Source organism: Canis lupus, chromosome 19, assembly GCF_011100685.1.
Source record: "Canis lupus familiaris isolate Mischka breed German Shepherd chromosome 19, alternate assembly UU_Cfam_GSD_1.0, whole genome shotgun sequence".
In the NCBI taxonomy this organism is placed as follows: Eukaryota; Metazoa; Chordata; class Mammalia; order Carnivora; family Canidae; genus Canis; species Canis lupus.
The window spans coordinates 17,697,390-17,769,478 of record NC_049240.1 but is presented as its reverse complement, the minus strand read 5'-3'; the positions used below and the strand labels follow the sequence as shown (position 1 = coordinate 17,769,478).

The following is a 72,089-nucleotide window of genomic DNA, read 5'->3' as shown; positions in this document are numbered from 1 at the left end:
AATGGTAATTACCATCTTTTCTGTGACTGAATTTGGTCCAGATTTTTAAATTGAAATATAATTAACATATAGCATCCTGTTAGGTATATGTCATAGTGATTTGATATTTTTATACATTATAAAATGATCCCATGATAAATCTAATTACCGTTTATCTCCATATAGTTATTACAGTATTATGGATTATATGCCCAGTCTGTATATTGCATCCTTATGACTTACTTATTTTATAACTGGAAGTATGTACCTGTTACTTCCCTTCACCCCTTTTGTACCACCCCCAACTCCTTTGGTAACCAACCATTTGTTCCCTGTATCTATGAGACTATTTCGGTTTTGTTTGGTTTTGTTTGATTGGTTTTTTAGATTCCATATATAAGTGAAATCATATGGTTTTTTTCTGCCTAACTTATGTCACTTAGGGCCAACCATTTTGTTGCAAATGGTAGGATTTCATTTCTTTTTTATGGCTGAATGATATTGTGTTGTATTTATGCACCACATCTTCTTTATTCATCTATAGATGGACACTTAGGTTGCTTCCATCTCTCAGCTATTGTAAGTAATGATGCAGTGAATATAGGGCTGCATATATCTCTTAGAATTGATGTTTTCATTTTCTGTGGGTAAATACCCAGAAGTGGAACTGCTGGATTGTATGGTCTTATTTTTAATTTTTGAAGGAACCTCCATAATGTTTTCTATAGTGGTTACTACCAATTTACATTCCCACTGACAACACACAACAGTTCTTTTCTCCACATTTTTGCCAACACTTGTTATTTTTTATCTTTTTGGTAATAGCAATCTGACAGTGTGAGGTGATACCTCCGTGTAGTTTTGATTTGCATCTCCCTGATGATTAGTGATGTTGCACATCTTTTCTTGTGCCTGTTGGTTATCTGTATGCCTTTGGAAAAAGAATTGTATTTAAGTCCTCTGCTCAGTTTTTAATTGGCTTTTTAAAAATATTAAGTTGTCTAAGTTCTTGCATGATTTGAAAATATCCTCTTCCATTCAGTAACTTATCTTTTCATTTTGTTAATAAAAATGAAAAGCTTTTTAATTTGATATAGTACTATTTGTTTATTTGAACTTTGCCTTTTTATGGGGAGACTGGTCCAAAAATATATTACTAAGACTGAAGTCAAAGAACTTACTGCCTGTTTTCCTCTAAGAGTTTTTCTGATTTCAGATTTTACATTCAAGTCTTTAACCCATTTTGAATTTATTTTTGTGTATAGTGTAAGAAAGTGGTCCAGTTTCATTATTTTGCATGTTTGCTATCCAGTTTTCCTAACACCATTTATTGAAGAGACTGTCTTTTCCCAATTGTATTTATTGCCTTATTTGTCATATATTAATTGACCTATATGCATGGGTCTATGTCTGGGCTCTCTATTCTATTCCATTGATCTATGTATTGGTGTTCCTGCCACTACCATGCTGTTTTGATTACTATAGCTTTGCAGTGTAGTTTGAAATCAGGGAGTGTAATATCTCTAGCTTTGTTCTTTCTCAAGACTGCTTTGGCTATTTGGGGTCTTCTGTGGTTCCATATAAATCTTAAGATTCTTTATTTTAGTTTGTGAAAAATGCCATTGGTATTTTGGTGGGGATTGCATTGAATCTATAGATTGCTTTGAATAGAGTGGATATTTTTATGATATTAATTCTTCCAATTCATAAGCATCATATATATTTCCATTTATTTGTGTCATTTTCACACTCTTTCATCAGTGTCTTAGAGTTTTCACCTCCTTGGTTAAATTTATTCCTAGGTATTTTATTCTTTTTGATGCAATTATAAGTGAGATTGTTTTCTTAATTTCTCCTTCTGATGGCTTGTTATTAGTATAGAAAGAAACACAACTGATTTCTGTATGTTAATTTTGTATCCTATAACTTTACTGAATTCATTTATTAGTTCTTCTAATAGTTTTCTGGTGGAATCTTTAGGGTTTTTTTTTATATATAGCAGCATGTCATCTGCAAATAGTGACAGTTTTATTCCTAACTTTCTAACTTTATTGCCTAATTGCTGTGACTAGTCTTCAATACTGTACTGAATAAGAGTGGAGAGAGTAGATATCTTTTTCTTTATATTAGAGGGAAAGCTTTCAGCTTTTGACTGTTCAGTGTGATGCTACTGTGGGTTTGTCGTATATGACCTTTATTATGTTGAGGTACATTCCTTTTATACTCATTTTGTTGAGAGTTCCTATCATAAATGGAAGTTGAATTTTGTCAAATGCTTCTTCTACATCTATTGAGATGATGATAAGATTTTTATTCCGTTCTTTGTTAATGTGATGTATCACATTGATTGATCTGTGGTTGAACATTCTTGCATCCTTGGAATAAATCCTATTTGATCATGGTATATGATCCTTTTAATGCATTGTTGGATTTGGTTTCTTAACATTTTGTTGGGATTTCTGCATCCATGTTTATCAGAGATATTGGCCTGTGATTTTCTTTTTTGAGGTGTCTTTAGTTTTGGTCTCAGGGTAATAATATTAGCCTCATAAAATGAGTTTGGAAGCATTATTTTCTATTCATTTTTTTTGGAATAATTTGAAGATAGGTACTAATTACTACTACTACTTTTCTTCTTCCCCTCACGCTCCCCTACCCTTCTCTTTCCCCTCCCCCTCTCTTCCTCCTCCTCTTCCTGGTCCTTCTTCGATTAACACATACTTTATTTCCTTGATTGAAATCCTTATGGTACATATGAGGTTTAATAGAATTGACCTCAGTTTTGTTTACAGAGACTCCAATGAATTGTATTTTGGTTTTCTATGCTTGAGACTGCTCAACTGCTGGAGTTGCCATTGGTTTGTTTTCTGTCAGGATCAAGGTGGGTACTTTCATATAAAATCTTATTTTTAATTCCTTCTCTGGAAGTTCTTTCCTGGATTCTTGCTTTGCCATAATTATATCCACAATGGAACCAACATCCTAAAGTCACCAAGATAAATCCTCATACTCCAACATCATAACAAAAAAATGTTCAAGGTCAGGCACAGCAAATCCTAATGAACCATACAATATCAAATCCCATGCACAGGGAATATTTTTGATATATAAAATTCCTAGAAGCTTAAAGCACTTCCCCTTGGTGGGCTTGCCAGGCTCCCACATGGGGGCTGTGGGCTCCAGTGGGTCCCTGTACTAATTCCTTTAAATGAATGCTTCATAGAATTTACCTGTGAAGCTGTCAGGTCTTGGACTTCTCTTTTTTGGGAAGCTTTTAAATTACTGATTCAATCTCATTATTTGTAATCAGTCTCTTCAGATTTTCTATTTCTTTATGATCAGGCCCAGAAGATTGTGTTTCTAGGAATTTATCCATTTTTTCTAGGCTTTCCTAGAAAAAGGAAACATGTTGATGTATACATGTTCATAGTAATCTCTTATGATCCTTTGTACTTTTGTAGTAACAGTTATAACTTCTCTTTTATTTCTAAATTTATTTGGGCCTGCTTTCTTTTTTTCCCTAATGAATCTTGCTGGAATTTTATCAATTTTGTTTATCTTTGCAAAGAACCAGCTTTTAGTCTCATTGATCTTTTCTATTTTTGAAGATTCTAATTTATTTCTGTCCTGATCTTTATTATTTCCTTCCTTCTACTAACTTTTGGCTTGGCTAGTTCTTTTTTTTTTTTTTCTTGTTCCTTTAAGTGTAAAGTTAGATAGTTTACTTGGGATTTTTCTTGTTTCTTGAGGTAGGCCTGTATCACTATGAATTTTCCTCATACAACTGCTTTTGCTGTATCCTATAGATTTTGGGAAGTTGTGTTTCCATTTTCATTTGTTTTGTGTATTTTTAAAATTTCATCTATAACTGTGCCTTTTTCAAAAGTTGGCTTTACCTATAGTTTTTTTTTTAATGTTCCAATCAAAATAGATATATTTTTAAGAGCTTCATATAGTATGATGCTCAAAAATTGCTTAACTGAGTCCTAGGTTTGCCATATTACCAGATGAAGGAATACTGGGAAAATAGTAGATTGAATTTGATTTTCTAAGTTCCATTTCTTCTTTGGAAGCTATTCCAAAATTAATTTAAATATGCTGATTAATTTAGCATATTTCTATTACTCCTTGTATTGAATCACCTTGTATTGAATCACTATATTAAATAGGGATCACTAACTTTCTGAAAAATGTAAAGTTAGGTGCTGTACTTATTTATAAAATGTTCACTTAGGTTACTGCAGTGAGGCAAGATAAATATGGGATGTACTGATGATGCAGCCATTCTTTGTAGATATGGCACTTCTCTCATCTAAGTTGGAATCGAGTCATTCAGTTCAACAAATTTATAAAATTTTGCTAGAGTTCTAGTGATACACCATTAAATAGGATAGCTACAATATTTTCCTTGATAGAGCTGATGTGCTAATAAGAGACATGTATGAATATAAACAGGCAATGCTATATGTTATAATAAGTGCCATTGTGCAGTGGAAATAGAGTGTGGGGTATGAGCATGGTAAATAGATGAACAGCAATTTTTTTCTGGGATTCTTGGCTTTCTTGTCATGACATATGGAGAAATAAATGTATATATTTTATATATTTCTTTAGTCCCTTTGGACTGGTATAACAAAATACCATAGACTGGGTGGCTCATACACAATAGAAATTGATTTCTTACAATTATAGAGGTTGTGAAGTCCAAGATCAAGGTGCTAACAGATTCAGTGTCTGATTGAGGATCTCCCTGGTTCATAGAAGGTCATCTTCTTGCTGTGTCCTCATGGTGGGAGAGGTGAGGGATCTCTCTGAAGTCTCTTTTATAAGGGAACTAATCCCATTCAGGAGGGCTACACCCTCATGACCTAAATACTTTCCAAAGGCTTTACCTCCAATTATCATCATGCTGGAGATTCAACTCCAACACAGGAATTTGAGGGCACACAAACAGTCCGTAGCAGTAAATGTATATTTAACTTTGTAAGGAACTGCCAAACCTCTCCAAAGTGCTATATCTTTTTTTGCATTCCCATCAGCAATAAGTGAGAATTCCTATTGTTTCATATCCTTGACAGCATTTTGTAGTCTTCTAATGCACCCTTTCTTGTTTTCTAATATGCTTCAGGAGTTATTCTCTTCCATGTTATTTTTCCTATTTGTTTCAGAAGGTTTTAGATAGGGAAGATAGTTGCTTATGTTTAGTCTCCATCTCGATCTAATTTTCCATAAAGGGTTTAGCCTAGTCCTTCTCACCTACTTTGTGAAAATTTATTAGTCTAGAGACTTCCTATCAGTCTCCTATCAGAATATAAATTCCTTTGCTTAAATTTTTTTTCAATTTAGTTGGGACCACAATACAAGGCAGTGTTTTTATGGAGGTCTGTCATATTTGTGAAGAATTTCAGGAAGACTTTGCCCAGTTTTTTGTGTTAGTTTTTCTTTGTTCAGTGATCCAACAACATACTGTTTCCTGGCATCCATACATGATTGATAGATTTTAAATATCATCAACACATGTTGCTAATATTTTGTAAATGCATCTCCTGGACTTTTACACAACATGTGTAAAACATTTGCACAACATAGTGCAACATGTTATTCCAATGGACTTATTTTGTGCCATGATAAAAGGGCTAAATATTTTAGTTTCTGATTTCTTTGACCTTTTGTTTCATAAACTCCCTTTCCAGAAACTATGGTTTCTAAGGCTTAAAAAAAACTCCACTTTTCCTTAGGCATTATTCTTATTAGTAAGAGAGGCCTTGAAGTCACATCCTAGCACATGCAGACTCAGAAAGGGCATCTGTCCTTTTCCTCCTGGATGTCCTGCTGTTGCTGCTGCTTTTGTTTACTCTTTAAACTGTGCTGTCTGGTGATACACTACCTGGTATAGAAGTCCAAAGCAGAAAACAGTAGGCTCATATCAACAACAGGGTAGAGCTTATTGCCTAGTGACTATTGCTAGCTAAGATGATATATTACCAATCAGTATGAAAGTTAATTTGTATATAACAGCTTAAAATTATCAATTTATTCTGTTGAAAGCTTTGTTTCCACTTTAAAATGGGTTTTGCTGCTTATGAAACTTTATTTTCATCATCATTGCTAGGTATTCATTTTCCTGAGTATAGTGAGTGAAAACTTAAGGATAAATCAGAATTCTTTTCTTTGGTAGCTTCTCTAGTTTCTTTTTTTTTTTTTTTTTGTAGGTATTTTTTTCACAGAAACTGCTATCTGCCATCTGATTTTTAAAAATCTGCTTCAATTTTCACTTTTAGTGCCAGGGATATTTTTAAACACTATCTTTTTCATGAAAATATGAAAAATGAACCTGCTAAAAAAAGCATATTAAGAGAATTTTTACTAAAAAAAGTAATAAGAGAATCAGGATGAAAAGCAAAACATGTAAGAGGATGGTTGCAAATATAAGTAAATAAGTTTTCTATGTTTGAGCTTCCAATATGATCCAAAATTTCCTGCCAGACTAGAAGAAAAAGTGAAAATATTATAGTATGAGGTTCTTGGCATTTTAAGGAATTATAGGAAGTTCTCATGGAAGACAAATTTTGCCCCCTGGCACTACATTCTAAAAGGCAAATCTTATACAGAGCCCATGTAGAAGGAACTAAATATTTGGAATAGACAGTATTCTCAAAAACAAGAAAATAGTTCATGTGACAAACTTCAGTAAAATCTACAAATATAAACTAAAGCATATTTCACTGGAGACGGAATTTTTTCCCCCCAAGGAGACTTACAAGGGCCTAAATTGTGTGGCCTAAGTATCATAATCTTCTGATAGTCTTACATAACTCTCTTAACTTAAGGTATGTATATGGACTGAATTGTATTCTCCCCAAATTCCTATGTTGAGGCCTAACTCACAGTATGACTGTATTTGGGAGGTAGGGGAATAAGGAGGCAATAAAAGTTAAGTGAAGTCATAAGGATGGAGCCTTATAATCCAATAGGACTGGTGTGAAATTCTGATGTGGAGAGGAAGAGACAAGAGAAAGTCTATCTCTCTCAGCCAACACAGAGGAAAGGCCATGTGAGGATACAGTGAGAAGGTGGCCATTTACCAAACAGGAAGAGAGGCCTCACCAGACACCAATCTTGCCAGCACTTGATCTTGGACTTCAAGCCTCTAAAATGGTGAGAACATAAATTTCTGTTGTTCAAGCCCCCCCAGTCTGTGGTATTTTGCTATGACAGCACTAGTTGACTAATGCAGCATGGCTTCTAGATAGAAGGTAATCTTTCAAACATTATGATAAGGATTCCTTGGTCTGCAGGCATTAGAGTGACTTACTTGCATGTAGAGGTAGGCAACGTCTTTATATTAACCTCTTTATATATAACGTCTTTATATATAAACCTCTGTTGGGCAGCTCCTCAACTTTCATGAGAGGTTGTCAGCCCTACCAACTCTTTTGACTTCCAAAGCAGATGGATTGCCTTCAGTTGGCAATGTAATGTTTACTATAGGTTAGTTTCAACTCTTCAGCTAGTGAATAAGCTCCTCAGGAGTGGCTCTGGGCCATATATAACTAATCTTTGCCATGCTAAACACTCTTCTTCACTATTCAACAGGAGGACTGTTGAGCTGCGTGTTTTTTGTTTTGCCAATGTACTAAGACAGTGAATAATGTATTTTTCCTCCCATACTTTCATCAGTGTAAGTAGCTAGAGAGACCAAAGAGATGAAGGCAGGAGAAAGAAGCTGTGGGCAGGAAGTTGTGACTTCAGTCTTCTTCTTCATCTACTTCTTCTTCTTCTTCTTCTTCTTCTTCTTTTTTTTTTTTTTAAGATTTATTTATTTAGGAGAGAGAGAGAGAGAGAGAGAAATGTATGGTAGGGAGGGACTGAGGAAGAGGATCTTCAGCAGACTCTGCTGCTGAGTGTGGAGCCTGATGTGGGGCTTGATCTCACGACCCTGAGATCATGACTTAACCAAAACTGAGAGTCAGGTGCTAAACTGACTGAGCCACCCAAGCACCATGATTTTAGTCTTCTTAATTCTCCTCTAATCATTTGAATAGCAGATTTAAGGCAATAAGAGTACATCATGTACTATAAAACTCATACTGAGTTTTAAAACATATACATTGCTATGGCCTTTACTATTTCACATTATAAATATTGGCAGTAAGTTTTCCCAAGTTTACAGAAAATAGAAGAATTTGAATCCAAATTTACCCAAACCTGAAACTAAAATTATGTTAATTCTGGCAAAATTTTTAGAAACTCAAAAAGGCTAGGAGAAAAGAATTCATGAAATGGACATGTTTTGACACTTTATTTTTATTTTTTTTAAAGATTGTATTTATTTATTCATGAGAGACAGAGAGGCACAGAAACAGGCAGAGGGAGAAGCAGGCCCCATGCAGGGAGCCTGACGTGGGACTTGATCCCGGGACTCTAGGATCATGCCCTGGGCTGAAGGCAGCGCTAAACAGTGAGCCACCCAGGCTGCCCCTGTTTTGACACTTTAGATAATACTTTATTAACTTAGTGAATGTCAGATATGGCCATTTCCAAATAGTAGCTATTTTAAATGTACAGTTTTATTTATTTTTTAAAGGTTTTATTTATTTATTCATGAGAAACACAGAGAGAGGCAGAGACATAAGCAGAGGGAGAAACAGGCTTCCCACAGGGAGCCTGATGTGGGACTCCATCCCAGGACCCCAAGATCACAACCTGAGCCAAAGGCAGGCACTCAACCACTGTGCCACCTAGGCTCCTTCCTCAATGTACAGGTTTAAATATTTGATCTGTTAGGTAAAGATGGAAGATTTAGGAGTAGATAATACCCTAAATCTCATGGTGACAAAAGGCACATTGATCAGTTTCCGGTCTGTTTGTGTATCTATCTTTCCATCTATCCCTATCTGAGTTTTTATCTGCAAAATTCTTCTTCCTCACTGTGTGATGTTTGAGTGTAAGTACTTGTGCAGTAGTATAGTTTACAACTTAAACATCTAGCATGGTGTGAACTCTATATAGAAAACATACCAAAAAACCCATATACTCAGAAAACAAAATTCCCCCAAACTCTATATATTAGAAGCCAATTATCAGTGAAATAGGATGAGGGAAAGGAAAAGTTGCCTAGATAAACCCATAAGATAAATATATCAGGCCTTGATTGATTGCTGATAAGTTTTACAATTTATAGCAAAACCAAACAAAACCCACATTGATTTGGCTTAGTTTGATTTAACAGTTTGTCAATGTCTCACTGGATGGATTCAAGCAGATAAAATATAGACTAGAAAATGATGATGTGCTTGCTCTGTCTTATGGAATGAGAACTACAGGACTGGCCATGCCAAAACCATGCCTCTTTTTCTAGACTCATTATAAGTTGTGAAGTGGCATGATGCAATGTGAATGTCTGGACAAGTATCCCTTTTGTTGTTTTCAAGGGGGTTATGTCCTAGATTTGTTCCTTTGCAAACTCTCCACAGTTTACATAGCTGGAGAGACTTAACGCCTTGGCAGACCTTGGCAGGGGCACAGGTTTTATCTGTGGGTTTGCCCTCCTAGAATGGGAGGCAGTTAGTGTATATAGGAACTGCATTCTTTTTGCTTGTGGTTACTCTTTATGTTTTATCACTATTTCTTCTAATCACATGAGAAAAATAATATTTTCTATGCATACTAGACTTTCTGAAAGAGAAAAACAGGGAAGAGAGCTCTTGGATTTCTCCTGCCCTCCGTAATCTTCTCTTCAACGCTCACTTCCTCTTAAGAATATGTAATCACAAATTTGATTAAATTCTTCAAGAATTGGAGCATTTGCTACTGAAAATACTAGGCCATGGACTTTATGTTTTTGGGTGAGAGATGGTAATATCACAAGTCTTTCTGAAGACTGTGAAATAAGTAAAGAGAGTATACATGTTCTCCATGCTCCTTCTGGGTCGTTTTCCCCTTAAACATGTCATTGCCAGAACCATCAATACGTTGGTCAAGAGCAAAGTCAAAGTAACCTTGAAGAGAAATTGTGGAAATCATGAAGTATCAATAAGAATTATTGTACTGACTGTGAGAATTCTCTGTGTCAGTAGCTACTTTGTCAGTCACTTTATTTTATTTTAAGATTTATTTATTTATTTATGATAGACAGAGGCGGGGGGCAGGGGCAAAGACACAGGAGGAGGGAGAAGCAGGCTCCATGCCCGGAGCGTGACGTGGGACGTGGGACTTGATCCTGGGCCTCCAGGATTGAGCCCTGGGCCAAAGGCAGGCGCTAAACCGCTGAGCCACCCAGGGATCCCCCTGTCAGTCACTTTAATGATATACCTTAGAGGCGAGATTGTCTTAGTCTAGTTAATACTTCTTCAGAAAATCTAGTTGAGCAATTCAATAACCAATATATGGGTTGGGTTAAATAAACTTGCCTTGCAAATATTCTAACATATTTCCTCTGAATTTCTAGTATATATCCAAACCAAGCAGTTTAAACTTGATGGTATTCTCTTTATAGTTCATTTTTATAAGTGTTTTAATGACTAGGTTAGAAACTTTCAATGTCTCAGGCATCTTTGATTTCACCATAAGATTTAATATGTCTTGACTTAATATTGTGAAGTACCTGGATTTCAGGCAAAGGTTAGCTTCCAATTTTCCAAAAACACTTTTTTGAACCTGAAGAACAAATCCTTGAACACCTATAATAATTCTTTGGATCAAAGCCAATCTACTTTTTTGCCTATAAAATATATCCTGAAAACTTATTTTACTTACAGTCATTAATTGTCTGGATGGTCAATACTCAGCAATTAAAAGCAGGATGAAAGATGAAAGGGTGGGGTTTTTTGTTGTTGTTGTTCTTTTGGTTTTTGCAGCAGAAAAATGAGAAAAGTAACAAGAGAAGTAACGAATGTTGACCTAAAGATGTTCTCTGGGCCTTGGAGTGAAGGATTCAAGCAGTTCTGAGCACCAAAATTTTTCCTGAAAGTAGTAGTATATTGCAACCCAGTATATTTTATTTTCATGATAAATGAACTTAATGAATAAGTAAGTTGTCTTTATATTTTGGCACAAAAAATATATTTTAAAGTTCAAAATAAAAATGTTAATATTTAGGAGACTAAATTTCAGTTATTCAGAAAATTATATGTATTAACTTAGTGTTAATGAGTGACTAATGAGTATTAATGAGTGACTGAATTAATTCAAAACAAAATGAAATGTATATTTCTTGAATTAAATGATAATTTCTCTGTTCGGATATCTAAGATGGTTCCAGTTTATCTTGTATATAAAATCTAGATTATTATTTCCTAAATTGGCTGTAATAGTCACCCAGTGGGGGTTTTCTCACTTTCCTAGCCCAGCCACAGTGACTGGGCTAGGGCTTCAGCATGTGACCAAGTCCAATCAAAATCTTTCCCCAGGATTTTTCAAACAGTACCAAAGGAAGAGTTCTTCTTATCCAATTGTGAAAGCATAGAAATGTCTGCCTAAAATCCCATGAGTCATATTCTCTAGCAGTCAGAGAAACTACTATGCAGAAATGACAGGTGAGATTAAAAGAACTTGATTTTAAATTGGATGGCGGCTTAGTTCCAGTTGTTCTTTGACCCTCTTGGAGTTTGCTTCAATAAGCCAATAAAGTCCCTAAGGCAGGTCATTTGTGGTTCCATTTCTTGCAACCAAGAATTCTAGTTAATTCATATTCTCTGTGGTATGGGTGCTTTACATTATTTCTTGTATTTATGAATTTATTTATCTCCATTCCATAGTTAAGGAATTCAGACCTCAATGAGCAAGTACCTTGCCCATGGTCACATGGCTGTTAAATGGCAGAGATGGTTGTTAAAGCTAGCCTCATTGACTTTGAAGTTCATCTTTTTTCTTTTTAAAATTTTATCTTACTGCATTATTTTTATTGTGATAAAATATACATAACATACAACTTACCATTTTAACCATTTTTTAACTGTACCATCCAGTGGCACTAAGTACATTTACCTTGTACAATCATCACTGCTATCCATTTCCAGAAATTTTTCATCATTTCAAACCAAAACCCTATACCCATGAAATCATAACTCCCCATTACCCTCTTACTCAGCCCCTAGCTGTTATTCTACTTTCTGTCTCTATGAATTTGTCTACTCTAGGTATCTCATATGGTGAGAATTATACATTATATGTCCTTTTTTGTCTGGCTTATTCACGTAGCATAATGTCTTCAAAGTCCATGGATATTGTACCATGTGTCAGAATTCCATTCCCTTTTAAGACTGAATAATATTCCACTGTATGTATATACCACATTTTGTTTATCCATTTTTCTGTTGATGGACATTTGGGTTGTTTTCTACCTTTTGGCTATTGTGAATAATGGTGCTTCGAACATGGACATACAGTGTTCTGTTTTGTGTGCCCACTTTCAATTCCTTTGAGTGTATACCCAGAAGCTGGATCATGAGATCATTCTATGTTGAATTTTTTTGAGGAACCACCATACTTTTTTCTTTAGTGGCTGTACCATTTTACATTCCCACCAACAGTGCATAAGAGTTCCAATTTCTCCACATCCTCACTAACACTTGCTATATTTAAAAAATAATATCCATCTTAAGCGTCTTGAGGTTTTGATTTACATTTGAAGCTCATGACTTTTAAACTATAATCTTTTCTGTACCCTCCTCTCCAGCAGGCCTTGCTCTCTAAACTGTCCTCATCTGTTGTATCTCTTCTGCTCAGAGCATCAAATCCAGTTGAGCAGACTCAGATTTTCTTGTCCCACCTTTAAACTTCCTTGGCTAGAAAGACCAATGTCCAAAGCACGTGTCTACGTTTCTTTAAAATTTTGTTTGAAATTCATCTTTTCCCAAAAGAACTCTACCTAATTCAGAGCACATTGTATTCCTGTATCCCTTAAGCATTAAGGAACAATTAGTATTGGCCTTATCTATATATTCTTTTGCATGTTTTCCAAGTGGGTTTATCCCACCACTTTGATATGATAAATTCCTTGAGGAAATGGATTTTGGGTACCTTTCTATGGCAATTCCATTATATCTATTACTCAGTGTATACTGAACATATAATAAAAGTTGACCACCAGGATGCCTGAGTGGCTCAGTGATTGGGTGTCTGCCTTTGGCTCAGGTTGTGATCCTGGGGTCCTGGGATTGAGTCCTGTATCAGACTCCCCTCAGGGAGTCTGCTTCTCCCCCTGCCTATGTGTCTGCCTCTCTCTATATGTCTCTCATGAATAAATAAATAAAATCTTTCAAAAAAAAAAAAGTTCACCACCACCACCACCATTATTATTATTACTTGTTTATGTACAATATGGCATTTAAATTCACCTATGGTATTCTTCATGAGAGGAAATCTTAATATATATTTATGTTATAATTTTTATAATATATCAGTAGTTTTCTCATGACTATGATAGATGTCAAAAAAGCAAGTTTCAATTTTATCTATGTTTCTGTTTCCTACTTACATGAAATTTCCTCTGTAGAACAGTTTCTCAGTGTGTTCCATTGGGACAAAGGTTTAGTTGTCCTAGGAGAAGACATTTAAAGTTCTATTTCCTTTCTAGCAGTACTGCTGGAGTGGTTGGCAGACATTTATTCCAAATCCCAATTCTTGGACACAGCCATTTTTAAAAGACGTTCATATTTAGAAACATGAATATCCTACCGTGGCCCACCCTGAACTGTCTCAGATCAGCTGGTCTGTTAGCCATGCTCTACTCCTCCAAAAGAAAAAAGGAAGAAGGAGAAGAAGGAGAAGAAGGAGAAGAAGAAGAAGAAAGTCTAAAAATGATTTGGCTTCCTGTCCTGTGGATTTTGAATTACTGTAATTAGGATCTCATGTTTGCAGCCACACAGCCAGCCGTGGTCTCTCAGCCTGAGCACTTTCTATTTCAGTTGGTAATTACTCAGTGGTTTAAAAAAAAAAAATCACAGATGAGAAAATTGAGGACATAGTTTACTTGGTACTGACTTTTTGTTGGGGATGGGGGGTGGGAAAAATAGAGTACACTGCCTGTAATTCTATCTTTCCCTAGACCAAGGCATCTAGGCTGAATATAATAGGGCCCTTGACTTACCTTGTACCCATTCCAAGGTGCTTCAATAAGAACAAGTGAGAAAAGTACCAAAGGAAGAGGATTAGAGAGCATGGGGGAGGGGAGGGGTGAAGTAGGAGGACAGAGGAAGAAGTTAGTACCACTGTATCATTAAAAGGATTTTATATTCTTTTAAAAATTATGTGTGTCTGTATGTGTATTTTACCTTAAGGTTAACTTTAAATAATACTTAAATGCTATTTGCTGGGCCATCTACTTAGTATTTATCAAGAGAGTTTATTTACTGAAAAGCAATGCATCCTCCACTCAGCATTTGTGAAGGTATCTCCTATCTGGGAAAAGATTTCTTATCTCTTTCTCTCTTTCTCTCTGTCTCTCTGTCTCTCTCTCTCTGATTTTTTCTGTGCCTGGGAAAGCTGGTTTTATATTATTAAAAATTTGAATTGCACAGCCCAGAGTCACTGGCCCCTTTAAAGGGGGCTTTCTCTCTTGTCTTAAGAACAGACCTCTGACGGAGCCAGATGGTTCCCGTCTGCTGCCTTGAGTCAATGCACTTCCTCCCACAGACGAGAGCCCTTTTGCCCTCCTTCCTTCCCAGCTCCTCCCCACTTTCTACCCCCCACCTCTGGGCCTCTCTGTTTTGTCCCTAGAAATAATCTTTTATTGCCCAGTTGTTCGGAAGTGACCTTTTGCCCTTGATTAGATAGCACCAGGCTCTATCACCGGATTGCTTTTGAGCTGGCAGTTGCTTTTTTGTGTTGGCTGATCTGGTGTCAGGGAGAACAATGGAAGGCTTTGCAAAATTTTAGTATAGCTCAGGCCTTGGGTGGAGTAGGTGGGGGTGGGGAGATTGGGGGCTATATAAAGCAGCCCAGTTGGATCCTGGTTGCAAAAATACCTTTTTTTTTTCATAGACTTAGAAACAAATGGTGTATTTTAAAATTCATTTGTACATATTTTAACTCACTTCTGTTTAATAACCATGTATTTCAAAGAAATAGGAGATTGCTTCAGGATTTCAGTATATAGTTTTTAAGTATATTAATATACTATTAAGCTGACTTGAGTGTATAGTCTTACATTAAAATATTAATCAAATGGACTATCAAATTTCTCAGAGGGCAATTTTCCAGAAGGCCTAATTATTCTAAGTAACAAGTGTAATAAACCATATAATGGGGAATGTGCTCAATCACTAAAAGCTAATTCACTTCTTTTATTTTAAAAATTAGGGAAAAAAAATTAGGAAAAATACCCATGACTTTACTTGCTTCCTGGATTAAGTGAAGGAATTTGTGATTTTTGTACCCTTCATAATAGTTCTCAAATCCTTTTGATTTCAAATTCCCAGGCATAGAATGGGTTCGTTTGAAATTTTTGTTTTGAAACTTTCAATTTCACTCTAGAGGTGAATACTGTACCATACTGGTATAGAAAAATTTCGAGATTCTTTTTGAAGCTTATTAATACATTTATTAACTTCTAAAATTTTGAAGTCTCCTAGCCCTCAACATGAGGAGGAAAATGGCTTATTTTCCTCAACTCCCAGCTTCCAAACCATGCAACCCTAAATTTTTATTGTAGGCAATTCTTAATGCTAATGACCATACTGTTTCTTAACTCTTGGCCTACCAGTTGTGGTGGCTTAAAATGAATGTCACCTTTCTGCTTTATTTCAGGTGATCTGGTCCATTTCTTGTTTCAAAGATTTGTAGTGGTGGGCTATACTTGAGAAGTTATTGTGACTGTTTTCCATTGAGGGACTTTCTTTGCTCACAGTGTGGAAATATGTATGACAGCTTTCACCACAAAGGAAGTTAAGGATATAGAGTGAGTAAGTATTACCAGTTCCATTTTATAGACAAAGTAGCAGAAACCTTCAGAGTCATGCAAATGTCTAGAAGGATCCACACCAACCCCAAGGTTCCTAACTGTCTTGTTTCTATGCTGTAAGATTGATTGTCTTCATAAATATTGTGTGTACGGAATGTCACAAAGAAAAATGATTTTTAGTTTTTGTTATTTGTACTTTCCTGGTTAAATATATTTCTCTCAAAAAATCAGCATGAAACATGGAAAATTTACCAATGCATAATCTTAGGGATATGGTACATATCTCTGTGTTTACATATATACATATGTGTTTGTATATATGTTTCCATGTTTTTAAAAGAGCAATGGAGGGCAGCCGGGGTGGCTCAGTGGTTTAGTGCTGCCTTCAGCCCAGGGCGTGATCCTGGAGTCCCAGGATAGAGTCCCACATCCGGCTCCCTGCAGGGAGCCTGCTTCTCCTACCTGTGTCTCTGCCTCTCTCTCTCTCTCTCTCTCTCTCTCTCTCTGTGTCTCTCATGAATAAATAAATAAAATCTTAAAAAAAAAAAGAGCAATGGATATGGTTAGTCATTTTATTAGCAGACAGGATAAACAGTTTGCCAGGTAACTTGCCATTTGGTGGGTTTCCTGGTTGAGCCTAGGAAAGTGGGAAATGACAAAGGAAAGATGGATGTTTGAGGCATCACCGAGTGAAAGAAAACATACCATTCACATATTTGTAGATTTCCTATGGTTTCAATAATCTGCCTATTAGCAGGGGGAATACCTCTGTATGTCCCTAGAGAGGTGATGGTAGATTTGAATGGTAGCATTTGAGTTTTTAAAAAGGATCAGAAAATAGTTTTGAGTTCTTCTACTTCTTCTACTTTTTTTCCCCCCACAAAGAAGGGAATCCTCAGCTCTGATACTGTTCTGAGACTTGTTCAGGCTGCAACAGATGAACGGGAAAATATTGGAATGTTCCTTTAGGGCCTCTGGATAGGTAACAAGGGAAGTGCTGTCTGTTTATCATTATGACTTACGGACAATAGCTGAGGGGATCATAGTAGTGCTTATTGCATTTTATTTTCTTTGAACTCCCTCTGTCTAAAATAAGGATACTTCTCTTATTTTATAGGGATATTGTGGAATAGTTTTTCTTTTTTTTTTTTTTTAAGATTTTTATTTATTTATTCATGAGAGACACACAGGCAGAGGCAGAGACATAGGCAGAGGGAGAAGCAGGCTCCATGCAAGGAGCCCGATGTGGGACTTGATCCTGGGACTCCAGGATCACGCCTGAGCTGAAAGCAGACCCTCAACCACTGAGCCACCCAGGCATCCCTCAACAAACATTTTTTATGTCAGTATTAATATATTAGTAATGCAATGCTATAAAAAGTTTATGTTAAAGCTGTGAACTATATTCTCTTGTTGCCATGCCCAGAAAGATAATTATCTGCATTCTTAACATATCAGTGTCTACTTTTGACTTTTATAGTTAATGCCATATAAATACAAAGATAAAATTAAACTTTCAAAAAAAGTAATATACTAGCAAATTATTGATAAGGTTAACCTTATGAGATGCATAAAGGCTTGGTAATAAAGGCCACAGAACAAATTTGCTGATTATTATGTTTGTAACCATAGAAAGTCACTAATGTAAGCCAAAGTAGATTCTTCTGATTGGGAAGAAAATTATAATCCATTTCTAAAGATTGATTGAAAATAAAAGGATAAATTAAAGTCATGGTAAAATATCATATAAAAACAGCTGCCTTCAGCCAATTAATTGGATATTATTTTTGTCATGAAATTAAAAAAACAGGGACACCTGGGTGGCTCAGTGGTTAGGTGTCTGCTTTTGGCTCAGGGCATAATTCCGGGTTGGGTTCGAGTCCCACATTGGGCTCTCTGTGGGGAGCCTGCTTCTCCTTCTGCCTATGTCTCTGTCTCTGTCTCTCTCTCTCTCTCTGTCTCTCGTGAATAAATAAATAAAATCTTGGAAAAAAAAGAAATTAAAAAACATTCACATTATAATTGTCAATTTCTTAATATTTAATTTTACAGATGCCACTCTACAATTTGAGTTTCATTGCCATCATTGACATGGTCTCCAAAGTTCTTGGAAATCCTTTAGTAGGTCCAATCCTAGATCTCTCTGTGATTACCTCTATCATCTCAGGATCTTTCCTCATCTCAATACTTTCAATCACCGATATAAAAGAATCAGTCATTTTATTAAGTCAAGCTGGTCAGCAACTTAATTGGTTCATATTAGTGAGACTTTATTTTTGTCACCTATTATATTCCCTTGGTTTCTGAGTTATGGTTTAATAATAAATTAGGCATTTAAGATGTTGAATATATTTTGGTGGTACTCTAGATAGTTAGATTTACATAATTACAGGAAGAATGGAGTTTTATTTTTGCTTCTTTAGACTGGTATTCATAAGTGGCAAATTTTGAGAGCTTAAAGTTGATTTAAAATTTTATTGATCTAAAAAAATACTTACCCTCCATTAACCAGGTAGCACTAAAGATACATAAGAAATATAATACCACTTCTCTCAAATGGAGAAAAACCTATCTGGATCCATGAAATTTAATGATATTTGGGGAAGAAATATCATTAGATATTTCTGGTGATAGTTCCTCACTAGAAAGAGTGAAGAAAGAATAATTTTAGAAGATTCCATATCCTTCACCTAATAGAAATTAATCTGAATTGTAATATATGTTACATTAATTGCTAAACATATCAGAGAAGTAACATTGATCTTTAAGAAAATATTTCAATTTTATTTGTTGATGGTTCTTTTCTGGATTATTTTGGGTTATAATGATTGTTTCAAAAAGGAAAAACTTCAAAAAAAGAAAAACTACAAATCTATTATTATTAAATTCTTTTAAATTAAAAAATATTTTATTAAGGAATCTGTGCATAGTCAAATGGAAAAAAATTCAGATAAAAATAATTGTAGAAATAACAATTTTATCAAAACATGTCTATACATTTACTTTGTAAACAACTTTTATTTTTCTTTTTTCAAAGTAGGTAAATCTTTTTGTTTTTTTTTTAAGATTTATTTATTTATTCATGAGAAACACAGACTGAGAGACAGAGAGGCAGAAACTTAAGCAGAGGGAGAAGCAGGCTCCTCGCAGGGAGCCTGATGCGGGACACCATCCAGGATCCCTGAGCCGAAGGCAGGTGCCCAACCACTGAGCCACCCAGACATCCCAAAAGTAAGTAAATCTAAGTAAGGCTCTTAAACATCTTTAAAAGTAAGCAGTTCTAAACTTTCTCATGGATTTTTGATGTCCTGGGTTACTTGAATCCATTAAATCAACCAAAGGCAAAATTAAACCATTCAGAATGGAACAAACTGTGTCTGATTAAATGTTAATTTCCTAAATGAAAAAAAGTTTTGCTACATCAGATAGTAGGCAGTACCCACTGCTCACTATCAGATAGAGGAACCCACACATGTGCCATTCTGGGACGGTTGCCAATGCTGCTGTCATCACTGGTGGCTAGAAAAAGGCATCATTAAAAGATTTGCTTGTAGTGCGCTCATCATTAGTAATTTGTATATCCGGTAAGTAGACATAAATAAAAGCAGCTCTCTCATTAATATTTTTACCCTCCTCCATTCTCTCTGATCCCCTTAAGTTTTCTGTGGATCTCCTCAAAGGTGTGCTGATCTTTCAGACTCTGCAGACATGATTGGATGGTAGATTTAAGTTCATGCACCCTGAGCTCATCTGCTCCTCTTGACTAGCTAAGCTAAAACAAACAAAAGTCTACCTCCAGATTCTATCACAATCTTCACTTGTCTCCAGCTAAAGTTTATAACATACTTTATGTGTTATACAGCGTTTTTCAGTCATAAGGTAGGTGGAGTGGAAAAGATGACTGCCATGAAAAGGTCAGGGCAACTGCTGATGACAAACATTGCCCTCACAGGGGTTAGTAGAAATGAAGAATATTTTATGAATAAATCGAGAGGAAAGAACCTACAAAAAAGAAAATGGCTTTGTTAAACAATGGGAATGAAAACATTATGGTGACGTTAGAATGGCAAAAGTACAGAATAATTTTTTTTTCTTTTTTTATGAAAGCCATCCGAATTGAACACGAAACAAAAAACTGGCTTATTGAAGGAAAGAGGGACAACATTAAATGAACATAGGTTAAAGGAGGAATCTAGTGTATGCACAGCTTTGAGGATGAGGAATGAGCTAATGAACCATTCATCGTTACATGTAAAATGTGGTGTGACACACCAGGGAACTGCTGTTAGTCACAAAAGAGAAATTATGGTACATCTTTCAGGCTTCGAAGGTCCTGCCGGAGCCCATTAGCTCTGTGCCAGGCTCCCTCGTGAGAGGCAGTAGGCAAACCTATTTAAAAATCTTTTTTTTTTTTTCCTGTGAGAAATTGGCCCTGTGGGACAAGGAATTCCTGCTCCTCCTGGGCACCCTGGAAATTTACAAGGAAACATTGCATGGCGGTGCAGCACCCTTGTGCATTTATTTCTTGTCATGTTTTCTGACACAGGAGGTAATGAGGACACTTTTGAGTCCACTTAAAATCTGTGTTCCTGGGGGACATCTGAATGGGGTTAAATCAGTCCAATGCTGTGAAAAGTAGTTCTGTATCTCAGTTTTCTTCCTCAGCAAAATAATGCAACTGTTCTGAGGAGAAATTTTCTATACTTTAACTTCTTTCCTTCTTAACTTCAGGGAGCTCAAAGGCCTTTCCAGAACACCATAGCCCACTGTTTGAAACCATTGTATCTCTATAATGCACAGAAGTTAGAGGTTAGAGATATGTGATAAAGATGGAAAGGGTGGGCTTAGGATTAGACAAATAAAGGTTTAAGACCAGTCTCTGCCACTTGCAGGGACCAGGATCTACTTCCAATACAAGCCTTAGACCTGAGCACCCAGGTCTTATCCTGACACTTTGCCCCTCCCCACCTCAGAGGACCCTGCTCTGCCCTTTCTCTGACCTCATCTCCCATGTGGCTGGGAGTCTGTGGCTCCAACAGGATATGTGCCTCCCCATATTCTGGGTACCCAGACCCCAGAATTCTGGACTCAAACAGCAGCCTTCAGGTGATTATAGGACTCTTACTAGGTCTTCTTAAGGTAGACAATGGGGCTATAATGCTACTATCAAGGGAAGAGGTCAGCAGAGGTGGGTGGAAATAGACGGATCTAGGACATGGTAGGAGGCTTCAGTGTCTATATGCATGTGTAAGGTGCCTGTGACATAGGACAGAACTGGGTATGGGAAAGAAAGATCCCTTCATATATACACCAGACCCTACCTATAGATATTAGAAGTTGGCTTGTCCATCTAGTGAAGTTATCGTGATGTTTAAATGAGCTAATGCACATAATGTGCTCAGCATCAATTTGTAAACTGTGGGCATTCGGTAAATATTTTTGTTCTGGGATGGTTTCTGTTTTAAATTAAACCTGCTAGGGGCACCTAAGTGGTTCAATTCATTAAGTGTAGGATTCTCGATTTCTGCTCAGGTCATGATCTCAGGGTTGTAAGATGGAGCCCTGGGCTCTGTGCTCAGTGGGGAATCTACTTCTCTCCCTCTTCCTTTCCTCCTGCCCCCCTACTCTCTCTCTAAAAATACATAAAATCTTTTTTTTAAAAATTGACTTAACCTCTTCTAAATGCCCAAGAAAAGCATGTATCTAGAGGCCCGAAATAAAATGAAACCTCCTTAGCAACACTGAAAAATAAGACTTGATAGCCATCTTATTGTCAGAATCTGGGTGGAATCTATAAACACTACAAAAACTATAGAGCAGAATAAATAATCAAAATGGGCATTTTGGGTCATTTTATGATGATGAAAAGCACACCCACACTATGGAAGAAGTCATAAACCTACAAAAACTGAGTTAAGTAGGTATTATAATAGGAATAAAAATCAGTATATAAGGTAAATACTAGAAATATGTAGAACAATGAACAAAAACAATTATTGTGGAATAATACACTTTTTAAAGCTTTTGACAAATCAAATAGCTAATATATAGACAGAAAACTACAATAGAGAAGTTGAATTTATAGCTAATTATTGAACTTTGTATAATTCAAAGAATATACATCTTTTTAAAATATATGTGAAATTTTAAAAAATGTATGTGAAATATTTTCAGAAATTATATTATGCTAGAAAGAACATCTCAATAAATTCTTCCCACATAGAAAGTGGAGGCCATATTGTCTGATCTTAATGCCATAAAACTAAAAACTAATAACAAAAGATTAAACAAAATACAGTTGTCCTGGAAATTAAATACCACATTTTTGTGAAATTAAGGCACCTTTGATTATCAGTCACATCTCAACCTGACATGTTAAATGTGCAAAAAATGTTGTTTTACAACTGATGAAATGCTTTACCTTCTGGGTCAAAGAGAAAATGTAAAATTTGCCAAGGAAATACAAATACTAAAATGTGGGCTATACAATGAAATGTATAATGTATCCCTAATCTTAAAATGCTTTTCTTATAAAGAAGAAACAAATGAACTAATACTTTGTTCAACAATAGTTTCATTTCATAGTGGACCCATTTCCTTTTCTCAGAGACTTATTAAATCTAGCCACCATCTTAGACTTCTTCTTTGTGAATTTCTTTAATCTCAGAAGCTCTGCTCTGCTGTCTTTCCTTGAAATTGGTTTTCTGTTATTCAAGTTTTCCTCCTTCCAATCCTGTATTTCAGGCATGTTTTATATGGCTAACCTCAATTACATAAAAGATGCAAATTTTTTTTACAATGAAAACTGTTACCAATCAGATGGTGTGGTTAGACACTATCATAGAGTGAATATTGCTTGACACTACATGCTGTCTTATCTAAGTTTCAGTCCTAATTCTGTAGAAACCCTAAATGATAGAGAATTCCTACCGAAACCAAGATTCAAGATAAAAAAATTTTTTTTAAAGATTTATTTATTTATTTGTGATAGACATAGAGAGAGAGAGAGAGAGAGAGAGAGGCTCCATGCTGGGAGCCCGACGTGGGACTCGATCCCAGGACTCCAGGATCTCGCCCTGGGCCAAAGGCAGGCGCTAAACCGCTGAGCCACCCAGGGATCCCTGAGAATCAAGATAAAATTTAACAATGGAATGCAAGAGGCAAAATCAGGAATACCATAAGGATGCTTCTGTAACTCATTAATTAGTATTATTCTGTTTGAAGTAAAAATGGGAAGTATAAATTCCAAAAAAGGAAAGACCAACTTATTGTTATTTATGATGATGTGTATATAGAAAAATATAAGGGAAATCAACTTTGAAATATTAGTACAGGCAATTTCCACAAAGTGGCCAGGTAATGGATAAATAATGAATAATTTGCAAGATAAATGTCCCCAAAATAGCCTTCCCTCTTGGCAGCAAAAACCAGAAAACAAAAAATGAAAAAGAAAAACCCCACCCAAAATGAAAAACAAAAATCTAAAAAAAAAATAAAGAAAATATAATCCGAGAAAAGAGTTCATGATAGTAATAAAAACCTTTACTAGAGCATTAGGGAAATATGAAAACTTACTTTGCTCTTGGATGAAAGGACTGAATTATGGTAAAGTTGACAATGATTTCCAAATTAACTTACAGATATAATGTATTCCTAATCACAAGACCAATATGGTTGCCTTTAGGAACCTGAACAAATTATTCTAAAGTTTATCTAGAAGACTAAACATGTGAAAATGTCCAAGATTTTTTTTTTTTTTAAGAATGATTAATGACACTCTATCTCTTTTAAGGGAAGTGACACAAATTAAATAGCATGGAACCAAAACAAGAATAGACAAATAAGAATTCTAGAATAGAGGGCTCTGGAAAAGTTCCTCATGTCACTTTTTCTATTTTTTATGCTGGGCATGGAGCCTGAACTCACAACCCTGAGATCAAGACCTGAGCCAAGATTAAGAGGCAGTTGCTTAAAAAAAAAAAAAAAAAAAGAGGCAGTTGCTTGAGCCCCCAAAGTTCTTCATAGTTTAAATGACAATTCATGATTTAAAAATAAATTCTTGGATAAAGGATGATTTGGTTGGGATACTAGAGCAAGAATTTGGAGAAAAAAATAAGTTAGAGTCTCATTCTTTTACTATATGTTTAGAGTAAATATTAGATGCATCAAAACTATAAAATCCTGGAAGAAAATATATGTATCGAACTAATTTTGAGATGAAGATGAATTTTCTTAGCATATAATAATGTAGTAAATGCAATGGAATAAGTTCTAAAGGAAATTTCTTTTCAAAAATATAACTAAAATAATGAAATGGAAAAAAATATTTGTAAAAAGCATTGCTCTCACAGATTATTTAAAAACATTTTTTAAAAAGGCTATTATAAATCAGTAAGGAAATCATGACTACTAACAAAACATCTCAATCTCACTGGTAATCAAAAAAATACAGATTGAAAGCAATAATGATACATTTAAAATATGTATATATACTATCTATATATTTATATATCTTAATATATAAAATTATTTAATATTTGGTGTTAGTAAGATACATTACTTGTGGGAGTATTAATTGAAAATCATTTTGGAAAGTAATTGTGCTTTCAGTAGTAAGATACTATAAATGTTTATGTCTTTCAACTCAGTAATTTTTCTTCTAAAAATGCATCCCAAGGAATAACTAGAGATAGACTGGAAAAGTGCATAATCTTATATAAACAGTGAAAATTTCCTTTATATATATATATATATATATATATATATATATATATATACACACACACACACATATTTGCACAGCAAAAGCCCTGAACCAGGGCTAAATTCAGCCCAAACTGTGGGTGCTACCTCAGTTTAAAGAAGCTCTTTCAGGTTAGGATATGGTTGTTTATGGATTTTAAGATTTTAATTTTTGTATTCTTCCAATTTTATATATTTGGCCTGTAGTGCTTTTGTAATTAAGAAAAACAATTGATTATCTTTGAAAGTAAGAGTATTCTTTTCTATTTCCATATAATCTAAGAGCTGTGAATAAGTGACCTGATCTCTTTTTTTTTTTTTCTGGTCTCTCACCTTATCTCTCAAGATGCATTTTACATTTTCTCTTAAAGTCCTATAGCTCCTTAGTAAGGACAAGTAAGTCATATTCTTGTAACTATGAATTTTTGCTTTAACTGCTTTATGTAATCATCAAGAGTTCCCAATTCACATTTCAGTTTAATATTGTGTCTTTGGCTAAACACTTGATTAACCCCAGTGGTAACAGCCACATAACTACTTAGGTGAGATTCTTTTGGCAAATATCCAAAGGTAAAATTGAATATTGCTGTTAGAATATTTTTAAAGGCTATTTACACAAATTATTTCTCTTGACTGGTAAGTCTCAAAAATTGTAGCAAAGAAGTAGCTTTCCAAAATTCAGCTTAATCTAGTCTATTTCTCACTTTTTTCATGATCTTCATTATACTTAATATCCAGAGATTCTGACTATCATATGTGGTTTAAAAGAAAATCTTGATTGCAACTATGGCCTTAAAGTTAATCTTGAGTAAAAACTGTCTTCCTCTCTAACAGTTCCTCGGATTTCATTAAGGTTAAAGGGACAATTTAGATTATCATATGTAACTTTTGAGCTGAGAATGTGGCATGTTCCAGGCTAAATTCAGCCCAAACTGTGGGTGCTGCCTCAGTTTAAAGAAGCTCTTTCAGGTTAGGATATGGAGTCCCTCCATACCTAGGAGCTTTTATAATTTCAAACAACCTAATGGAATCATGCATTTTCCCTTGGGAGGGTGGTTTTCCTCCCTTCTTCCTCCCTTCCTCCCTTTCTTTCCTTCTTCCTTCCTCCCTCTGTCCTTTCCTTCCCCTCCCCTCCCCTTTCCTCCCCCTCCTTCCTTCCCTTCTTGCTTGCTTTCTTGCTTTTGGTTGAAACTCTGTTTTTTAACCCAGGTACTCTTATATTAGTTAGATAATGTGAGAGCTCTATATAACTTTGACTAATAGAAGACTGTAAATTTTATCATTTCATTTTAAGAGACAATTTCAAAACTTGTGGTCACTGGATGAGAGTGGAATTTGGACCCACTGACTCACCCTTTCCCCCGTGTCCCACCATAACAGCTCAGGAAAGTTCCTTACTTGAAGGGTTTTAGTTTCTGTATGGTAGAATTGACTTCTATGTTTTCCATAGTCAAATGTTCAAGAACAATTGACAAACAATACAACAATTTGTATATATAAACCTCCCTTTATATATATCTACTATGTGAAAATATGGATCTACACAGCAGATATATTTTTCTTGGACTGCCTTTGGGTGAGTGTATACATATAGGCCTCTAGAGTTTATTTAATCCTTCAAGAATTCTTTGTATCAGGAATAAACCTATGTTGGTCTGACTTACTTTGGGGGACATTGTTAATGGCCATGCATGTCTCAGTTGCACCAATGAAGGCATACATTTTTGGAGCTGGAGGGTTCATGACTTTTTGGAATCACACAGTCAGATCAATGGTCAATTTCCTTTTTGGTGAACAATTTGGAAATCTTCAACAGGTACTGGTAGATCTTGAAGCAGCTTGTGACACATTTCTTCCCCTAGGTACCTCCAAAGTTTACTTGGTACTAGATGCTTTGGTTAGCTACTTTTGAATATACAAATGGAAAATTGAAAGGAAAAAAAAAGTTATTAAGCTGTCACCAATTATGCAGGAGACAAATGGGACAATTTGTAGGTAAGAATTGGGTTGATATGATTGGAGGCTAAATCTTAAAAAATAAATGAGTTTGAATACAACATAATCATCAAGGTTCTAAATATTTATGTCATTTTCCCCATCAACTCCTCCTGACTTTTCTTCCCATGACAAACTAAAGAACAAATCCTTAAAAATAGCAAATAAGTAAAAGAGAAATTTCTCAAGTGAGTTTTTGACTCATTTTTGCTGTTGTTTGTTGGGCCCCATTTCCAATAGTTGCTTTTTTTGAGCTCTTAGGGAAATAATTCATTGAAAAATATCATTTTTCTCTTGAATCAGCTAAAATTGTGTGTGTGTGTGTGTGTGTGTGTGTGTGTGTGTGTGTGTGAAAAATGTTCCTAGGATCAGCTCTATTTGCATTGGTATTTCCAGTGGAAATGTCAAGTGTGACCTTTTTCTTGTTTGGGTGTCTAATCCTATTTTAAAGCCCTGTCACGCCCCTGCTGAGGGTCAGTGCCCTTGTGAATAGAACTTCTGCACCTGCTCCCCCCTTTCTTCTCCTCTTCTTCCCCTCTGCATGGAACTGGAGGATGTTCCGGATGGCAAACAAAACAATACCATGCTTCAATGACTGCAGTGATGGAAAATAATTCTAGACTTGGGAATTTGGTAGAGTAAGTTTTGAAACCATGAGAAAATAAACACAAAAATAAGCAACCTGAAAAGAGAAAGAGAAAATGTGCAAGAACATTGCATTTCATTGCTACAAATATCAGGGCTAACATACCCTTGAACTTTTCAATTGATAAGACAGAAGCTTTGATAAAAGATCAGTTCTTGCAAATACAGGCTACTAAAATCAGTGTCATTGACATTTTACCTGTAGGGAAAAAATTATTAACATGAAGGAATTGTGGGAAATATAACCAAGGACGTCCCAATTACCATAGTGACTGGATTGGTTTGCCTATTTCCCAAAGTAGAATTTTGAAGAACTAGGCTTAGTGGAGCTGAATTAAACAGTAAATAAGTGGATATAGACAATTTGTATAGTAATGGATTCTACACTTAGTTTAAAATTTTTAAATTTAAAAATAATGTTCTGTAAAAATTATCTCTTTTTTTAAAAAGATTTTATTTATTCATGAGAGACACAGAGAGAGAGAGGTGGGGGGTGGGGGGAGACACAGGCAGAGGGGGAAGCAGGCTCCATGCAGGGCGCCCGACATGGGACTCGATCCAGGGTCTCCAGGATCAGGCCCCAGGCCAAAGATGGCGCCAAACCCCCGAGCCACCCGGGCTGCCCCAAAATGATCTCTTTACAAGTACTTGGGTTGGATCATTATTTCCCATCACAAGAATTATTAGGTAGTTAACAAAGAATTTCTTGTTGGATCCTAACCAAATTTAAATATGTAATTTGTCTTTATGTTATATTTGTTTTTAAAGCTAACCATGAGGGAAAAAGCTTAATCCACACTGAAACTCTGCTAAAGGCAGATCCCTGGGTGGCTCAGCAGTTTAGCACCTGCCTTCAGCCCAGGGCAGGTCTATCTTGACCTTGGGATAGTTTTCTGATTTCCTCTCCTGTAGCTTCCTACCTCCACCCCATCCATCCTGCATACTGACATAAGAATCATCCTCCCATGGTGTGTGTGTGTGTGTGTGTGTGTATAGGAATACTGCTCAGCCATCAAAAGAATTATATTCTATCATTTGCAATGACATGGATGGAACTAGAAGGTATTATGCTAAGGGAAATAAGTCAAACAGGGAAAATCATATGATCTCCCTCATATGTGGAATTTAAGAAACAAAACAGAAGATCATTGGGGAAGAGAGAGAATAAGAAAACAAGACAAAATCAGAGAGGGAGACAAACCATAAGAGACTCTTAATCAGAGGAAACAAACTGAGGGGTCGCTGGAGGGGGTGAGGGGATAGGGTAAATGGGTGGTGGACATGAAGAGGGGCATGTGATGTAATGAACACTGGGTGTTATAGAAGAAATCACTGACCTATACCTCTGAAACTAATAGTACACTATATGTTAATTAATTGCTTTTTTTTAAAGCGTCATCTTCCTAAAGGATAACATGATATTCTTCCTCCAATAACTCCAAACCCTAGAGGCAAAAAAGAACAGTGTCATCAATTTCACAAGGAGTAAGCAAACTAGTTAGAAGGTAAATGGGAGAGATGGAAAGCACTAGGGTTTAGAATTCTTCAGAGATCACTGAAGTGGGAACTATTCTAGAATTGGGAGGGGTGGGGCTTGAAACAAGCATCGGAGAAATAGGGAGTATTTGACTAGAAGAGAAGTGGCTAGGGAACATTTGTCTTCTTTTAGGGAACAGTGAGCAAAGACACAAAAGTATTTTGGAGCAGCTTGACAGGCAAGGAAGACTGTGGGGAAAGGAATCCGAAGGATATCGTAGGCCCTGATTATCAGCTTATAGATCTTTGTACTTCGGGTTTTAGGAAGCCATGGAAGGTGTTTAGACATGGTAATGATATTATTATTGAGAAAGACTCACTTACTGGAAATAGGACAGATTGGGTGGGGATGGCCTGTTTGAAGTCAGAGAAACTGGTTAGGAGACTGTGGTCTAGGTGTGTGTAATGACCTTGAGTAGGTGAAGACAATGAGAAGAGAAAAGTGGAGGCAGATATGAGAAGCCCTGGGAAAGAACTACTTACAGGATTTGGAAATGAAATGGGTGAGAGGGAGCAGATTAAAAGACGACTCTAGGATTTCAAGTTTGATGATGAGGAGAAATGGAGGAGGTGTCAGAGAAAGCAGTATGGGGTTGACAAAGCACATATGACTGAATGACTCTTCCTGTCTATGAGTAACTACATGCTGAGTGAATGTGACATATAACTGAATTAATGTGATATTTGAGGTGACTATTGAAGTTTGTCCCTGTAGAGATGTATGGGTATATGTTTGTTTGTATGTGTCGGGACATGGATGGAGGTGGGGATGGGTACCACTGCTAAATACATGAGTGGAATGTTCAGTGGCGAGTAGAGCAGGTTGTCTAAGTGTGAGAGGACAAAGGCGTTCATTTGTGCCTGCAGGTGCCAGTTGCTGGTGCCTTGTGATACTGGCAACTCTGATATATGTTCTTAGGTTGCAAACATAGTCCAAGCAAGAGGACCCTAGAAGGCAGAAGTTTCATTTTTAAATAGTTTTGTCTCTTGGTGTGATAAGGTGGAGGGATAGAAAATCATATCATAATGCTAGCTGGTTTTTGTTTCATTTTGTTTTTGGATTCTCATGTGCTCTCATACTTCCATATGTGTACCTCGTTGTCTTGTGATCATATTTGCTTGTCCACCTTCCCCACCTAACTGTGGGCTTCTCAGGGGCAGAACATGGGTCTTTTATCTTCAAATCACTAGTGCTTTGGTCCTGGCATAAAATAAGCAGCAAATAATGCTGGTTCTATGAAGTAGGGAGGGAGTAGAGGTGTAGTAAGTGCAGGACAGGAGAGATATGTCTTCTCAAGGCAGGAGAGAAAAGAGAAGAGACCCATGTAGAGACATAATTTAAAAAGTTTAAGTCAAAGGAAGAGAGCACTCATGCAGGATGGTTTCACTTTCTTTAGTAAAGTGGTATCCATGAGGTGGAAGAGGTGACAGGGTCTGAAGAAAGCCACTGAGTGTCTTCTATGAGTGAGTTACTATGTAGACACTTCACATACACTTTCTTTGAAAGTCCATAACAGTACTATAAAGACATTATTATTCCCATTTTGCTGATAAGGAAATTAAGGCTTAAATAGCAACACGCTTATTACAAGCTCATATTAAAATCTGGGTCTCTTGATTGCAAAACCTGCATTTCCTTCCACATGCCCCATTACTGAAGCATTTATAAAGGAAATGTATAAAGGATTGGAAAGATGAAGAAAAATATTATTGAGCAGCAGCAAGGGTCTAGTAAGGGTGAGTGAACTTAAACTTGCTCCAAATCAGGGCAGCAAAGTTCTGTGACTGAGAAAAACAGAAGCAGAAAGCTGTGGAATCCGGGCTTCCTGCCTGGTGTGGCAAGGGAAGTTTAGGCCAGGAGGATATGACCAAGGACAGGGTTGAAGGAGCTGTTCATTACTCATTTTAGGTCATTAAATCTAGTTTCTTTAACAAAATTGGAACCCTCTGAAATGTTTCCTCATTGTGTCTTGCAAAATGCTAAGGGCCAATTCAACACTCAGTAACTACTTGTGGACTGATCAACATAAAACACTGCACAAACTCAGATTAAAATGGAGACGTATGCTAACTAAATCCAACATTATTTTGGAGTTGTGTGCTTTGCCTATTAAGATGCTATTAAGGAAAATATGCTATTAAGCCAACCTGATTTGATTAATAGTAATAATGAAAAAAATAATAATGAAGCTCTTTGTGAAGGTAAATCTGGCTGAATAGACATGCCTGGATCAGACTAAATACAAGAAATCTAATAGCTAATCTTTGGTGAAAAAAGATTTTGGCAGATGTGTTTTCCCTTATATTGTGTTGCTCTAGGAAAGTAGGTAATAACAAATATTTTTGAGTACTTATTTGTGGTAGGCTGTGTTCTAAGTACTTTACATGCACTAGTTTATTTAGTCCTCTTAATGACCCTAGAGGTAAATATTATGACTCCCATTGCACAGATGCAGAAACTGAGACCAAAAAGTTGACTACTCGGGGATCCCTGGGTGGCTCAGTGGTTTAGCGCCTGCCTTCAGCCCAAGGCATGATCCTGGAGTCCTGGGATCAAGTCCCGCATCAGGCTCCCTGCATGGAGCCTGCTTCTCCTGCTTTTCCTGCTTCTCCCTCTGTGTCTCTGCCTATGTCTCTGCCTCTCTCTCTGTGTGTCTCTCATGAACAAATAAAGTCTTTTTTTTAAAAAAAAGTTGACTACTCAAGAATACAGAGCAAATCAGTGGCAAATTTATAATTTAAACTTGATGTTCAGCTCCTAACTCCATATTCCTAACAATTTTGCCATTCTCCAAATTCTGACATTTTCTATTTTATGGGACAAACAGCTTCTTTGTGTTTGATGAGAAATATGAGTAACCTTTAACAAATCTGAAGTGTGTCCTTCCTTAGTGGTTGGATATATTTCCTTTTATCCAGCACCTGTTCTGTCAGTTGTGCTCAGAAGGAAATCCTCTTCTTACTCATTTGTGTGACATTTGCATCTCAGTGGTTCTTTGACAAAAACATTCAAAACCTAAAGAAAACTACTATGACAAAAGATGTCTTCTTATGTCTTTCCATAAATAACAACAGCAAGGCTGAGTCTGCGAGTTGTCAGAGTTCTCTCTGTTTCCACTCAGTTTGCTTTAGAAATGGTGTTTGAAAAATCTTTTAAAAAGGCATTTAATCTGATGACCGTTGTAAACTAATCTTCCCTTTCTTCCTCCTTCCCTCCCTTTCCTTCCTTCCTTCCTTCCTTCCTTCCTTCCTTAATTCCTTTTTTCCTCTATTTTTACCTTTCTGTGTTTATTTTTCCAACTTTCTTGAGAGATAATTGACATATAATACTGTGGTTTTTTAAGGTGTACAATGTAATGATTTGATACATGTATATATTACAAAAGAATTTCAACAGTAAGGTTAGTTATACCAATCTTCTCATATAAATATGGTTTTTTGTGAGTATATGGTGAGAACATTTAAGATCTACTGTCGTAGCAACTTCCAAGTATACAATACAGTATTGTTAACTAGATTGACCATGTTAAATATTAGACCCCAGCATTTACTACTCTTTTTTTTTTAAATTTTATTTATTTATGATAGTCACAGAGAAAGAGAGAGAGAGAGAGAGAGGCAGAGACACAGGCAGAGGGAGAAGCAGGCTCCATGCACCAGGAGCCTGACGTGGGATTCGATCCCGGGTCTCCAGGATCGTGCCCTGGGCCAAAGGCAGGCGCCAAACCGCTGTGCCACCCAGGGATCCCCTGGAGGAGGCATAATATTAATAAAAATTTATGTTAAAGAATAATTCTCTAGAACTTTTTAAAGCTATACTTTAAATTCTTACCAGAGGCTCTTTTTTTTCTTCAAGATTTTATTTTTAAGTAATCTTTACACCCAACATGGGACTCCAACTCACAACCCTGAGCTTAAGAATCACATGCTCCCCCAACTGAACCAGTCAGGCACCCCCTTATCAAAGACTCTTAAATACTTCATCCAGTGTTTGAAATTCAGTTCATTCTAGGGCAGCCCAGGTGGCTCAGCGGTTTAGCGCTGCCTTTGGCCCAGGGTGTGATCCTGGAGACCCAGAATCAAGTCCCACGTCGGGCTCCCTGCATGGAGCCTGCTTCTCCCTCTGCCTGTGTCTCTGCCTCTCTCTCTCTCTCTCTCTATGAATAAATAAAATCTTAAAAAAAAAAAGAAATTCAGTTCATTCTAATTTAAAGAAATTGTGATTTTAATTGCTTATAGTACCTTACAGAATGACTAATACATATAACAAACTCATTTCTAATTGGAATTTGCTGGTTCCGTTTCCAAAGCAGAGCATTACTTCTGACATAAATAAATGAAGATGTAATCAACTATTATCTACTAAAGAATATATAGCACACATAAAGTTAAATTCTGTTGGCCAGATCATTGCCCACCAGAAAAACATCTTTAATCTTCAAGACCTTATCAAATTTCTTGTTTGTTTTGTATTGCTAGGTTTGTATCCTTCTAAAAGAAGGCACATCCTCTTAACAATGCAGGCATACCCATATCTGACACACCCGTATGTGCTAAAGTATTGTACTTTCAATAGGTCTGTGTGCATGTATAGGTTTATCATTCTATGTCATTAACACATATTTTTTATTTCTTTTTGCCCATGTACTTGTGGTTTATAATCAATTTAGTAACATTTCCATGCTAAAGTTTTATAATGAATGTTGTCAAATTTAACATGTACTTAAGTTTTTTTCTAAAATTTCTAAAGCACAAAATGTTTGACAAATAGTGCTAAGAAATGAATAGATAAAATAAACATTGAATTCCCTGGCAAGTAGGATTTTCCCCACCCCAACTTTCTGAATTTTATACTAGAATGATTTTAAACATATGTGGTTATAAGCTTATCAGATTTCCAAAAAGGAACCTTCTATAAAAATCACACGGGGCCCCTCAGCTGTGTTTTCTTCCATTATTTATAGACAAATTGAAAACAAATGTTCTTTAAGAAAAAGTACAATGAACTGAAACCAGCTGTTAGGATGGACTTTTTCTCTAGAATTCATCTGTAATACAGACGTGTAGTAAAACAGAGCGTAAGTCTCAAGAAATCATGCCATATTTAATAGTAGTTTTAGTGTCAATTTAGAGATATAAGTGTTACTGTCTGTTGTAACAAGACTTCAGTGCTTCATTTAGTATAATTAAATAAGCAAGTGACATGGGATAAATGCAAATATTTTCATTTGGAGGTCTTGATCGCAAAAGATGTTTTAAAAAGAAGACACTTTTTGAAAACTCATTTGAAGTGATTTAATGAATATTATAGAGATGGTTCTACAGCTATTGTAGACTACTGAATAGCCTACAGCTATTGAGTGCTTGCTCATAAAAAAGATCACAGAAAAGGTAATGAATAGAAAAGCTGAGAAAATATATACATAAAATGTTGGATGACTTTCTTGTCTTAAACATAAAAATTCTTATATGTAATAACATTTTACTTAATTTAGAAAAAGCATATTAAATTAACAGGAGCTTAATTTTTACATTAAACAATCTATTAAGGTACTATGGAAAACATTTTTTTCTTTTATGAAAAAGTATCATCCTTTCTGGATGCAATACCTTGAGAAGGACATAACATCACTTTATATAGAATTCCTGCCAAGAATTCATAATCTGAGTTTATAATGAGGGAAAACTCAGGCAACTCTAAATAAAGAAAATTTTGTTAAATAAATAAGAGAGAATGAATTCTTTAAAAATATCAATGTCATAAGAGACAAAGAAAGGAAGGCCTAAGGGGATTTTCAAAATTAAAGGACACTAAAGGAGTTGACAACTAAATGCAATAGGTGACTTTAGACTGGATTCAGTTCTGAAGGAAAAAGTGTTATGAAAGATTATTGAGGCAAGTGAAAATTTTGGAATATAAATAGTAGGTTAGATAGAAGTATTGCATCAATGTTAAATTTACTGAAGTTGATTAATTGTACTGAGGTCATATGAGAGAATATCTTTATTTTTAGGAAATACATACTGAAGCACCTGGGGTGGAGGGCTGTGATATATACAAATTAGTCTCAAATGGTTCAGAATGATCAAGAAAATGGAGCAAAATGTTAACAAATAGAAGAATCTGGGTAAAGGGCAAATGGGTACTCTTTTTACTCTTGCAACTTCTCTGTGCATCTGAGTTTACTTCCAAACAGAAGTTAAAAATTAAAATCTAAAAATCATCTTAATTGAAAAAAGATAATTTCTGGTGAACATGAACTCATTTTAGATAAATGATGTTTTAAGAATACTATATCTATAATCAATCACCTCGTGTCATCAAACTTTGGTTGAATAATCCATGACTGAAAGAAGGAATATAATTGACATGGATAAATTACTTTAGCTTTTCATTTCAAATTCTGTGGTAACTGACATGAAAAAAATAAGTAGAGTATGTTGACTAAGTCTTTTAGTGATCAAGATTGTCCTGTACACCTCATTTTGTAGTGGCATAAATTTCAAAGGATCTTTCTTTTGTAGTTTTACCCTGCTGGTCATCAGGTTGTAAAAGAGTCCAGTAGTCCTCAAATTTCTCTCCAGGAGATATGTATAGATTCTAACAGTCACATTTTCTTTACAATTTTATTAAAAAGTGATTGCCTATAACATATTTCATGAGAGCAAATTTTAAGGTTTTTAAAAAAATTGATTTAAGTAATCTCTACACCCAATGTGGCACTCAAACTCATAACCTAGAGATCAGGAGTCACACACTCTTCTGGCTGAGCTAGCCAGATGGCCCTTAACTATTTTTAATTATATGAGATTTGCCACCTGAGAAACCCAAAGTCCTTCGTATAACTTTCTTCTGGAAAATATGGTGGGCAATCTTGTCCCCGTTATAAGATACATGATAAAGAACCCAACTTCCCACTTTATTTTTGTTTCACATAGTTCCATACTCAGCTATTTGCTCCCCATTTTCCCCTATTTTCTTCTGGTTTGTGGTAAAATCATTTAAAAAATTCAAATACATAAAAACGTTTTATTCATTCTATAAAATCAGCTTGTCATTAATGATGAAAAAGTTCTGGAGTGGAAAAGAGTTGTTGGCTTTGACCATGCAATTTAATTTGTTTGACATGTCTGATATCAAAATAGCTACTCTAGCTTTCTTATACTATTTGTATGTTTTTAATCTCCTTTTATGTCTAAGTTATCTGTTTCTTTATATGTATGTGTACACAGCATGTAGTTGGATTTTGCATTTTCATCTGGTCTAATAAAGTTTGCTTTCAAATTGGGGTGTCTCTGTAGAGACAGATTAATAGAGGACTCTTTAGAAGGCTGCTTTTATATATGAGCTTTTCCAGGACAAATCAGGTATTCTGAATGGACTTATTAAAAAACCTTTAGCCTCACTGGTAATCAAAGATATGCATATTATATTAACAATGGGATATGATTTCCCTGGTAAACATAAGGGCAAAGAGGGTTTTAAAATGCTAATCTCAGAGTGCCTGAGGATGAAGTGAAATAGGTAGCACTGGTGAAGTGTAACTTGGTACATATTTTTGGAGGGCAATAGACAAAAAGGGTTTCAAAATTGCTTATATTCATGGATATTCATCACACAGTTATTTATCTTAAAGATCTGAAACAAGCAAATAATGAAGGAATATTATATTTTCAGAGAATATTAAATAACATGGGAAAATGCTTCTGATACAATATTGAGTAAAAAGGACAACTAAAAATTACACTTTTAGGATTAGAGTTTTGATAAAAAATTAAAGTAGCATTTTAGAATATGATGTCATATACATGGGTGCCTGGGTGGCTCCCTTGATTAAGCATCTGCCTTTGCCTCCGTTCGTGATCCCAGCATCCTGGGAATGAGCCCCACATTGGGCTCCCTGCTAGGAGGGGAGTCTACTTGTCCCTTTCCCTCTGCCCCTTACTTGTGCTGTCTCTCCCTCTCTCTCAAATAAATAAAATCTTAGAATACTGTGTCATATACAATCATAAAAATGTGTAATGTACATCTCTATTTTTTTAATCCTAGAATTAAAAAAAAAAAAAAGGATTTGTTGGTTTAGCAAGGAATACTCCAAAATATCCAGGCCAAAAAATAATCCATTTGAGGATCTCCAGGGATGGAAATTCCAGAACTATTCCTAGTGTTTTTTAACTATGGAAATCTGAAAAGTTTTAACTGAAGTCTCCCTGATTTAATTTAAATCTGTGTCTCATTCTGATTTGCAATATTGTAAACATTTCTCAAAATTCTCCTCCTTAAAAGAAACTGTAAAGATATTACTAAAACCACATTAGCCACCTCTTTTATCAAATATCTTTATTGTGATCTTTTTTTCTCATTATTTAGCATTATACCATTTTTTAAATGTGTCTTTCTTCCTTGAATCTGCTTCAACCCTGTAAATTTACTGGTAGGACCCTGCAGCAAAAAGAAAAATCATGTTTGTCATTAACTTCTTTCCCTTCTTATGCCTTCTCATTTATTTTCTACCTTTGCTGGAATATTGAAGACTTTAAGAGGATCCCAAAAATAGTTGTAGTAACAACAATGGGTTTTTTAAAAATTTCTTGTTTATCTTGGATAATTTAACTGTCAGAGGACGGAAGGGATGGATTTATATATGCTGGAAACATGCCATGTGGCAGCACTGTGAAAAGTGCTTTACATGTATTACCTTGTACAGTTTTACAAAACCTTTGCCGAGTAGTGATCATCGAGTAGTGATCATCGTTTCTGTATTAAGGAAAGGACAGGGCAGCCCGGGTGGCTCGGCGGTTTAGCGCCGCCTTCAGCTCAGGGCCTGATCTTGGAGACCCGAGATTCAGTACCATGTCAGGCTCCCTGCATGGAGCCGGCTTCTCCCTCTGCCTGTGTCTGTGCCTCTTTGTGTGTGTGTGTCTCTCATGAATAACTAACTAACTAACTAACTAACTAACTAACTAACTAAATAAATAAATAAATAAATAAATAAAATCTTAAAAAAAAAAAAGGACAGGACATCAAGAGTTATACAGGTTAGGTAATTAGTCAAAATCAAACAGTGTATCTACATCAGACTGGATTCAACCTCAGGTATGTCTGAGCTCTTACTGCCATACAATGCAGTTTTTTAAAAGAATAAAATCTCAGTTGGATCTTTTTAAGCTTGATCTGAAATGCTGAAATTAGCATTTTTAGTATATCATCAAAGCTTTCAATTAGGCAGAATTTTGTTGTTGTTGTTGTTGACCTGATTTACAATGAGTTAACAGCAAGGAGAGTTTCCACTTTATTTACTTCCACATGTCTGTCATGGTGGTTCCATAGAACCTTGAGGTTCATATAATTACCTATAGTCACCCTTGGTGGCAAATGGTAAACTACTGACCAACTAGAAGGATTTGAAATATGACTGCTAGAACAGCCTGTCTGCGGATATATGAGGAAGATTTCAGTGAGGTTCAAGGTCAGGGACATCACAGAACTACAGAATCCTCGTAATTGTTTAGAAGGGGGACATGGTGGGGATGACAGTGAACAGTAAGGATCCCTCCCAGGCCATAGCGCCTCTTGCTTCCCTGTCTTTAATAACTGAGAATGACACTAAAGATGATAATTTAAAATTATTTTATAAAACTTGTTTTTATGACATAGTTAGGCATATAAATAACATAGATAATATAGTATTTATTTGCATTCTGGCATTCTGCTTAAGACATTAAACATTACAAATACAATTGAAACCCTTTCTGTATCCACCCCAATCCTGTCCCTACCTTCCCTCTTTCCCCAGGGGTAGTATATGTTTGATATTTATGCATATTAATAATTATAGCTTTAAAAAATAATTATAGCTTTAATTCAGTCACTTTCACTGATGTATAGTATTCCACTCTATGAACATATTATAATTTATTTACCTTCAAATTGATGGGCATTTAGGAGACAAAGATAAGGCTGGTGGAATGTTTGATTAAAAGCAAGTTATTTCTAGTCTTATTTTTGTGTTGGGAGATGGGATCAACAGATGTTTATTTCGATAAATAAATAAATAAATAAATAAATAAATAAATAAATAAATGTAAGCCTAACATTCATAGCCCAATGATGACAATGTGTCATGGACCAAGGATAATGATTAATCCAATTAATGCATACCAGATTTCTTTCTTTTTTTTTTTTTTTTTAAGATTTTATCTATTCATTCATGAGAGGCACAGAGAGAGAGAGGCAGAGACACAGGCAGAGGGAGAAGCAGGCTCCCTGCAGGGAGCCTGATGTGGGACTTGATCCCCGGGCTCCAGGATTACACCCTGGGCCGCCCTGGGCCGAAGGCGGTGCTAAACCGCTGAGCCACTGGGGCTGCCCACATACTAGATTTCTAATAAAAGTGACAGCTGTGTTAGTTTGCTAAGGCTGCCAAACGAAGTACTACAGACCAGGTGGCTTAAACAATAGAAATTTGTTTTCTCACAATTGTAGAGGCTGGAAGTCCAAGATGAAGATGTTGGCAGGGCTGGTCTCTTCTGAAGCTTCCATAGATGGGTTTATAGATGGCCATCTTTTCCTCCTTGGATAATTCCTCCATGGCTGTGTCTTCCTATGTCGGGCTCCTAATCTCCTTTTCTTATAAGGACACTAGTCACAGAGGATTAGGGATCACACTAATGACCTCATTTGAACTTAATTACCTCTCTGAAGACCCTGTATCCAAATACAGTCGCATTCTGAGGTACTGGGAATTAGGACTTCAATATATGAATTTGGGGGGGCACAAGTCATCCTCTAACAACTGGTATAGATAATGCTTCAAAGACATTCCTTTAAAGGTCTCTTTGTACAAATAAGTGCAGGTTTCCCAGGGAATCCACTTAAGTATAGAATGGCTAGATCATATTACAGAATATTATTAAATGAATGACAGCAACGATGTTCGTACAGTGAGAGTTTGAAAAAATGATTATAGTAGCTAGTATTTCTCAAGTGCCAATAACTATATTATGCAAAATGATGTTTAATTTTTACAACATCTATTTGAGGTAGGTATTATCATTATTCCCATTTTACCAAAAAAGGAAGCCGAAGCTTATAGAAATTAAGGAATCTTTCAAAGGGCCTGCAGGAGCTATCGATAAAGCCAGGATTCTAACCCAGGTCTGCTGGTTTCCAAAGCCCATGTTTTTATAATCTAGTAGCTTCTGTCACAGCTTCATTTGGAGAGCGAACACACACACTCCCCCTACCCTTAGGAAGTGCCACCCCAGAGCACAGTTAGCACTGGTTCAAAAATCCATTTATCAAGCCGCACTAGATGTGACTGGAAATGGAATGACAACACTTTATGAGAACAGCCCAGGCAAAGAAAAGAGGTACAAATTCCCTGAAAAACAATGCCCAAAGGCACATCTGTGTTAATTTCTAAAAATAGAAAAGCATAGAAACCTTGTGGCTGTGGAGCCCTTGCTTAAAGAGCAGAGGCACCACATCCTGTGACGCCAAGAAGTGGTGGCGGAAGTCCCCGTGAACAATGGCCACAGATGCCAGCCGAGGAGAGAACAGTGCAGGGGGAAGGACCGGGTGTCACCCCCCAGCTGTGGGACGTGCAGAGGAAGGAAGTACAGGACGAGCTACAGCTCGGGCCTCCGCGGGTGGCTGTGAGCATCATGCAACCTCATAGATGCAGGCCGCTGGGTGTGGCACCTGGCACAGAGTGCGCGCTCGGTTCAGGTTGCTTAGCACTGCTGTTATTCTCTTTATGTGGTCCGTTTCCCCATGACACACAAGACAGAAACAGCAGCCTCTTCGAAGGAGGAGGTAAGAATTAGGTCTATTAGTAAGTCCTCCTTTACTATACTGTGGTGGAGATGTGTGTTCCATTAATCTAATTAACACAATCTTTAAGTAACAGTTTTGCAAATAGATCCTGGACAACACTTGGGGGGGAAAAGTGGTACTTTTTTACTTTTATAACATGAGAAGTCTGAATATGTTTGCCTTATCACCCTAACTCAAGCTGGAAAGGAAAATTCAAAATTTCACTTGAAGCATAAGCACTAGTAATGTTTAGCCAATGAAGATTCAGTTCTTGGGGTGGGGATACTAAATATACAGGGTCAAGTGATTTGAGATGATTTTTGCTCTTTTTTCCTCTCACTCCTTCCATCTATTCAGCCCAACTAGAATTTTTTCTCTTGAAAAATTCTAAAAAGGGGGCACTTGAGTGGTTCAGTGGTTGAACATCTGCTTTTGGCTCAGGTTGTGATCCTGGGGTTCCTGGGATCGAGTCCCACAGCTGCTTCTCCCTCTGCCTCTGTCTCTGCCTCTCTCTCTGTGCGTCTCACTCCTTCCATCTCTTCAGCTCAACTAGAATTTTTTCTCTTGAAAAATTCTAAAAAGGGGTACTTGAGTGGTTCAGTGGTTGAGCATCTGCTTTTGGCTCAGGTTGTGATCCTGGGGTTCCTGGGATCGAGTCCCACAGCCTGCTTCTCTCTCTGCCTCTCTCTCTCTCTGTGTCTCATGAATAAATAAAAATAAAATATTTTTAAAAATTCTAAAAGATCATAGAATTAAGGGTAGGAATAATTAGGTCATTGAAGCCATTTTTCTGCTGAGAAGATATGCCCAAGGTACAATCTATAATGCTTTTCCTAGTGTGGCTTTGAACAATGTGTCTTTTATGAGATAAACAGTTGTAGACATGGAGGCCTCCATTTATATCCAGAACAGGGATGGCACAGGGAGGAAGACGCTCTCAGAGGCACACCTCCCTGAACCAGACCTGATCTGCTGGCAGGAACTCAGAAGGGCAAAAGGGTAGTAAGGACTCCACTTTGATGTGCAGTCACTGCTGTGTGGATGTGTGTGTGTGCAGGGGGGCAGGGCGAGGGTAATAAATACCAGGGAGAGTTTTGCAATGCATGCCTATCAGCTGAGCATTGGACAAACATTTTTGCCACCAGCTATTTCCCCAAGGCTTCTGACAGTTTGTGCAACTTGTGTAAGACATTCCTGAAAGAGAGGAGCATTTGTTCAACTTATATAACTTCTTTTTATATCATAAGACTAAAGCAGTCCTTCCGGGCTCATGTCCTGTTGAACGTAGTCCAATTGAAACTTCTTTCCTTTCCATACTCAGAAACCTGACTACCTGTTTAAATTCCTCCTGATAGCACAGCTTACTGTTTGCCCTCGGTCCTTCTCTGGCCCTCCCATACACACAGATTTCATAATGACATTCCTTCTTCCTCTTGTAATTCTATTTAACTGTTAAAAAAAAAAAAAGAAGCAACAGCTTATGTTTGAACAATTTCTACAATGCGTTCTTAAATTGAATATGTGTGTAAAATGCATATACTTTTAAAGCATAGGGAATACTATGTGATTCTAGAATTGCAAGGTAGGAGTTTAGCTAATGGAGTTTTGGGGGGGATATTATGATGTGTGCATAGCTGGGGACACTACCTCTCTGGAATCTGGGGAATTTGTATTCACGTACTTCCTGCCTCCAGCAAAGGAGTTCAATAAAGCATGTGGAACTTCTTATATTTGTTATAGCTTTTGTTTCCTGACCACTTTTTTTTGAAAGAAATGCTGATAGGTTATGCTTTGATGTATTTTTATTTAGAGGTTTTCTATACAAATTGGTTTAAGGTGTTATGACTGAGTATAAGTTCTCTGATAATCATTATTCTACTCCAGTGCTGTCTAGTACTTCTTTTGTGGCCTCATAAGATTGCCAATTCATCAAAGCAAACTTGGTGGGTGAGGGAGTGACACACACCTCGTTTAAAGGTTGACAATGGGGATGCCTGGGTGGCTCAGGGACTTGAGCGCCTGCCTTTGGCTCAGGTCCTGATCCTAGGGTCCTGGGATTGAGTGCCATATTGGGCTCCTTGCGGGGAGCCTGCTTTTCCATCTACCTATGTCTCTGCCTCTCTCTCTCTCTCATGAATAAATAAATAAAATCTTAAAAAAAAAAAAAAGATTGACAATGTATGGTTTACCTTCATGGAGACATTCCTACTTGCCTTTCATGGAAGCCCTTGAGTTAAGAGCACAGATGGTATTGATTCATCTGACACGTGAGGCCATCAGGCTCAGGGAGGTGAAAGGCTTTGGCCCAAGTCATGCAGCTAGTAAGTGGCACAGCAAGTCTTTTCACCCCAAAAGCATTTTTGCATAATCAGGCTAGTTTCTACTATTGTTGTAGTTACCGTGTGCTAGTCACTGAACTTAGTGCTTCGTGCACATTATTTCAGTGAATACTGCCTGCTACCAAGGAAGATGGCATTCATTACTGCAGAAGAGGAATCCGAGACTCATATCACCCAGAATCTTCTCATTTAGAACCAGGTCATTTAATGTGACCTCTTTGAAGCCCTTCAAACTATAGCACACTCAGTTTAACCTATGTCTCTCATTAAATGTTAGATCCCTTTCCCTTCTCCATAATACCTGTTGGTGCCAGGGTGGGCTTTGCTTTAAGATCATGAAAATAGAAGAAAGAAAATGCACACAGGTATGACACGGTAGTGGTGGAGATTTGGCTGTCACGAGAATGCTCGGTGGGGTACTCTGAACCATGTACTGGGAAACCAAGAACAGTATGACACTAATGCAGCCTGAACCCAAAAGTGAAAAGTGAGGAAGACATGAGCCGTCTGTGCTCAGTACAGCTGTTCCCACAGGGAAGAGGCCAATGTGAACTCCAGGCTGTCTCAGTGTTGCATCGCTCTGTGTTTATAGTATCCTGGCATTCTCGACATTGACTGGAGAAGCCTGTCCCATAATTCCATGAAAGGTTCTCAACTTGGGACTATCTCTCTCTTTTTTTTTTTTTTTTTTTTTTAATTGTTGCTATTGCTGCACTGTTGGTATTATCTGTGAGCAATCTTAGTGGATTTGGTAGGCTTTGGGACCAAACTGCACTGGGAAATTCTGGAAGTGGAAAATCTGAGTAAAAATCTTTAGGAAAATACAATAAAGTGTTCCCAAGAGTTAAAATGAATCAGTTGAATATGTGTGGCTTATATTCTTAAGTTTAAAATTAAGTTTCACGGCGCGGCCTCTTATTCATGAGGCTGGCTACAAAAAAATTACCATTATTTTTGAAACCTTCTATTTCAAATGATATTGGGTTTTTAATATTATTCCAAAGTAAGAAATGTGATGTATCAGAGCTACTATTGACTCTTATAGGTTTCAGCTTTTCCAGCTATAAATGGGAATGAAAACATACCTGCTGAGAGGTATAGATTTATTTTAAATTATTGGAGATACCCAACAAAACTATCATCACGAAATTAAAATGGTTATTCAGAAGAACTGAATGTCTACTCTACAAGCAGAGTTAGGTTGATATCCTAAAGAATAACTGACTGAATATCATTTGTCTTATGTGCAAATAAAGTCTTTTCTCTCTGTGGACTGGTTTCTTTTTGTCCAAAGAGAAAGCTAATCTGAAATTACTGAAATGGAATAATCCAGATACAGACACTGTTCATGTGAGTGTGGTCATATGTGAGGGCCGGATAAACTTCTGAATGGACAAGTCAGGTTTGGGCAAGGAAATAGAAACCATTCTTTGTGTTCCAGATATAAAGAGTTTAATTGATAATTAGGAACTTGTACAACTTTTGGAAGAGCTGGAAGGAGGGGCGGAGGGGTTCACCAGTGCTGCCACTGAAGGTCAGAGAGGCTGCCCCGAAGGTCAGAAGACATGACACTGATGCCCACAGCCTGAAACACATGGAGTAGTTTTCAAAAGCTTGTTTGCAAGCCTCTGCACTTCTTGAGAATCTCCGAGAAGCCCTCACTAACTCTATCAGCCTCGTGGGTGGATGTCCAAACCTGGTCTGTGTGTATGTGTGCAAATACCTCCAGAAAATCAGAAAATTAGCAGGAAATTAGCTTCACTTTCCACGTCTATCCCAGGTCCTCTTCCATAACTCTGCAAGAGGATTCCAGTGCAGTTCTCAGGCTTGGAAGAGGTTGTTGGTGGTGCCAGCTTGGCAGTAGCCAATCTAACACACAAGGCTATTTTTCTAAATTCTTAAAAAATAAAATTTGATATTTCACTGAACAAAAATAGACCTTGGCATAACTGACTTCCTTCCTTCCTTCCTTCCTTCCTTCCTTCCTTCCTTCCTTCCTTCCTTCCTTCCTTCCTTCCACAAAATATGCTTTGAATAGCCAGGCTATTGCTATGTGCTAGGAAAACTATTGTACCGAGATAGGCTAATATTTGTTCTAGTCAGGCAAACCATTAATGTACAAGGAAACTCCACAAAAAATAATAGCTTTTGATGCTCTGAAGGACACAGGTGCCATTGGGTTGTGGCATTTTAGATTGATTGGTGCCTCTCTGGTATTTCACATAATACCTCTATCAGACTTATCTGGATGTATTTCTTACTCACTTTGTGAAGTTTTAAGCTCTTGGGGGACAGGTAAGGTAGCCTACTTCTCATTTTATTCCTTACAAGTTGTACAGTAGAGCAAGCACCAAATAAATGTTATTCGTTGGGCAAATGTGGACCACAGTTCAGAATTCCATACAGAGTCACGTGGTTCCAGGTGAATCAGATGGATGAAATATTTTAGTTTTGTGTGTGATTCACATACTTATGTAAACAAACCTACGTGGTAGGGATTGGTCATATATTCCTCTGATCCTTTTGTTGAATACCTGGCATCTAAGCCTTGACAACTCTGATTCTCAGAGTTCTGATAAAATAATCCTCCTTTGAGGGGGTGGATTCTTCTAGGCTAACTGCATGAAGGCGGCAGGGTCAAATGTAACAGAAACTATCAGAAGATAAAACAGGTCAATTAATATATTAGACTAGAGTTCCATTACACCTTGTGATCTCCACTTAACAGTTTTCTTCTCAGAGAATTTTTCCCTGAGCAGCATGATGCTTCTCAAAAATGATGCAAGTGAAAAATTAAAGCCCATCACAAACTCAGGAGAATAAATGTTTTGGGTTGAATTGTTCAGATTAAACAGCTATATCAAATGTAGTAATTGACATGTGAGTGGAGTAATTGTGTACCTCTTGTGAGAATGATCCATATGGTGAAACACAGATAGCTCAAACATGGGGATAACGTTGGGGATAATGTTGAAAGCCCACATCTTCCTGAAAAGCAGATCATATAATGAATTGTGTCAATCGTTTCCTCTTACATGTTGTTTGCAAATGTAAATCTCTCTTCTTTTGTATTTCATCAAAATTGAGATAGCTGGAAGAAGAAATATGCCAAGAGTTAAGTTCTTCATCTTTTTGGCTGTCTCTCCACAAAAACATATCCTATATCATCTCTTCTGCTGGTGATTGTGATTCTCCCTGGTAAGAAACAGTCTTGTACCAGGGATTGATTGGGAAGACCAGGTTGCAAATTTTGCTGCTGTCTGTAAACACATTGTTAAATGTGGCTAGTTAGAAGGCAGCCAATTCTGTGAACCTTTCTGTGGCTTACCATTTCCCCTTCTGCTTCCCAACTTCCCAAAACTATTAATGGCACATTTTGCCCTAGCCTGTGTTGCATCCAATGATAAACAGATGGATCCCAGCCACAGCATGAAGATGGGAAGTCTGTTTGGGCACAATATGTTTCATATTCCTATCCAGCTGCCTCCTGCTTCCGTCTTCATAGAGTCTGCTGAAAAATCAGGACTTCTCATTGTAATCTACAACCCCCACCGCCCCGCCCTTTCCTCCTCTGTGGCTGTAAATTATTTCTCCAGTAGTGATTTATGTAGTATCTTTAAGGAAGAAAGTCTGGCAGCAACACGAGGAGAAAGATATTCTGGGAGAGCCACAAGAGCACCCCTAACCCTTCCCGCCCCCCCTGGCTAGGTAATGTCCTGGAGCATTAAACCATAGTTCTCTTTGATTTTTTGACTGTGAAAGAAAACAAAAACTTATTCCCTCTCCCACATCCTTCTCCCCACTTCAGACCAAAGTACATTTAATTACTTCTCAGTGTCATGTTAAGATGTGCTGATAATTCTTCTGAAAAAGATCAATTTAGTCACAAGAGTAGTGTTACTTGAGTAGGCCCTCGGATCACCATGCCCCATGCCGCATATCTCATTTATCCATGTTGAACCATTTAACCTATTAAATCGGCTTGACTTCACTTGTCTCTACTAGGCATATGACGGGAGTTACATGGTAAGGAAACATTTCTGGGGAATTTTAATATCCAAAAAGTATGGATTGCTCTGTTGGTTTTATTTTATTTGCTGTGACAACCAATTAGTCAAAATATTTACTGGGTGCCACTCTAGGCAAAGCACAATTTCATATGCTATCATGAAATCTACGTCATACCCTGGAATGGCAATGATCACTTAGATTTTTTTTTTTCTGTAGTGGGTGTAACGACCTACCCCTCCTTCCTACTTTAGAGCAGTGTCTAGCACATTGTAAGCAATTTTGACTGGAGAGTGTCATGCAGGTTGGAGACATAATCTTGCTTTATAAAGATTAATATGAGAAGCTGAATTTCAAATCAGAAGGATAGTGAATAAACATGAAATTGGCACAGAGAGAATTAGTTTCGAATAGAAGGCTTCAAGGTGGTAATCTTTTAGAGCTACTACCTGAAGTCAGACTGTTGTCTATCAAGTGGTCTCATAACATGGCATTTAGTTTCATGAATTTATGATGATCTGAACTTGTAGGATCAGAAACTTGGCTCTATCACTGTGTGGAAAATGAATCCTTTCATAGGAGCGGATTCATAGGTCAAGCTCATAGAGACTGATGTATAATCACAGTGTCCATTTATTAATTTAGATTTAGAAATAACTGGCAGAAAGATCCAGATTCAAATGCTTTGGTTAGCATATTTTCATTTTTTCTCTTTATAGATAGACATACTTTTGTTATGTCATACAAATGATACTCAATTTAAGCCACTGTAGGTATTTTGTTGTTGCTGGTGGTACTTTGCAGTCAGATGCAATCTTGATATTTCTTGTTCTTTGACTCAAAAAATGTTTCTCCTGGATCTTTCCTCTTCCACATGAGTTTAGGATCAGCTTAACGAGATAGACCTATGTACATCGAGAAGGAAAAAAAGAAAAAAAGAAGAATCTATTGTGATTTTTAATTGGAATTGCATGGAATTTAGAGATTGATCTGGGGGAAATGAATGTGTTTCTGATGGTGGATATACCCATCTACGAATATTTTATGTATATGTAAGTAATTTTATGTTTATTTTATGTGCATATAGATATATTTTTAAATCAGGTCTTATTTTATGTCTTTCAATGATGTTTTAAAGTTTTCTTATGTAGATCTTTCTCACCTTTCTGACATTTATTACAAAATGTCTTAAATGTCTTTAATAGTTAAAAATTACATTTCTTTACCATTTATTATTGGTGCGTATCAATGAACTTGGTTTCTGTACATTCCAAGTAAATTTACCAACATATTAGTTCTAATAGTAAATTCTATATTACTTAATAGTGTATAAATTCTCTTAAGTTTTCTACACAGTCATATCATCTGCAGACCAAGACAATTTATTTTTCTCCTTTCCAGACATGGCAGAAACATTTAAAATCCTCTGAATATTCACACGCTTCCCCCCCACACACATTTTTAGCCCTTTGAAGTTAAGGCCATGTAACTTGCATGTAAGTTCTCAAATTTAGTTATTCATATTTTTCTCTTAAGATTAAAAAACCACTGCATGTGTAATGAGCTCTTTTTATGTATTCCTAGTATCAGTAGTTAAGACTTCTAATGTACTTTTTTTTTTTTTTTTTTTTACTCATGATAGTCACAGAGAGAGAGAGAGGCAGAGACACAGGCAGAGGGAGAAGCAGGCTCCATGCACCGGGAGCCCGACGTGGGATTCGATCCCGGGTCTCCAGGATGGCGCCAAACCGCTGAGCCACCCAGGGATCCCCTCTAATGACCTTTTAAATACCTACCTTAAGGTCCCCGGGTGGCTCAGCCGGTTGGGCAACTGACTCTTGATTTCAGCCTGGGTCATGATCTCAGGGTCGTGGGATTGAGCCCAAGTTGGGCTCCCTGCCCTGTGGGGAGTCGGCTTGAGGATTCTTCCTCTCCCTCCCCTCCGCTCCTGCTTGCATGTGCACCTAATTTCTCTCTATATATAATGGGTAAAGAAATCTTTAAATAAATACCTACCTTAGCTTATCTTACATTAATGACAGTACTTTTATTTGTTCAGTTCTAAGTATTTTCTAATTTGTATTGTGATTTCTTCTTAAGTCCATGATTTAGAAGTATTTCAGACATGAATTTTAAAAATCACTTATTTAATCTTCTACTTTTAATTAATTATATTAAAAAAATATGATCTACCAGATGTCAGTTCTTTCTTACTAGCCGAGATTTACTTTGTGGTGTCATGTGAAGCAAAATTTTCTAAACATTCCATTTGCACTTGAGTAGAATTTTTGTATCTTAATTGGCAAATGCAGTGTACTGGATAGGTTTCCCAAATTTTCTATATCCCTATAGATTTGTTTTTAACAGCTTTAATGAGGTATAATTTAAATGCTATAAAATTCAATGATTTAAAATTGCATAATTCAATGATTTTTAGTAAATTTATAAATTGTGCAAACATCACTACAGTAATTTTAGAACATTTCACCTTAAAAAGATCTCTCCAGTCTGTTTGTAATAATCCCTGTTCCCATCCTTATTGATTTGTGTAGGCTTGGTCCACCAGTTTCAGAGAGGCATGAATATGAGATGGCTTTGTCAAATTTGTCTTTGTAATACTGTAAATTTTCACTTTTCACATTTTATAGCTATTTTATTAAATACATACAAGTTTAAAATTGTCATATTTTGTAGACAAATTGTTCATTTGATCATTATATTGTATCCATCTCTAAAAATTCCTTTTGTCTTAAGGCCAGTTTTGTTTGCTGTTACTCTAGCTACAACAACCTTCTTTGGGTTAATATTTACTTGATATATCTTTTCCATCACATTAATTTAAATGTTCATGTCTATAAATTATATGTATATCTGCTGGAATCAAGACATGTTGTATTTAGTCTTTCTGTCTAATCTGATAATCTCAGTCTTTTAAGAGGGAAGGTAATACATTTACATTCAGTGTGACTGTTGCCATATTTGCTTTATTTTTTTTTAAGATTTTATTTATTTATTCATAGAGACACAGAGAGAGAGAGAGGCAGAGACACAGGCAGAGGGAGAAGCAGGCTCCATGCAGGGAGCCCGATGTGGGACTCAATCCCGGGTCTCCAGGATCACGCCCCAGGCTGCAGTCGGCGCTAAACCGCTGCACCACCTGGGCTGCCCGCCATATTTGCTTTAATTTCTATATATTATTTGTTGCCTTTTTTTTTTTTTTTTTTTTTTACTGTGCATTTTCCCTTCTTTTCTTCCTTTTCTCCCCCTACTTCCTTTCCTGCCTTTTTTTAGTTGACTGATTTTTTTCCCCAATTCTCCACCAATTCCAGTTTGGAAGTCTTATCTTCTATATAAATACATACATACATATACTTGTATGTGCATATGTGTATGAATATATATGTATGTGTGTGTACCTGTGTATAAAATCCTTGACTTATCTTTTACCTTAAAAGTTATTGTCATGTAGCATTTTAGTTCCATCCTGATTTTTACTCTTACACTGCAAAGTATTTTTAAGATTTGCACATGTTTACCATTTCTTGGCATAAAACTATCTCTTGCATCTTATGTCTGCCTTCTGAGTTTGAGCTCTTCTTCCTGAAGTACATATGTTAGAAATTTCTCAATGAGAATTTGATAATAGTGAAGACTTTGATTCTTTGTGTGTGTGGAAATGTCTATTTCATCCTTATTACTGAATAAAAATTTGTTTGAAAATAGAATCCTGAAATACCTGGTATTTTCTCTCAGCGTGGTGAAATTATATTGACTTGTCAGCTGTGTCTTCTGTTAAGAAATCTGATATAAATCCATTCTTCATCTATTTGATTTTTTAATCTTTGCTGTTTTTATGGTCTCCCCTTTATCTAGATGTATATTTATATTTATTTACTCTGTTCAGCACTCACCATGCTTTCTGAATGTAAGAATTCACATCATTCATCCATTCTGAAAAAACTTTAACTACTAGATCTTCAAATTTTACTTCTCCCTCATATTTTCTATATTTCTGAAAATCCTGTGATGGATTTTCTCATTTTATATTCTATGTTTTTTAAACTCTCTTCCGTATTTTTAAATCTCTTTCTGTGTTGAATTCTGAAGTGTCTTCCATAGAGTCCTGGTCTTTTAATGTTTTTAGTTACTTATTTTAGGTCTTTAATCAATTTAAATGTATGATTTAGTAGTATCTAATTTAGAATTTCTAACTATTTTAATTTTGCTATTTAATTCTGTTGCTGTGTTTGTTGATTCCCAAATGTGGTCGATTCCTCATATATTTTATAATTGTTAATTATGTGGGGATCATTTTTAGTAGGGCTTTGTCTATGTGAATTTTGTGCATCTTGAGTTGAGGGTGTATTTCTCCTTAAGGTTTATATTTGCCCTGACAGAATTTCCAGGGATATAGAGACATAGGGCCAATTTGTGTGTTAACTTTAAGGTTTGGGGTCTGAGACTATGTTGGTATTAGATACATCTTAATTTCTAGCTATGTGTGAAATCTTAATTTCTAGCCAATGGTTATTGATACCCAAGTCCAGACTGAGCTAAAAAGGTATCTGCCAGTTAGTGCATCCTTTAGTGCACCTATACTTTTCCAGCTACTTTTATTATCTTTTCTTTTCCTCCTACAACCAAATCTCCACACTCTATTCTGCTTCTATCTGGAGGCAGAGCCTCTTGTTCATTTTGCCTGCTTGAGAACAATGATGTGTCTAGATGGCCCATCATAGTATTGCAATTAGTCAATCACTGTGTAGCTTAACTATTCTTCCTATACCTCCAAACATGATCATGCTATTTAATTCCAAAGTGGTGGCCTCCTGACCTCATTCTTGCCTATGGCTCCCTTCTTCTACCCAACACTCACAGCAACACCTAAGATTAGTGTTTGATTGATGGCTCTCTTCCAGAGTGAAAGCTTAATAATACATGACTATAGAACTGAACTGTCTGAGAGCAATGAGGATGACCAGATCTAAAATAATAGAGTCTAAAAAAAATAAATAAATAAAAATAAAATAATAGAGTCTAGGTGAGGATGCTGAACAAATCAAAAGCAAGGTGGCTGCAAGTATGGTGGAGAGTGATAAGGTAAGGTTGGCAGCCAGGGGTCTTCACCTACAAAGAGGAATGAAGATGGTTAATACAACAAGGCATTCCTAGGGGTGATATAGATGGGAAGCCAACAAAGATATGCTTCATTTACACAAAAGAAGTTAAAAATGAATAATCATGAGGCTGAGGGGAACCACTCCAATAAAAATCACAATTCTTTTGCCAGTTTCATACCTGAGCCAGTTTGTTTTTGACCTATAACCCACTGACTATAGGAAGGACAGTTTCCCCAGGAGAAAGGACTGTGCAACAAGATAGCAAGTCTACATATGATGATTCCTTCCAATTCTTCCCCATTAGCCCATAGTCACTACTTGGGAAACCATACATTGAGGAAGGGGAATACCGAAGCCTTCCAAGGGCTGTTTGATCTTGATATTCAGGGATTTGAGGTGTCATTATGACTTCCCTATGAGAATGGGGGCACATAGCAGTCAGATAATATATGTCATGGTAGCTTAAAATCTAATTCCCAGTGGGTCCAGTGGGTCCATGGATCAACTAATGGTCATTTTACTGATCCCCAAGTGTATAATTTGTTTTATTTATTTATTTATTTTTTTATTGGTGTTCAATTTGCCAACATATAGTATAACACCCAGTGCTCAACCCATCAGGTACCCCCCTCAGTGCCTGTCACCCAGTCATCCCGCCCCCCCCCCCCACCTCCTTTTCTACCACCCCTAGTTTCCCAGAGTTAGGAGTCTCTCATGTTCTGTCTCCCTTTCTGATATTTCCCACTCATTTTTTTCTCCTTTCCCCTTTATTCCCTTTCACTATTTTTTATATTCCCCAAATGAATGAGACCATATAATGTTTGTCCTTCTCCCCAAGTGTATAATTTGAATGGACACACTTGGAAGTTAATACAATCTCCCCACTGGTTCCTTGGCCTATGAGGTAAAAGCTATTATATTATAGTAGGGAAGGACAAGTGAAAATCTCTGAGACTACCACCTCCTTCAATTCAGCCACAATATAGCATCTCAGGAAAAAATGGCAGCAATTAGGTCTATTCTTAAAACCTAAAATGCAAGATCCTCATTAGATCTCCATTCATTTCACCGTTCTGGCCTTTACAATAACTAGATAGATCCTGGAGGATAACAGTGGATGATCACAGATAAAACCACATAGTAGCTTAAATTAGAGCTGCTGTGTCAGTTGTGAGATCTTTGCTAGAGCAAATGAACACTGCCTGAAATACATGGTATGTGGCCATTAATTTGGCAAATGTTCTTTCCTTCCTCATCAGAAAGAAGAATCAGGAGGTACCTGGGTGGCTCAGTGGGTTGAATGTCTGACTCTTGGTTTCAGCTCAGGTCACAGTCTCAGAGTCCTGGGATTGAGCCCTGCATTGGGCTCCTTACTCAGTGGGGAGTCTCCTTTTCCCTCTCCTTCTGCCTCCCCCCGCCCCCATTTGCACTCTCTCCCTTCACTAAACAAATAGATATTTTTTAAAAAGAAAGAATCAGAAACAGTTCACACTTCAAATGAACAGTAGTAGTGTTGCCTCAAGGCTATGTTAACCTCTCACCCTCTGTTATAATAGAACTCAGAGAGGCTTGAGCCATCTAGACATCCTCCAGAACATCAAACTATTTCACTCTATTAATGACTTGATGAAGTTGATGATCATTAAGTGGCAAGTATGTTGATAAGAACCTTGATAAGAAAAATTCCCTCCCAGAGGTGGTAGATAAAACACTGTAATGATTCAGGGGATGGCCTTAGTGAAATTTTTGAACTCCAGTGGCCTAAGGCATGCTGAAACAGATTCATAGTTGTGCCAACTTCAAAGCAAAGGAAAAATTATTGCATCTCACATCTCCCATCATAACAAGGAAGGCATAATACTTGGAGCCTGATGGGCTCGGGGGCACCATATTCCACATCTGGCAGGGCTGCTTCTGTCTATATATTAGGTGACCCAAAATACTTCCAGCTTTGAGTGGGATCTAGTATAGGAAAGGTCTCTGTAGGAGGTCCAAACTGCATTTGGACCATATGGTCCAGCAAATACTATAACACTGGAGAAATCTGTGGTGGGAAAATGTACTGTAAGGAGTTGACGACAGTCCCAATAGGAAAATCACAATATAAATTCCTACAGTTCACAATATAAACAGGCCATGTTATCTGCAGCAGAGGGTTATATAGGTTTAGAAAAACAGCTGCTGACAGGCTACTGAGCACTGGTAGATATGGAACACCTGACTATGGGTCACCAAGTGGTCATAATACCAGAATTATACAGCCAGAGCCAGTTTTTTTTTCAAGATTTTATTTATTTATTGTACTAGTATCCCTTTCTCACCTCATGCCTGTGTGCCTATGAATGTGGGGAATCTATATGACTGCTGAATGAGGCTGGAACTCAAGTTCAGTTTATAATGGGTAGGCCTGGTATGTGGTAGAAGCTGAAAATGGACTGTTACAATATAGCCAGTGGTGCACTGGAGGTGGCTCATACTAGATATGTCAAATATACATATCCAAATTCTGCATTCAGAGACATCACTCTGGGAGCTTGATAAGGCCATGGTGGAAGTATTTTCCCTGCACAATACAGTAAATATTGTAAATTGGTGCTCCTTTTGTCTCTGGAGAGTTGGTTATAAAACATTTACCAGCACACCACTGATCACAACCCTGCTCAAGAGTGGCTTTGAAAAAAGTGGTGAGAGGAAATTGGGCAGAGATTTTCTCTTAATGAGCGAGCTTTGGGTGATGTACCCAGACATCTACTCTATGTGGAAATAAAAGTGGCCCAAACAAGGACATATCTGGATTCAAGGGCAGTGAGAAAAGGATGGATCAGAAGCTTGGAAGGAGAAAAACTGGAATATTGGGAACAGGGCTGTAGTGAAAGCATATGAATGGACTTTAGAAGCATGTTAATACCCACCTGAAAGCATCCACTATGGAGGGAGACAACAACCAAGCAATGAGAATTGATTCAGCCAGTTGATGTTGGCCAGCCTTGGACATGAGACACTTCAGTGCTGGCACAATAGTCCCATGAACAAAGCAGTAGCCATGGTGTGGACTAGATGGAAGCCATGTATGGGCCAAAAAGCTTGGGTCCCACTTACTGGGGCTGATTAGTTCTTGCCATTGTATGATCATGTGACCACAAAATCTTCTAGTCCTATCAATCCACTACCTGAAACTGCTGGCTTGATTGAGCAGGGAAATGTTTATTGAAGGCACAGCTGAGGTACCATCTCATAAATGATAACTGTGAGAATGGACACCTTTTTTAGGGTGTGGTATGTACTCTAATCAACAACCATTGTATGGTGCTATGTTCCCAGTAGGTAAGAATTGCACAGGTTCAGGAACCAAGGGATGAATGTAGGAGTTGCTGTGTTACTATCACTTTAAGTGACCCACTTTGAAATTTATGCCTCTCACCCCTATAATTCTAGGCTCACTGGTTTAGAGGTCCTGGTTTCTAAAGGGAGAATGCTTTAAGGGGGGAATAGCAAAAGTCCCATTGAATATTATGTTATGGCTACCCCCCAGGTATAGTCTGTACACTAAAAGAAGAGTCACCAACCTGGCAGGACTAACTAGCCATAATCTTCAGGAAAAGATACAACTTACACAATGTGGGCAGGGAAGAATGTGTGTGACATCTAAGTGATCCACTTATGCATCTGTTGGTACTCCTTTTCCAATTTCTATTTGCCCAATTTTTATTAGCCATGGCTTGAGAAGGGTACTGTGACTAGGGAATCACATCTCTCAGGGATGAGGGTCTTAGTCATCTAACCAAATATTTAAACCAGAAGAGTAAGCTAAAGGTTAGAGAGATCTAAAATAATAGTAGAGGAGCCATGCAGGGAGACCGGTTGTAGTGATGGGGACCTTAATTTGTCCCTCTAGCCTTCTTATAACTTAGTACCAGGGAAAGAGGCCATCACAGTCCTGGTGGAGCTACTCCCAGAACTGATCTGAAGTCTGTGGATATAAGCAACATAAAAGATATACCCTGGTGGATGTTATAATCCTCCTTCAGTCCCGAAGGGCTCATTCTTCCACTTGCTGTAAGTGCTGCCAGATGTGCGGTCCACCAGCCAGTCCTGTCTGGGAATTGCCCTTGACTGAAGAGAGCCCTTGCCCTGCGTGAAGATGCTTGGCCCCTTTGCCTCAACTCAGGACAATTCTGAAGGGCCATCCCAGTTTCAAAGCTTCCCTATAGGGTCAGCTGAGGCCTTAGATGACATTGAATGGCAACTGTATTTTGCTTTCTGCCCAATCCTGCTGCCTTCACTTCCTCCACAGATCTTGATCCCGAGAGCGCTCTCCAATAAACTCTCTGTATGCTAACCTCCATTTCAGAGTTGGCTTCCTGGGAGGAAACCTGAAACAGAAGTAGATGTTAGTGGCTGCATAGAAGAACCAGATCTGCCACGGTCCTTGCCAGATCTGATCTCTGTGTGTATGGCCACCGCCTCATACTGCTCCCTTCTACATCCAAATCTCAGGTTTGGTGTAACTGAATGGAGGAACTGTAGTTAAAGGGATTCTTGGAAATTTAGGTTTTAGCTTTCCAGCCTCTATAGTATGGGAAGTTAGGCTAGAGGGTAGTTTGAATGGGTGTAAATTGGGTGAGACAACTTATAGAATCTGCCACACTCTCTCTCTTTACTATTCAAATTTCATTTTTTTTGTACACATAAACATCCAAACAAGAACAACATGCTCCCGACTGACATAATGCCATGATTCCTTCCACAAATGTACTCTCACCCTCTCCTCAAAATAATGGAGCAAAAAAGTCAATCACAGCATCTACTCTGAGTGATATTTATTTCTACTTTAATTCTCTCATAATCCCATTTGCTTATCCTGTATCTTAGGGACTAAATTATAAAATTAATGCCACTAATGTATCTTATTTAAGATAATGGGGAAAGGGATATGGATTTAAAAAATCAAGAAGAAAAAATAAGGTAATACCATCCTCATCTTTTTACATCTGGTCATAAGTTTATTATAAACATTTATAATTTCTTTCCTCTACTACCCATTCTGGTTTTGCTAAGCTTTCATGCAACATCTTGTCTGGTTGAGTTCTTTCTCTGGTAATGCAACCATAATTTTCATGCCTGAAAGGTCTGAGTTTTTGGTGATCTTGCTTATATAGGGTTGCTGTAGTCTTTTGGGGTGCTCCTTTCTTTTTTTAAAAAAAGATTTTATTAATTTATTCATAAGAGACAGAGAGAGACAGAGAGAGAGAGGCAGAGACACAGGCAGAGGGAAAAGCAGGCCCCTTGTGAGGAGCCCTATGTGGGACCTGATCCCAGGACCCTGGGACACAACCTGAGCCGAAGGCAAACGCTCAACCACTTGGGCCACCCAGGTGCCCTGGGGTGCTCCTTTCTTTATAATTGTGGCAAACTATACATAACATAAAGTTTACCATTTTAACCATCTGTAAGTGTGTAATTTAGTATGAAATATATTCACAGCATTGTGTAACCATCACCACTGTTTATTTCCATAACTTTTTCATCATCCCAAACAGAAACTCTATACCCATTAAGCAATAACTCCCTGTTCCACCCTCTAACACTTGCCTTTAGTGCTCTCTATTCTACTTTGTCTTTTTGAATTCGCATATTTTAGATTTTCTCATATAAGAGGAATTATATTTCTCCTTTGCTGTCTAGCTTATTTCACATAGCATAATGCTTTCAAAGTCCATGTATATTGTAGGAAGTATCAGATTCTTATGCCTTTTTATGGCTAACACTTCTTCGTATGTATATACTCATTTTATTTATTTACTCATGTGTTGATGGACATTGGATTTGTTTCCACACCTTAGCTATTGTGATATACTGTACAAGTATATCACATTATTGAACATTATTGTAGAAGTATCTGAGCCCCTCTCTGCTTTCAGTTCTTTTGAGTATATACTTAGAGGTAGAATTGCTGAATCATATCTGGAACTTCTATGTTCAACTTTGTGAGGAACTGTCAACCGTTTTCCACAGCTGGCTGCACAATGTTACATTCCTACCATCAATGCATTGAATGTTCCAGTTTCTCTACATCCTTGCCAATACTTGTTATCCCCTCTTTTTTATTATAACCATCATAGTAGGTATAAAGTGGTATATTATTGTAGCTTTGAATTGTATTTTCCTAATAACTAAGGATGTTGAACATCTTTTTCATTTCTTCCATTAACTTTTATCAGATATCTAAAAAGAACCATAGAGGATATCCTAGGTTCAGATGTATCTCCTCTCTAGGCCCATTGTGTACCAGCTGTTTTTTTTTCCTCCTTTGTATTCTGGAAAAATTGCTCCAGCCAACGTGATAACTGTTAATTCAGCAGTTTAGGATTCCCCAAATGACGAGGTGGCAGTCTCAACTTCCAATTTGATGCGATACTATTATATCTTCCTAAAAAATAAAGCATGCTATCTTTGGCTAATAAAACTTTAGCAGAGATAAAGTCAAGGAGACTGGAAACAAAAACATTTTGCAAATGAAACATTAGGTGTAATTAAAGAGAGACCACACATTTTTCATCCCTTTCTTCCTGGAACCACCTCTCCTGGCTACTGAAGAAATAGTATCATAAGTAATTCAGAGAGTATGTCATTTCCTATAGGGCAGATTCCCAAGTACATAAAGTATCTCACAACCAGTACTTAGCTAAGTCTTTAATGAGCCATTCCAGAATTATTTTTATCAGGTAAACTACTGGGGGATGAAATAGATGTGAAACCAGTGAATCCTATGGGCATGTGACCATTACCTTATTTATTATTATTCTTTCCAATTAATTTACCTCCTTAGTCGGAAGTAATGATGTATGTAGGATATCATGTTGGTGAATAAAACATTCATTTAGCACATGTAAATTAATGCACAAAGAAGCAATTGCAGCTGAGTGGCCAAATCAATATCCAAAATAAACATCCGTGGGGACAATAACATAGTGAAAGGGAGCCAGGTGCTTGCTTGGTTTCTTCATGTTAAGGTTGCCTTACTAGGGGCTCAGCACTGGTTTCTGTTGCCTGGAGATTGGAAACTTAGTAACAGCAGGGGATAGTTTAACCTTGGCAGAGAAAAATTCATGTTTCACCCATATATAACCCTGTATCTACAACATCTTATTTCCTAAGCCAACTAAGCATGGCTGAAGGAAGAGAACCAAGCAATATACAAAATAGGTAATCTTGACTATTATTGAACACTTTCTTTACAGAGGAATCTACTATTGAATATTGACATTGAACACAAATACCTCCATTCTCTTAGTGTATATTCTTAATGGTCCATTTACATATGACTCTTTCCCAAATCCCCTTGTTACCAATCCTTCAAGCTTGTTTTTCCAAGACCCAGACATCTGACTGAACTATTACTGGTCTCTCTCACTTGAAGAGATCCCTACCTCCAGTTTTCTTTCCTTACAGTCAAAGTAGACATTAAGATGTATTTCCCAAAGTTCTGTCCAGTTGTAAGCATTTTCCATCCCTTGTCAGTCTTGGGTGAGATTGAAAAGAACACTTACAGCTGGAGCCAGCATATGTTAAAAAACCTCTAAACAAGGCTTGAATATTTTACCCTCAGCCACGTGGCTATAGGGAATTGCCACTGAGGTCTTAGATATATGTTGGTGAAGGGATGGATGAGAGGCAGGAGTAATACACTGGGAGTGTGAAACATCTGCTGGCCTCAAAAAGAAAGTAGCTATTTGCTGAAGAGACTTTGCTCCAAAATTCTTGGAGTTTTTACTGTAATTATCCTATTGCCACAGGCTCCATATAGTGTTTTGATCCACAGGGTCATAGGAGATAATAGCAGAATTAATTGCCGTTTAGACTGGAAGAGCTGCCAAATCTTCTCTGGACTCTCACTCAATGCCTTAGGGGTTATTTTGTCAATGAGTTAAAGTAGAACACTTGAATCTAGAGAGGCTACCAAACACTGTGGGAGAGGTTACAATGTTTAGCCAATTGTTTTTTTACTTTGGAATGAAGATATTGACATTCTTGGACCACTGCAACCCCAGAAACTGCATGGAGAATAGATCTGAATTTGCTTGGGTTTTAGCTCCTATGGCCATGTGCACATCTTTCTAAGACATCTAGAGTACTTGTTACTTCCAGTTCACTAATCCTGTTAGCATGTTATCATCAATGTAGGGGGCCAGAGGGATGCCCTGTGGGATGGTGATGATCAAGTTCTTAGCACACTAAATTACATCATGGGACCAGGGGTTGGTAAAAATGCTAAACCTTCCAGGTAAAAGAAAACTTGATGTAGACATAAAGGCAGGGTAGGAGGCATTTTCAGGGTTAGTAGGCACATTAGATCCTAGGGGTTGTGTTCATTCGTTCCAATAATGAGCTTACACTTGAAGCAGATCATACTTGGAGCAATAATTGAGATCATACATGGAATCACCAACTGAGAAAGCTTAGTACTTGGTCTACTATTATTCTCAAAAACTTAGCTTTTTCACATAGGTTAAACAAATGACTTAAAAGAGGCTATCATGGGAATAACTATCTCTCAAACTTCATTTCCTTAATGATGTTACTCTATCATCCCCCAAGTGATAACGGTTTACATTTTGGAAAGTGAGGGATAGATTCCAGAGCTTCCACTTATCCCTTCCTTTTCCATGATAGCCTCCGGCTACATAGGTCAGAATTCCAGTGTAGGGGATTCTTCTGATTGCTTGGAATAGTTATTCCAACTACGTGGGAATGACAGCAAGTGGACAATCAATTTATTTTGATCTTTTTTTTTTTAAAGATTTTATTTATTTATTCATGAGAGACAGACAGAGAGAAAGGCAAAGAGAGAGAGAGAGAGAGGCAGAGACACAGGCCGTGGGAGAAGCAGGCTCCATGCAGGGAGCCTGATGTGGGACTCCATCCCGGGTCTCCAGGATCACGCCCTGGGCCGAGGGCAGGCGCTAAACCACTGAGCCACCCAGAGATCCCTCTATTTTGATCTTAAAAGTCCTGTGATCAACTAGTAACCCTTAAAGATTCTTACCGTTCAAACAAGTCTGTTATTAATCTGATTCTGATACCTATTTTGGGAATCATATCTGCCTCACCTCTGGCACTTGCTACTTAGCCAAGCCATTCTAGGATTTATTTACCCTCATTTAAATAAGAAAGCCATTTTCAATAGGGTTTTCTTTCACCTTCACTTATGACCCGTTAGAGGACAGCCACCACTACACTTAAAAAATACTGTCACTTGTCCCTAGCCAATGCATTGCTTAATATCAAGATTCAACGAGTGTTCTCTGTGCCCTTTTCCTAGATATAGTTAGAGAGTGGGCAAGCAGATTGAGCATGAAAGTTTGTCCCAACCTACCTATTTTCTGAAGTTTTTACATTCTTTCCTACACATTGTATCAAGAAATTTCTGGCATCTCAACCTCATTTCACGTAGAACACCTCTGAGTCCAGGTTCAGAAAAGCAAGTGAATAAACAGGACTGCCAGCTATTTAAGCCAAAATCACTGAAAAATGCAGCCATGTTGATTGACTCAACTTGATCTGGAATTATTTACCTCCCTCTTTAGAAACCTTAGGATCTGTTCTCGTGCCTATTATGCAGCTTCTTGATGATCTAAGTTAGAAAAATTTTGCAATTGTGTTTGTCTTTCCCTCTTTAGTTTAACTTCATAAACTAACAAATGCTAAATATGACTGTAATATAATATAAATCTGGAAGCAATGAATGGTGGTAAAGGAAGATAAGGAGAACTGGCATCTACTGCAAGTTATTTACCTGAAGTGAGATTATTACAGACTGTTAAAAAGACAGTTATAATCTCGACCGACAGGAGAGGAGGGGCTGATTATTCTGGAGTAGCTCAGTGGGGGTTGGCAATTCAGATACGCATTGTAGTTAAATCCTCCCAAATATCCCCATTCCAGTTATGGGTGGAAGGGGCAGAGCACCAAGCCATCCAAACTCTCACATGAGACCTAATATGAATGTAAATTCACCTATGTCATAATTCAGAGATTCATAGGATTGGACTCTACATATAATTTTTGGCTATCAGACCAAAAAAAATGTAGCTGACAAGAGATAAAGTCTTTAGGGCAATTACATTAATTCCTTGGTCTCTAACCATGTCTTCAACCAAGAACGTAAAATCTTGATGTTATCCTTTTCTTCTCTATGGACTCCAATAGGATTAGGACCAGTCAGTTCTCCACAAAGACTATATTTATGTCCCTCCATTCTGTGGTATAATAGCATACACTTGGTCATCTAAGAGCTAGCCTTCAATAAATATTCCAGGGCTTCTGGTGACTGAATGTAAATGTTTAGGCAACTTTCACTGCTGTGTCCCATCATCTGTTCACAGTAAGATCCTCAGTGCCTTCAAATCCAACCAAGACAGACAACCAGTTTCAGATTTCTATTTTCCTTACCTGAAAAGCCACATCTGTTATCAATTAATTTATCCATCAGCATTCACTCTAATCAGTTTAAGCAGATACTATGTACTATAAAGAATCTTTAGGAGAGTCAGAGAACCAGGCTTGAGTGATGGCTACACAGCTAGGAACAGAACAGCCTTGAGAAATACACAAGTCCAACATAAGAATGTCTTGAAGAAAACACTCCTGGTATTACCTTGTCATTTGGAACCTATAACGATAGGAACTGGACTGTAGAAATTTTACCACAGCTGCTCTGGAAGAATTGAATGTTTCTGCTTTCCAGATATAATCTTCTTCTCTAAGTCCACTGGTCATGCTATTCACTTCCATCTTTGAGGTGTTTTTTTTTTTTTTTTTTTTTTAGATTTTATGTATTTATTCATAAGAGACAAAGAGAGAGAGGCAGAGACATAGGCAGAGGGAGAAGGTGGCTCCATGCAGGGAGCCTGATGTGGGACTTGATCCTGGAACTCGCCCTGAGCCAAAGGCAGATGCCCAACAGCTGAGCCGCCCAGGCATCCCCCATCTTTGAGTTGTGAGTAATTTTATCTGCTTGATATAAGCTAGATATTATCAGGATCCCTAAGCTGCAAGGGAATCTGGGAAGTATGTAGTTCTGCTTTTGGCTTCTATCATACAGGAAGTCAAGCTACAGGGAGGTTATATAAATGCTGGGGTACTCAACTTAGTTATCGTTCACACTTATTTTTTTTTCTTTATTTATTTATGATAGTCACAGAGAGAGAGAGAGAGAGGCAGAGACACAGGCAGAGGGAGAAGCAGGCTCCATGCACCGGGAGCCCGACGTGGGATTCAATCCCGGGTCTCCAGGATTGCTTCCTGGGCCAAAGGCAGGCGCCAAACCACTGTGCCACCCAGGGATCCCCATCGTTCACACTTATTAAAGGACCTCAAAACTCTGACCCTCCCCTCCATTTATTTTATTTATTTATTTATTTATTTATTTATTTATTTATTTATTTATTTAAAATATTTCACTTATTTATTCTTGAGAGACAGAGAGAGAGAGAGAGAGAGAGAGAGAGGCAGAGACACAGGCAGAGAGAGAAGCAGGCTCCATGCAGGGAGCCTGATGTGGGACTCGATCCCGGGACTCCAGGATCACACCCTGAGCCAAAAGCAGATGCTCAACCGCTGAGCCACCCAGGGGTCCCCTTTCCCTCCATTTAATTAAACTTATCATAGGCAGGTCAGGTAGGAGTCAAGGAGGCCGAATTAGCTGTGGGTCATTTCTTCTTAAAAATAAGGAATTTTACAGGAAGAGTGGAGCTATCCGCAATGTACTAGAATAATAATATAAAAATAGAAAGCAGATGTGTTAAACATTACAGCAAGGAAGGAAAAGAAGTCAATATTTACAAAACAAAAAACTAATGGCATTTTTTCCCCCTCAATCTTCTAAGGTATGACAATGGTAGAGCCAAGAATAACAAAGAACAGGAACTAGAAAAAAATAAATTGCAGTTTCTCTTAATTTTCATTCGTATCTAAATCCTCTGTTCTTAGATTTTTAAATAAAAACAGCAAGAGGAACTTAGCTTTGGGCTAAGACTGGAAACAATTCAGGTGGTTATACTTTTCTGAAAACAAGATTTAATTTTTTCAGGTTCAAATGAGCACAATTCAAAGTAATGTAACGATAATCATGAATGAATGAGAAGTATGGGGAGGAGGATAACATCCTAAATAGGTAAGATAGTAATTAATTTGGGGACAAGTTCATATCTGCTGTATCTAAGAAGCTTGAATCATAAAAATCAGAATATGAAAATTAAAAGGAAGCTACAACCAGTCCAACTTCTTACTGCAAGGTAGAATTCTTTCTACTTACATCCTTGACAAATAGTTCATATTCTTTCATCTATGTGAATATTTCTGGGAACAAAGAACAAATCATCACCTTGGTTATCAAATGAGAAATACACTTAGTTTGGTATAACTTTATTTAAGTGAAGTTTTACTATTTGTTATCTGGTGATTTTCAGTTTGCAAGTTCTTGCAACCTATGTTACCTGTTCTTTTATTAATGTGATTATAAATTCATTAAAGTTCTCAATAGGTGTGAAAAGATTTTTTAAAGCTACTTCGATGTGTCATATATTTTCTAATAATCAAAATTAAAACAGGTTAGGAGGATTAGTCCCTTGGATTGTTTCCAGCCTTCCTACCTAAACCCCCCATTTAGTATTCTAACTGTACTACACAATGGAAATTGTCAGCAGAAATGCCTTCAAACCTCCGAACAAAATAAAGATCCCTTCATGTCTTTTCTTTTAAAGTATTATATTTTGAAAAGGCAGGGAGAGGGGAATGGTTGTTCCTAAAGTTGATTGATAATGATTTACCTGTTACTGAAAGAATTATGACCTGCACTGACAGCAAAATCCAAAATAAATTCACTTGCATGATGTCTGTCGTGAGATTTACCTCTCTCTACTGTGGTAATCACGTTGGTCAAGATTCTTTTGGATTGCAAACGATGGAAAATCAATAAATTTCATTTATTCAAAGAAGGAATTTATTGGCTCATGTAATTGAAAAGATGATTGATTCAGATGAGGCTGAATAATCTCTCACTTGGATTCTATCTCTTGCTTTTGGCTGACTCTTCTCCACTGGTGACAGTGATGATCGGTCACGTGTGTCTATCTGCCACCATTTAATCAACTACATCAGAAATGTTTAATGCCTCTTTTCTAATAATTACAGGTAAGTTTCTCTGGCTAACTTTCCTGGGCTCAACTTGGTTCACATACCTGTTCCTGAAACTCTTTGCTGTGGCCTGAGAACTGGAGTAGGCTGATTTGCCAGTATGAATGTACTGCTGGAAACAGGAAGAGCTGAGTGAGTAGAACAGAACTGCCCAAAGCTTCTGGCTGACAGGATAGTGCAGACCCCGCTCTTTGCTGGACAAGGGCCTCATCTGCCTGGAGGAAGGGGTGTATTTTTCTGATTTGCACAAAGGCATCCTATGGACTAGCTGTGACTGTGAAGCCATTGATGTGAACCACTTGGTCTATGAGTGGGGGAGGGTAGTTTCCGGATGAAAATCAGGTGACGTGTCTACACTAAGGTGGAAATGGATCTTGGACAAGCAGAACTATCAGATTCACACTACAGAAGAAATCCCATTACACTAATGCCAAGAGTGTAATTCTGAATGTCTTGTTTTGTAGATCCAACTCAACTCAATTTAAATTTACTTAACTCAGGTCAATCCAATCCAACAATATTGATCCCTTATTAAATAGGCCAAAAGTTATGTTTGTTTGGGCATGCATTGGGTAGGTGTGTTGGGAGGCACTACCAAAATCAAACCAAATCAACAAAGAAAAAGGACAGAAGACACCTGTTCTTCAAAAATCATAAAATTTTCTTAATAAAACCACCTTTTTGCACCAAAAAAAATTATAAAATTTTCTAACTTTACATTTTCAGCTACGAAATTTATTTTTTCTTCTTAAATGTAATTCCACTTTGCTTTACCAAATAATTTGAAGGAAAAAAAAAAGCGGTAGAATGTAAATCTTCCTTTACTTGGCTTTTTAGCAAAGAAATTTGTGTTTTTGAGTAAATCACACATGTATTATATGTTCAAATATAACTATACTCTGGTAAACTTACAAAATTAGGGGATTTGAAAATAAATATTTCCTTCATTGTATTTGGTATAGGCGTATCCATCCCCATTTCCTCAGAGTCTGGTACAGCAGACAAATATGTATATCCTGTAGAGAAAGTCAACTTCTGTTTTCAGGTGATCTTTAAATACTGGTTAGCTTAAAAAAAAAAAAAAAAGCCATTGCTAATAGCTCATATTTTGCTAAAAAAATTTTTTTTTTTAAATTAGCCTTGTATTTCTGTAAAAACTTATCTTTACTCCCGCTCCCCTTTGTAGGTTCTCTAGGAGTTTTAACAGTGCTCACATCAACTTTAAACCTTAGGGAAAGCGCAAAATAAATCAGGAGCTGACAGTATTATCTAGTCAACGTAAAGCAAAGGCCCAAGGAATGGGGGGAGGGCGGGCAGCACCCCAAAGCCAAACGGGATTTGTTTTGACTTAAGCCATTTACAGGACATCAGCAAGAACTTCCTTCTACAAGTATTCAGCACCAGAAGAAAAAAAAATTTTTTTTTCTTTTTGTCTAGTTCTTTCTGGATAAAAGAAAGAGAACAGGATTTAAGTGAATTAATACTTAAAGTTAAGTGAGGAAATACTTCGGGAAGGGGAAGGCTAATCGCCACTGTGGAACTTTTTTTTTTTTTTTTTTTTTTTTTTTGTGGAACTTTGGAACTCCTTTTAGTTTGTTTTTTTGACTCCGCCGTGGAGGGAGTTTTCGTGCGCTGCGGGACGGCTGGGGCCGACGTGCGCTGGAGTCCAGATGCGCTGGGGCTGGTGTGCGCTGGGCCCACGTGCGCTGGAGTTGATGTGCGCTGGGCCCGACGTGCGCTGGAGTTGATGTGTGCTGGGCCCGACGTGTGCTGTAGTTGATGTGCGCTGGGCTCCACGTGCGCTGGAGTTGATGTGCGCTGGGCTGCACGTGCGCTGGAGTTGATGCGCGCTGGGCCCGACGTGCGCTGGAGTTGATGTGCGCTGGGCTCCACGTGCGCTGGAGTTGATGCGCGCTGGGCTGCACGTGCGCTGGAGTTGATGCGCGCTGGGCCCGACGTGCGCTGGAGTTGAAGTGCGCTGGGCCCGACGTGTGCTGTAGTTGATGTGTGCTGGGCCCGACGTGCGTTGGAGTTGATGTGCGCTGGGCCCGACGTGCGCTGGAGTTGATGTGCGCTGGGCTCCACGTGCGCTGGAGTTGATGCGCGCTGGGCTGCACGTGCGCTGGAGTTGATGCGCGCTGGGCCCGACGTGCGCTGGAGTTGAAGTGCGCTGGGCCCGACGTGTGCTGTAGTTGATGTGTGCTGGGCCCGACGTGCGTTGGAGTTGATGTGCGCTGGGCCCGACGTGCGCTGGAGTTGATGCGCGCTGGGCCCGACGTGCGCTGGAGTTGAAGTGCGCTGGGCCCGACGTGTGCTGTAGTTGATGTGTGCTGGGCCCGACGTGCGTTGGAGTTGATGGGCGCTGGGCCCGACGTGCGCTGGAGTTGATGCGCGCTGGGCCCGACGTGCGCTGGAGTTGAAGTGCGCTGGGCCCGACGTGTGCTGTAGTTGATGTGTGCTGGGCCCGACGTGCGTTGGAGTTGATGTGCGCTGGGCTGCACGTGCGCTGGAGTTGATGCGCGCTGGGCCCGACGTGCGCTGGAGTTGAAGTGCGCTGGGCCCGACGTGTGCTGGAGTTGATGTGTGCTGGGCCCGACGTGCGCTGGAGTTGATGTGCGCTGGGGCCAGGGTGAACTGGAGTCCACGTACACTGGAGCAGGTGCTGGGGCCGGGGTGCGCCGGGGCGGACGCGCGCTGGGGCCCGCACGCCTGCGGCGGAGCTGCGGGGGGAGCCGAGCGCCGCGGCCGGGGGTGGGGGTGGGGCGCGGGGCCTGCGCTCGGGTCCGCGGCCACGGGCGGGTGCAGGGCGCGGCGCGGCGCGGGGGCTGAGAAGTTAAGGGGCGGGCGGTGGCGCGCCGGGGCCGCGGCCGCGCGATTTGCATCTCAATGAGACCCGCTTGTTGACTCGGCGCCCGGCGCTTCCGCCGCTCCCACCAGAATCTGCCTTTGTTGGTTTTAGCTGCGGTCAAGTCCGCTCCGCGCGCCGGGAGCGGCCGCATTGAGCGAGTGTGGTGAGGCGGAACGGCCGGCAGGAAGGAAGGAGGAAGGGGCTCGCGCGGCCATTGTCTGGCCGGCCGGGCTTAAGCCGCCGAGGGACTATTTAATCTGAAAGGTGCACTTGAATCCCTCGCAAATCCGCTCGGCGTGGAGCAGGGGGCAGCCGGACGGGGACAGATGGTGCAGAACCCCTTTTGTCTGAAAATATGGAAATGCGCCGTTCCCTTTACTCAAGGTGCTGCGCGCTCCTAACTGTTGCCATTTCCCCCTTTCGCGGCGCCGTCCGTGGGGGACCCGGAGCTGCCGCGGGGCTCAGCCCTGCCTCTGCGCCCCCCACACCCGCCTTTACAGGTCAGCCCTGGAAGGGAGCCTGCCTCGCTTGGTAAGCCCCTTCCAGGGGGCACCCCTTGTGCCCTTGTGTCCTCTGAGCTTAGGCAGAGAGCAGCCGCAGGAGACCTGTTCAAGGGTAGTAGTTGTTGTTGTTTTAAAGATTTTATTTATTCATGAGAGAGAGACACACACACAGAGGCAGAGACACAGGCGGAGGGAGAAGCAGGCGCCATGCAGGGAGCCCGACGTGGGACTCGATCCCAGGACTCCTCCAGGATCACGCCCTGGGCTGCAGGCAGATGCTCAGCCACCGAGCGCCCCTGTACAAGAGGGTTTTTTTTTTTTTTTTTTAAGATTTTATTTATTCACGACACACACACACACACACACACACACACAGCCACACACGCAGGCAGAGGGAGAAGCAGGCACCATGCAGGGAACCCGACGTGGGACTCGATCCTGGGACTCCAGGGTCACGCCCTGGGCCGAAGGCAGGTGCTCAACCACCGAGCTCCCCTGTTCAAGAGTTTTTTTTTTTTTTTTTTTAAGATTTTATTTATTCATGAGAGACACACACAGAGACACAGGCAGAGGGAGAAGCAGGCTCCATGCGAGGAGCCCGATGTGGGACTCGATCCCGGCACCCCTGGGTCACGCCCTGGGCCGAAGGCAGGAGCTCAACGACTGAGCTCCCCTGTTGAACAGTTTGTGCAAGACCTCGTTTTCAGAGGCCCCTGGCTTTTCCTTTTCCCCCGCTGAAGGTCAGATTCCGGGGGGGTCAGGACGCCTCGCCTTCAGCGCGGTTTCCCTGGGGAGGGGGGACGATTGACGGTCTGCGGGGGCTCCTGACGCTTTGCGGAGACCTCTAGGCCCCGGGAGCCCGGGCAAGGACGGCCCCTCGGCTTCCCGGGGCTGCAAGGCCGCTGCCGCCGCACGAGGCCGCGCACGTGTTTGTGCTTCCACAGCTGTGGTTTAGAGTGTGCGCAACGCCGGGCTGTGCAGATGTGCACGTACACTTGCAGAGTTTCAGAGGCGCGGACGACTCTGCCCCATAGAGCCTCTGCGCGTGTTGACATTTCACGGGATGGATTTTTCTGATTATCCTGTTGGGCTTGAGGCCTGCATATATTCGGGGGGGCCAGGGGTGCATTTAGTAACTTCTGAACACCCCCCCCCCCACCCCAAGCCGGTCTGGAATGAGGTCAACCAGCTGTCCACCCACATGACCTTATTATTAATATTTTTTTAATTGTCCCAGCTTTTGTTTAAAACATGGCAGTCAAGGGTCCTGCTGGACTGTTCTAGCTACAGTAATTAATACAAGGCAGTTAGAGGAAAAAGCTGAATGGATACCTGCGCGGTGAAAAGCAGACGATTTCCCATTTTGAACACAGATTACACAGGAAGCAGTTGATTGTGGTTTTGAAGGTATAAAGCTGACACATTGGAAAAGAGATTGTTGAGGTATTATCATCTTGAGGTGTTTAAATCTTGGGCATGTTAATACATTTATGCGAAGAGACGGATGTCTGGTCTCTAATTCTCATGCAAACATTTGGGTGAAATGCTCATAGTCCACTTCTAGTTTTCTTAGAAGACACTCATCCCTGCCATGTGGTTGCAGACTCCTGCTCTTAGGTTGTCCTGACATGCTCTAAGAACATACATAACATACATGAAACACCTGGATGTGAATTAATTACTCTGTAGGCTACCGCTGAGAAGCTTTCGGAGCAACTGCAAGGATCTTCTGTTTCTTATCCAAGTAGTTTCTTCCATCTCAGCCCTGAGTCCATGAGTTGACCCTTAACTATGAATTCTTGCTACATTTCCCTTTAAGTCAGCCATTTCAGGGCAGGGAAGAGCCAGGAGCAGGTGTCAGCCAGCAGGTCTGGCTTATAATTCATATTTTTTGCAGATAAATCTCTCTAAGCTGTTTTCAAGTTATCTTGTTAGAAATTAAAAATGTGGGAGTGGGAGGATCAGTATTTTTACATGCTTAAGCATTGTTCTGTAAACAAATTTGTTCAGAAATTCAAAAGTTAAGGGAAAGAGAGCTTTGCTTGCAGTTCTAAAATTTTATGGGGTTTTCTTCCAAATGATAAATGGAATACAGTATTATTATTATTATATTCCATGGGCAGGTGTGAGCTTGGGGATATTAAAGTTCTTGGCTTTCTTTTGATTTTATATAATGAGCCTTTTCTATGGCTATGGTCTCCCTTTCTGATTCTAATTAAGCGTGAAAACCCACACACTCACTGATATTTGTCATTTGGTTTTGGTTGGTAAGTGGATTTTGATGATGTAACTGTAAAGCCACAACTTCCCTAAAGCATTGGAGTGCAGTAAAAGGTGCACAACACCTAGCAGAGTATTGATGTTAGTTGACTCTGCAGCTTCATGCTCACTCATAGTTAACAAATGATGGTCATTTATCTAACCCAGGGGGATAAGATTGGGGTTGGGGAAAGCATTCTCAGGATGCTTCTAAAGCCAGTGTGTTACAAGAGACCCACCTGGGCCTCTACTAAAGATCAGGAAATAAGACTATGGATTCCCATAGGGAAAGGCGACTTTGACAACTGACCCCGCTTATGGGAGAGGATTTTGGCTAGTTGGGACATGAATTTAGATCCTTTGGTTTTGAATCAGTTCCTATAATACTATCACATCTGGGTTGAAGTTACTCAGATTGAACAGTTATTATTAATTTGGCATTGCTTGGATTTGTCCAAAATGAAAATAATTATGGTGACCTTCAAAACCAGAAAGTGGTTATTTAGAAGTGTGTACCGTAATTTCTCTTCTGGTGTGGACTTGGTTTAGGAAAGTTCTGCGAGTCAGTCAGCAATTGCTTTCCTCAAAGGCAGGACAAATTCCTTGTTGCCAACAGTAAAATATTTTTGTTGCTTCTTAGCTGATCTCTGAAGTGATAGGGCACATTCCTGTTTTTTCTTTCACTGCTCTGGCCTCTCCTTAGTTTTTTTTTTTTTTTTTTTTTTACACAGGCTTTTTGCCTCCCTTATCTTTGCTTACCCCTTATTGTGCTCTTTTAGGGCTTCTATCTTTGGTTCTCATCTCCTCTGTACATTGTCCCATAGTGAGATTTCTGGGAGATCTTTCTCGAACATACTAGGTACCCTCTTGCATCAAGACCTTTGCACACACCATTTTCTCTGCTTAGAATGTTCTTTCCCCAGGTATGGGGATACCTGGCTTGTTTCTTTTCTTAGTTATGTAGCCAGATGTCACATTTTGAATAAATATTTTTGTGGTTATCCATAAAAAAAAGCAGACAGATATCCAATTAGGGCTGGGACTAGGGTGAGGCAAGCAAGATATGCAGGACAGAAAATTTAAGAAGGCAAGTTCAGAGTCAGTACCCTAAGCACCTCACTTGCCTTACCTGTCGTAGTCCAACCTGTCCTAGCCCAGTACCTGTATTCAGTCACTCCCTAGTCTCTTAATTTATT

General features: G+C 38.2%; 1 protein-coding gene and 3 long non-coding RNA genes across 4 annotated transcripts; 2 read left to right on the top strand and 2 right to left on the bottom strand.

Moving 5' to 3' along the window:
- Positions 1 to 2,815: 2,815 nt before the first annotated feature.
- On the bottom strand, positions 2,816 to 3,144 carry LOC111091070 (cytochrome c oxidase assembly protein COX20, mitochondrial-like). The gene is given in 2 exon segments (XM_038565227.1): positions 2,816 to 3,000; positions 3,003 to 3,144. Coding segments are annotated over 2 exon segments (327 nt in total).
- Positions 3,145 to 6,979: 3,835 nt separating this feature from the next.
- Positions 6,980 to 19,004, top strand: LOC119864440. The gene is made up of 3 exons (XR_005373956.1): positions 6,980 to 7,137; positions 15,730 to 15,884; positions 18,950 to 19,004. It is a non-coding gene; the product is annotated as an uncharacterized LOC119864440 (long non-coding RNA).
- Positions 19,005 to 37,147: 18,143 nt separating this feature from the next.
- On the bottom strand, positions 37,148 to 40,438 carry LOC111091049. Its single transcript, XR_005373767.1, has 3 exons — positions 40,248 to 40,438; positions 39,280 to 39,443; positions 37,148 to 37,244 (listed from the first exon to the last, which is right to left on the bottom strand). It is a non-coding gene; the product is annotated as an uncharacterized LOC111091049 (long non-coding RNA).
- LOC119864382 lies at positions 40,393 to 50,030 on the top strand. The gene is made up of 3 exons (XR_005373768.1): positions 40,393 to 40,619; positions 47,851 to 48,018; positions 48,609 to 50,030. It is a non-coding gene; the product is annotated as an uncharacterized LOC119864382 (long non-coding RNA).
- The last annotated feature ends 22,059 nt before the right edge of the window (positions 50,031 to 72,089 follow it).